The sequence below is a fragment of the Miscanthus floridulus genome, chromosome 5 (assembly GCF_019320115.1).
Source record: "Miscanthus floridulus cultivar M001 chromosome 5, ASM1932011v1, whole genome shotgun sequence".
NCBI classification, from domain to species: Eukaryota; Viridiplantae; Streptophyta; class Magnoliopsida; order Poales; family Poaceae; genus Miscanthus; species Miscanthus floridulus.
In genome coordinates, this window is record NC_089584.1 from 124,956,487 (window position 1) to 125,027,106 (window position 70,620).

Consider the following 70,620-nt stretch of genomic DNA (forward strand, 5'->3'; position numbering starts at 1 on the left):
GTTTGTTTCTATTTTTTTCTTTCTCAGGTCTCTGGCAATTTGAATCAGGGAGCATTATTTGAGGCTTGTCTCTAGATCTTGCGTTTAGGTCAATATAGGGTGTAGTTTCTTGCTATGAGTGCATGCCACTTTGTAAAGAAGTAGCTAGTTTGGTGAGAGCATTTGATGCTAAAATGGTTGTAAATTTTAATATACATTGAAGAGGCTAAAGTAAACAAGATGATAATATTCTGTTGGATTGCTGATGTTAACTCTTTTGTACCCATTATTATAGTTTTATGGTTTTGTCTATAAGTGTTTTTTGTTGTGTACTACTAACCTTTTATAGGGAAGACAAGGAGAAGTTTGAGGGTTGTGCATGTTCCTCTTGTCTTCTTGTTTATACATAGTTCAATTGGGTCTTGTGTTATATTATTATGAATTTGATTTTGTTCTTATAGACCAAGATGTTGAAGTATGACTTTTGTGCATGGATACTAGAAGCACCATGAGGGTACGCGGTCAGTTAAAGTCCAACTAGCATCTTATTGAGATCCTTTGTCCTCAGTACCATGGCAACATGTGAGTTTTGCATTTTTTAAATTTAGTCTGTGTAGCACTTGCTTTTTAACTCATTGATAGTTGTTGAATTGATCATATGATGACAATATGAGTCGCCTTGTTATATGTTTCTTGTGATTTCTTTGTTATTTGTGATTGTGCTTACCCTCACCTAGTTTGTATCCTTGTCCTTCCATAGAAAGAAATTGTCCTTTGTGATTTGTGCTAACACACCTTGTCTTATGTTTGTTGTGTTTTGTGTCAGTCCACACCAAGTTTTTATCCTTGTCCTTCCATAGAAAGAAATTGTCCTTTGTGCTCTGTCCTATATGATCTGTGTTTGTGTTAGATGAAGGTTTGTGGAGGTAGGCCAAGATGTGGTGGCTGTTCCATCTTTGTTTTTGTTGAATGATTTCACAGGAGGTTCGATGGCCTCATCAACAATTGTTTTGTGTTTTTCTTGATCTAGAATGAATTCATCATTTAGTTGTCTGTCCTGTTCTGTATATTCTGTGCAACCATTTCTTGCATATTGATTATGTATTGTGATTTGACTACATTGTCTTATTTGTTGGGTTTGTCTGTACAGGAAGATGGGAAGGCCACCTAGCTCCAATTCTGCCGATATCAGGAGTGAGAGGCCACCTGAGCAAGTTAGATCAGAACATGCCATTGCTCAAGCAGAGGGTCGCCTTTCTTGATATTGCTAGGATTTGTGAACTCTTTGTGTGAGTGATTGAAATATTTATGTGTTGATAATTTTAGTTGTGAAGCGTGATGGTAATTTTCATAACAAGGATGACTCAAAAGTTGTTATTTTTTTGTAGCTTGCAACAAAAAAGAAAAATGATAATCCAATTGAAACCATGGATGAAGCATATGGCAGGTATGTATGTCTGCACCAAGTTCTCTTAGCAGTAGCAGTAGCTGTAGGACACTGCATATGTAAACCAAACAACTTAAATATTCAGTTATGTAATTGCAGTTTGATGTAATATAAATTGCCAGTGTAGGGCACTGCAATTTTAGTTATGAGCACGTGCAATCCATGTTTTATCAAGTTGCGGCCTAGTAGTCTCTTCCAGTAGCCTCAGATAGATACATTTCATTGTAGGTCTAAAGATATAATAGTACTGAATTTACAATTGCTCTATTACTAATAAATTACATAAATTATTTGGCCACTGTAGTTGCAGCTATTAGCATTCCATCTCTTGTTTTTGGTTTTCTCAATTCTTGACTTTCCCCTTCTTTGCTTTGCTTGCTGCACTTGCACTGCTACTATTTATTGGTGTTGTCAACATCTCCTGCATGATAATATCAACAACATTAGATGAATATACATATGAAGAAGTGACATCTGTTGTTGTAGTGCTAACATTTACTTTTTGCCTATGTTTCTCTGTGTTACCTGATTTCCTTTTCTTTGTTTTTTTAGGCATAGGAGGAAGATGCTTTTTTTGGCATGTCTTGATGTTATGCCCTCCTTCACGACAGTGTGTACAGGTAAAGTTGCTTTTTGCTTTGCTTCTGATGTCCTCAACTATTCCTATTTGCCTGGTCACTTTCTTGGGCCTTCCTCTTTTCTGAGCATTATTAGGGTCTTGCAAAAGCATTGTATCACTTTCTTGAGCTGATTCTGTTTGAGGTAGTCTGACTGCATCATTAGCATCTTGCAAAACATTAGTACCACTTTGTTGAACAGATTGTGATTGTTGCAGTCTGACTTCATCTGCTGGTTCATTGAGTTTTCTTTGCATTCGCTCGGCTTCTTCTAGAACATAGTTGAATGTTTCCATTGTTCTTGATCCATCTGAAGCAATATTGCTCAACTTGTTTGACAATATGTTGTGCCTCAATGGCCTGCTCTTCTCAATCTCTATTTCTGGTACAGTATTCTGCCTTGTCAACTGTTTCCTCTCTTTAGCCCTCCATCTTTCAATGAAATAACTGTCATCTAGCTGAGATATATTTAGGTTTGTGAGCACCTTGATGATATGGCAGCATATTATACCATCTTTTTCAAATTTGCAACATAGACATCTGTAGTTTTTCTGTGTCAAGTCTACTGTCACAATGTATCTCCTTGTTCTGAACTCAAACTGCCTATGGTACTCTGATTTTAACACTGCATAAACTTGATCTTTCTGGAGTTCTTGAGCCTCATATTTTGTTGCCAATATGAGCTCCTTTTGAAACTTGAAGAATATCTTTCTGTTGTACAGCCTTGCAGCCTGCCTTTCGAACTCATATGTCATACTCAACCAAGGCATTGATCTGGTTTCAAAGTCCTGTTCTGCTTGATTCTTTTCTGTTGTATCTGAAATTCTTTGGAACTCATTCATAAATCTCATAATACTATACCTTGGTGTGACATCCAGTTTGAATAATGCATTTGTGCCTTCACTTCTCGCTGTAGAGTTGATGAAAGGGAAGAAATGCTTCTTGAAGTAACATGGAACAAAATTTTCCCTATTAAACCACATGTCATCAAGGTATCTGAAGCCACCGACATCATATGTTTGTGGTAACTTCTTGTACAAGTACTCAAACTCTGTTTCGGTCAATGAGTTCCTAAGAATGTCAAAGAGATCGTCATGCAGGTTCTTGTTCCTTTCTAATGAAAATATCCTGCCACCTTTCTCCTGAGCTTTCTTCATAATGTGGAAGAAGCAGTTTCGATGAATAGTGTCCGGTAGAACGTTTCTGATAGCAGCCTTCATTGCTAGGTCCTGGTCAGTGATTATAGTTTTAGGGTGCTTTCCTCCCATACAAGTCAGCATTGTCTAAAACAACCACTCAAAAGTTTCTGTAGTTTCATCCATTATGAAAGCGCAGCCAAACAGGCAATTGTCCCCATGACCTGTAATACCAACAATTGGTGCAAACTTGAGAGAGTACTTGTTCATGTTGTAGGTTGTATCAAAACTGATGCAATCTCCAAATTCCTCATAGTACCTTCTGCTTGTACCATTGGACCAGAAAATGTTTTTCACTTTGTTGTTTTCATCTATGGAAAACTTGTAGAAGAACATTAGGTCCTCAGCCTGTTTCTTAGAGAACTAGTCATACACTTGCTGCATGTCATTATCCGATGTTGCCTTATTTATCTTTGTCTTCTCGTTGCTGATATGTTTCTTGTTGTATGGAGTGACATCGCCTCTTATATAAGATAGGACTGCCATAATCTTCCTATCTGGTAGGTTCACTTTGTTGAATGTTGCAATAAGTTCCTTCTCCATTTCAGTCATCCTAATATGTGAAAATAGTTTATTTTTCTGATCCTTGCTTGCAAACGCATGATTATGCTCAAGATTCAACCTGGTTATTGTCCATTCTCCATTCTGTAGTGTGACAACAAGTTCAGCGGGGCACTCGGTTGGTACAAGCGTACTTGTTTTCCTTTTGTTTGGCACAGGATTAGGTGTTGGCGGTGTAGCAGAAATCTTCTTTTTATTATTTCTTGCGCTTTGGACTCCAGAAACAGAAATCTTCCTTTTGTTGTTTCTTGTGCTTCGTACTCCTAAAACATCAGTGCTATCATCCTCCTTTCTCTTACCAGACAAGTTACACTTGTATGTGACCCTTGTTACCTGGCCATAGTTGTGATCTTTCTTGTCTTGGCATTTGTATGTGTGCCATTTGACCAATGAAAACCCGACTATAAATGCGTAGTCATTGTAGAAACTGTACGCATCTTCTGTTGTTTTGAATTTCATGCCTAGCTGTGGAACATGCCTGCTAGCATGTTCGTGAGACAAACACTCAGCTGCCATAATACTTTGGCTTTCAATCTGAATTGCCCTGAGCTCTTCTTCATCTTGTTCTTCACTTGCTACTAGATGTTGTTTTGTCATGTTGCCCTCTGTATCTTGCTCCCCTTCACTGCCTTGTCCATCTTGTCTTTCCTCATGTACCATGTTTTCTTCATTTGCAAACTCTGGTACTGCTTCTGATTCTTCATTTCGCAGGCTGTCTCCATCATCTTGTGGTGGCTCATAGATTCTGTTGGTAGTGATGAACATCCGGTTCTGTTTTCACCGGTAAGGAAAAAGGTGTACTGTTAGATATTTCATCTTGTATTGTAGCAAACAAAGTAATTTAGCTGTATATGTAGAGAACAAGTAAATACCTCTAGTGGAAATGGCTCATTGAGTATGTCCATGAAACTTCCTGTCATTTCAGATGACAAAAATTCTTCATAATTCTGATTTGAAGATTTAGCCTGAGCTATGACTTGGTTCATAAGGCTTGTATAGCTTGATCCGCCCTGTGATAGTACATAACTTGTTCCTCCTAGTGACATGATCTCCTGCAAATTTTGGGGTTCACCATTACAATAAAATCTTAGTTCTTTTGTTAGTACCCATTTTTTTCAAAAAAATTGTGAAATGCGAGTTTTAGGAATCTCACTTCTTGTCTCTGCATTTCTTGTTCTTGTCCATAGCTGCTGTAGTTCACTGGTGGTATTGAGCTCTGCTGTTACAGCATGAGGTCAGTCAAATGCCAAGGAGATAGAGAGGAAGATAAAGTAGTGGAATAACACATTGAAGCAAGACAAAGTAAGTCAAACTTGTAGTGCCTGCTGCATTATTATTATTATATTTTTTGCACAGGGTTTGATGAACTTATATATGTCACACTGACAATATGTGTTATAAGTTGAATTCCTTTTTACCTCATGAGTATTGTTGGCATTTTCAATGTTTGTATGAAACATGTAGCTCTCAGGATTGAATTCCACTTCTCTTTCGGACGCACCCTGCATATGAAGAAGACTATCCTGTCCATAACTGTTGTATTTCAGTAGTGCTGATGAACTATCCTGTTCATTACAAACAAACAAAAAGAAACTCAAATATCAGTAGTTGCAATTAGGAATAGTCTAAATTACAAGTTTGTAGCATTGAAAATGTAGCTTAATATGTAATAACTGCAATTTTTATTTACCTGATTAGTATAATTGGGGTTTACAATGTTTGAATCAAAATTGTAGTAACTTTGAATATTGGCTTCTAAATCTCTTGCTAAAGCACTCTGCATATATTAAGATAAACCGATTAGTGAAAGCAACACTGCCAAAGCACTCTGCATATAATAAGATAAATAAAATTTTCAAACCTGTTCACAATGTATGTTAGCTGTTATCTCTGATAATTGTGTAAGTTCCAGTCCAGTGTCATCACATCCAATACCCATTTCCCTTAAGAAGTCTTCATCTCCTATTTGATGCAGTCGTTCGTTGTGAACCTGCATAAACATGCAACAAACTGTTATTTTTAGGTGTAAGAAGATCTTTTGCATTGCAGTCAGCCAGCGGGCAGTGACATTTGTGGTGGTCATCTAAACTTACAACCAAAACAAACAAGCAAAAAAGAAGGGTGTCTGCCTCTATTGCAATTCTGTCATGTGCAAGGAATTCCACAAGCTGATCAATTTGTGATCAAGTTGCCTCTGAGTTCTTTACAAGTTTCCCCAAAATCCTATACAAGTTACATGTAAATCCTATACTAGTTGTCTCTGAATTCTATACAAGTTGCCCCTAAATTCTATACAAGTTGCCTAGGTTCATAACACATTGTTCTTTTAGTCATCAACCACCATGTAGGCATGGATCCCACTAGATTTGTAAAATCTAAATCGGGTTGACAAGTGTACTTTACTTTGGATAACTATAGACCTATAGCAACAGCAACAAAGAAGACAGAAGCAAGATGGTTACGGTTCAGGTGTTTCAGTGAACTGATGCAATGAGAAAAAGGAGATGAAGGCAAGAAATAGAATAATCTTACTGGTTAGTACCTTTTTCCTAGGCAGATCATATCCTTTGCCCTTGTTCATCTTCTTGTGTTTTACCTGTGCATTTATTCTCTAATTTTCGCTCCTCTCCACTGTAATTCCTCTTCTAGATCCAGATTGATCGGGGTTTTTCTTTCTTGCTGGAGGGTGTAGTGGCAGAGCTGTAATTTGTGAACTGTTCAATTGGGCCGAATAGCTGTTTTGTGGGCCGAATGAGTAGTTATTTGATATAGCGGGTATCGGATGTTGCACCCGTTAAGGTCTGGCGGGCCCGGTAGCTGCTTTGGTGGTTCATTTGCGGACCCGTTTTGTTGCCTGCTACAGAGAAACAACAGAGAACAGATCTGACCCTTGGATGAAGATCCAAGGGCCCTGGACGTCGCCTGAGATGGTTGATATATTTCAGGCGACTGAAATATAGCAACTCCCAATATTCTGTAGCCATAATTCAAATCTTGTGAGTGCGCCTGGTTTAACCCGGAGTAGAACCAATTTCAGTTCTTTGAAGAAATTCTTCTTGCGGTTTTGCACATCTGCCTGGAGTCCTTTAAAAATGAAGTCATTCCTAGCTGTCCAATTCGACCAGCATATCAAGATTATTGCCACCATAAAAATTTCTGATTGCAGCCTGAAGGATTACCCCCCTGATATCCAGGTGAATTGACGTTGCGGATCCATAAATGGCGGCATGCACTTTGGCAGATAATCAACGTGGAGACGTGCAAGGCATGCATCAGTACTAGAGATGACACTCATATCAGGATACACGCCCATCGTGTAGTGCATTCCAAACCTGAACCCACTAGAAAAAATTGTACCCACTAAAATACCTGCGGGACCTGTACATTAGTAAAAGAGTTTACCCATATCGGTTCCGGCGAGTAAAAATACCCAAATAGGCAATCCTTACCTGAATGCATACCTGCTACAGAGAGAAAGACATGAATGTTTGAAATGATTAAAATCATACAATGTCAAATATTTGTAAATAGCAATCGACATCGGTACCATAGCAACAAAATTTCACAATTAATTAATAGTCTAATTGCCGTAGATCGTGGGTTGCCGTGGGTTAGTCGACTGAGCTATTTTGTGTTATGGTTATGTGGGTTTTTTTTCTGTGTATTAATTGCCATAGATCTAGTGGATATATGTGTATTTCATAGTTAGATTGAGCCATGAGTGTGTACTGTCTATCTTTGGGCTAAATTGATGAGAGTGAAATAGCAAATGTATGACTGTGATTGATATAAATTTTCCATAGATACGTGGGTGTGGGTACTAACTGATGGGTAGAGATTTTCGATTATTGGCCCCGTTCGCTTGGCTGAATTGTTCCGGCTGAATTATTGTGAGAGAAAAACACTATTTCGGCTGAAAAAAAAGAAGCCGAATAAGTCGGATTTTAAGACAAGCGAACGGGGCCAATAGCATATCCACGGATGATGAAACATTTTCATACACGCTATTTTTGGGCAAAACCTGTTGGCTACTCGGGTTTTATGTATCCATTGCCATCTCTAGCTAGACATTGTTGTGACACACAGATCATGAACAAGTACCCGCACCGACTCTAACTGATGGGTTGAGGTTTATGCCCATTAACACGCTCATGGATGAAGAAATTTTACCATACTCTTCTATTTATCAGGTAAAAGTAAAACCCATAGACAAGTATCAAAAATTCATGGTAGATACACAGGTTGCTCCATATGACCATAAAAACTGTCACCGGTGAAATTTTTTTCCCGTGCGCTTGTTGTGGTTTCGCCTGCACGTCCGTATGGCCCGATCGATGGCCGTGTACGGTGGACAACGCGGGCAGGCAGCACGCAACCGCAGACCCGCAGCATTCCTTGTTCTTCGCTGCGTGTGTGCGCCCATTGTAAAGGGGGACCTGTGTAGACTGTAATCTGTAAAGCCTGCTGATCAAAGGACACTGTGACTGAGCACGGTAAGGGCGCGTTTAGTTACGAAAATTTTTATCTTTTAGCTACTGTAGCACTTTCGTTTGTATTTGGCAAAAATTGTCCAATTATGGACTATTTAGGTTTAAAAGATTCGTCTCGTCAATTACAGGTAAACTGTGCAATTAATTATTCTTTTTACCTATATTTAATGCTCCATACATGTGTCGCAAGATTTGATGTATCTTGAAAATTTTTAGTTTTTGATAGGATCTAAACAGGGCCTAAGAAAAACAGTAGGATTCATACAGCACAGTTTTAGGCGACAAGCCATCTTGGGATGCCTGAACATAGCCGCAGAGTCCACTAACCGATGCGTGCCCAATCCACGCGTTGCTTGCTTCACACAAGCTCACCACCTCACGTACTGCTGCACTGGGTGATTGCAAGTTTTGGTTGCCATTGCGAAGAACATGCCCAAAGAAAACAGTAGCCATGTTCCCTTTCATTTTCAACCAAGGCCTTGTTTAGATTGAGATTAGAAATCAGTATTTGACACTGTAGCACTTCTGTTTGTATTTGACAATTATTGTCCAATCATGACCTAACTAGGCTCAAAAGATTCGTCTCGTAATTTACAATCAAACTGTGTAATTAGTTATTTTTTTATCTACATTTAATACTCTATATATGTATCCAAAGATTTGATGTGATGGAGAGAGAGTGAAAAACAAGGCCCAAGAGCAGCTACGCTCATACAGGATAATCGGAAGCACGGCAAACATATATACAACATGTTCGCTTGTTGGTTTCAGTCAGGGCTTAGCCAACAGTATTTTTCTCTCACAATAAATCAGCACCAGCCGACTTTATCAGCCCAAAAATCAACCGGCCAACAGCCGATAGGCAACTCGATCGAGCTCTTCTTACACGCTGATGCACGGTCGACGCGTGCACAAGAACAACCTTAAACCCTAAACATAATCATTCGTCAGTACAAATCTAAATCGAATCCACGGCTGCACATGTGCTACTCTCTCAACTTATGTTATGCTTGACCCAAGAACGACAGGTTACCAGACCCCCGTTATGTGCGTCTCCCTATTGGACCACTGGCTGGGCTTGGGCCCCTATGTTTGCGTTAACTTCTGTCAAGTACCGCAGGCTTTACGGGTGCACATGGATGCAGCAGCTCCACCACCGTCCTTCCTTTCCCCACGGGCCACGGGTAGAAGAAAGACGAGTGACTCTGAGTGAGTATCCGGTAGTAGCACTAGAAAGCAGCGCGGCCTTGCCGCGCGGTCCCGTGGTGCTTGCATCACGAAGCTAATAATTATATTATAATTAATATTATTTAGTTTTTGTGGAAAATAAATAGCAGTAGTATAATATAATTATACAGATAAGTGGAGTTGATGTTGATCGTTGCCATTGCGTAGAATTATTACCTTGAGTCATAATTTCAAAGGAAGATAGAAATTGTTTTCGAGATGACAATCCACATATTCACCGCAATCAAAACTACAGCAGTGGCAGTGTTGTCTAAGATTCACACTCTAGCATTGTATTAAGATCTGAAGCTTTTAAAACAAAGTAAAAAATTTAACTACACAGATTAGCCAAATCATTTACAGAAGGAGAGAGATAGTAGCACAGCTAAAATCCAAATTACGAGAAGTCGATGAGTTGAGAAAGTTATGTGGAGAGCTCTAGCAATCAGCACAAAATATAGCGGAACATAGATGGAGGTATAGTAGACTTGCATTTTTTTTTCAAAGATGTTGCAATGGAAGAGAATGTCTGAAATAGTATATAAAGCAAATATTATATGTTGTTTGAGTTTAAATTCAAAGCTTTGAGCAGAGCCAAACATGACTGCATTTAAATTGCTCAAGTAAAACACGTTTTTTTCAATGATATGACTCATTTTTCTCTGTTTTGATTTGTTTTGAATGGACATGCACTGCTTGGGCTCCTAGCCTGTTAGGTACTTTACATGATGATAACCTTTTTAAGACTGATGGAAAGCATCTCTGCAAATTAATAAAGTACATGTAATTCCACAAAAAGTAGGAGTTGAGAAGCATATGATTGTGTGAGGTACTTGGGCTAGCAACAGATATAGCGAGAGTTGACATCTATTATAAACATCTTTGGTGAAATGAGGTTTGTCAGATAACTCTTCAGATTTGAGTGCAGCTGAGGATTGCCCTTGCCTTGATAGTAATATAGATAAGAATAGGAAGGAATTCAACAGCCCCAGATAATGTTCGATCATTTGACATTGATATGCTGAGAAGCAAGTTATTGATTACTTGACAACAGCTCATGATGTATAGAAGCGTCTCGTGTTGTGCTTTGAAGGTATTAATCGTCTGCAACTCTTTCACTGCAAGCTAGAGTGTCATGTGTAGAAAAATAATGGTCATAGTTACAATGAGCTTTGGATGTATCACTGGAATGATTTCTTTCATGGGAATTTTGGATAATTTAAAAAATTGGATATTACATGATTAAAACCAGCAACTCTTGGATATGCAGTATAATGACAACATAATTGATAATAACAGAAAAAATAGAGCTGAGTACTTGATAGTTGACACCTTTTCTTTCAATATTGAAGCTAGCAAATGTATCAAAGTATGGAGCTTTGTTTCAATCAAACATATATTGATGTGGCATACATTGATTACTCCCATCCTTACAACTTATGACAACTGAAATTGCGTTGTAAATGTTTGAAGCTCAGAATGAATTACCAGCCACGATGCCTCCTTTTGCAGGACCTAATCTTCTCCGAGATCTCCATGGCGGTAGGCTCCGCTGGCCAGCCAGGGATCACCGAGAATGGCCGAAAGAAATTTTTACTATGAAGCAAAATATGCACTCTCATCTCTTGCTCCGCAATTGTGAAACTATATTGTACTTAAAGCTTGAATAGAGGACAGGGTTAGCTGCATAGATTGCTTTCTCCAATTATTTCATCCTGGTAGTAAAAGGTCCTAGAGCAACTTTGATGTCAGCTTGTAAGTTAGTGCACATGTAAAGAACTGCATATATATATGCTAGATGGTTGAGTTTACAGAGATTAGTACTGTTTTGTAAGACGGCCGGGGTGCTATGTTGAAAACCAATATCATGAAAATTTGTAAAGTGGCTGGGTTTTACATATTCTGTAATGACTAATGCATTTAAAATAAGACTACAGAAGTACATCTGACATAGAAGATCATCACAGAACCAGAGATAATAAAAAGATAAACTTGGAGGTCAATTGCAGCATAGCTACCTTTGTATGTTAGCAACATTCTTAAGAAAAATAACCATGTTAATGACTTGTTAATTAACTGTACAAAAAGATCCATGTAATTCATTTCATGGCCAATCAGCCAACAGACATCCATGGAGTAGTCAAAGCCAATGTAATTCATACATTCCCTTGCATTTCGCCTTATATCTTAATCCCATTCATATAGCAACAGGGCTTGGAACATTGTGAATGTAGTAGGTTACAGTATATACAGGCAAGGCAACAGAAGGGGAATAGATTTTTGAGCTAGAAACATTGTGAACATGGCTAGCAATAGGGCTACAAACATTGTGAATATAGTTGTGGTGGTGGTTTTAGTATAGATAGCGAGCCTGTCATTAGTATGAAAAATATCATCTGATTCTTCTAGAGTTCTTGAGCTATCAGTGAAGGTACATGCATGATGCATCAACCCATAACTGTGTCAGAGTTGCTAGGCCTGTGTGTTTAACTTAGCAGTTTATGTGTGAGAGAAATATTTACTTTCACAACACAACATGTAGTAAGATGATTGGAAATAAGAACAATGTTAGGGGCAGTCATTGAAACTGAGCAAAATAATTGATATTATTTTAAGTATAAACAATAGCACACAACATTGTATTGTAAGTGTAGCTTGAGCAGGGATGGGGCAGTGTCACTATCGATTTCAGAGCTCCTTCAGCAACGGATTTTGCAGATGAACCAAACAAGTTGCTGAGAAAACAGAGATGGGCAGATATGTAAAGGAAAAATCTGAGGAATTCATACTGGTATAAGCGCAATATCCTCCTGCTCTACTCCGCCATGGCTATTGGGCATTTGGGCTCAACATTGAGCTCGCCTCTGTCTCCATGGTCACGGCTGCGACGAAGCGGAGCGGCGGGCTCCGATCCACCTCCACTCGATGGCTGCGAGCGGCGGGCGCAGGATGCCACAATACGGGCAGGGAAGAGCTGCCGCACGGGGACAGCAGGGGAAGAGGAGGGTAAGGCAGGCGGACTGAAGTACCGGCGGCGGTGCAGGCCGTGCAGGAGGGTGGTGGCCCTACATCCAGTGCGGCGGCGTGAGGACGGGAGCGCCGGGCGGGAAGGTCGCGTTCGGCTCGCCTACGCCATCTCGCCGGTGAGCTCGGCCGCCTCGCCGGTGGACCATGCCCGCGCCGTTGGCCCGCGCTGCAGCTCTGCTCATCGACGCCACGGGAGCCTACGGGCCGACGCGCCGAGAAGATTCCCGATGCGGGAGCACGATGGAACAGGCGGAGACCCGATCCGATCCAAAATCTGACGGTCCACATGGCGAGCCCGCCCGATCGAACGGTTGAAGGGTGGTCGGGCGACGTGGCTTTTGGAAGCCGGATTCCTATATAGAGATTTGGTGACGCCGATTGACATCCATCTCTATCCGTAGCCGGCACCGGGCAATCAGGCAGTCACTCGGACACACACAGCAACGACTACTCCTAGAAGTCTACCCTGAAGTGACGGGTGAGGCGAGAGGCGGAGGATGCGAAGCTACGTGCACTACTAGAGTCAGTGTCCTACGCAGCTATGCCCCTGCCTGCATGCTCTCTTCTCTTCTGTATAGTCTGTATGGTCGTACACAGTGTCTCTCTCTCTCGCTGATGTATCGAGGCCTTTCTTTCGCTTGAGTTTATTCCTGTCCAATTAAATGTTTGATATAAGCATAGAGTATTAAATATAAATTAAAAAATAACTAATTACATAGTTTATGACTAATTTATGAGACGAATCTTTTAAACCTAATTAACCTATGATTTGACAATGTTGTGCTACAGTAACACGTATGCTAATGATAGATTATTTAAGCTTAATAAATTCATCCCGTAGATTATTGACAGATTCTGTAATTTTTTTATTAGTATCCGAATACCTTACATGACATCCTCTTATGATACCCGATATACACACCTCAAAACTTTACCTTTATTTAACCAAGCCCTGAACTTAGACGATCAGGTAGTCTTGTCTGAGGTAGCCGCGCTGAGATCTGACTGGGCTACAGTGGCGTTCCAGCGGGAGAGGGACGCAGCGCAGGGGGGTCTATATTACAATGCAGCAGCAGTCAGTGAGGGTGCGCAGCGCGAGCGCACGCCCCCTCCCCGTGCCTCTCTTCTGCTTCCTAAATTTGGCTGTCTGCCGAGCTCCGGCTCTACAGTTTGCTGCGGCTTCAGGGCAGGGGCTTGAAAAAAGGGGAGGCCATGGAGTGCTCCCGGGGGAGGCGGAGATGGACATGGAGGTGGTGTGGCAGATCCATGCTAAAGCTGGCGGGGCTGTGCTTCGCCGTGTCCATCATCTGCCTGTGCGGCGTCCGGTCCTGGGCTTGCAGTGGCAGCGGCTGCAGGGGGAGTACTGTGTTGCTCCGTTCAGGTAACGAATCAAGAAAGGCGTTCTCACTCTTATGCAGATGTTTGCCGCATTTCGGAAATTTTTTTCCCCGGTTCTCTCTGGTGACCCTGCTCTGCAGAGTTATTGGTGTCACACGTTTCTCATCCGTGGTTCATGTTTGCCAAGGTTCATTCACTAGTTGCTTCGTCCTCATGATGTGTTCTTTATGTTCTTTATGCACGTAGCTGCCTGCACTAGTCTAGCACCGGATTGATCTTGGTTTCACTGCAGTTATGTGTTTTAGCTTAGGATTGAGGATCACTACTCCCAAAGTAACTTCATTGTCCTCTTCTTTTCCTTTTTGCTCTTCAGAATCCTGGAGACGAGGACGAGCGGCAGCATCTTGCGGTGATCAGGTTCGTATCCATCTCCCTCTCGTCTCTACGACCTACTGTCCTCTATCCACTGCACACGTACCGATGAGACCGCGCAGAGATCAAACCGACTTGATTAGCTGTTGCCTTGTTCATATTCATGACGATGCGCCATGGACCAGCCGCTAGCACATCAAATCTCTAAACCCACAGACAGCGACAGAGGACACGCCAACCGCACCCCGGCACCCGGCTCCGCCATGGCCGGTGCACACTGCAGCTCCCAGTAGTCCGTAGCGATCGCAGGCACAGCCGCACAGGCACGGCCATGCCAGCTCGCACAGCCCCGTCCGACAGCCCTTCAACGCCGCCGGGTCCCATGGCCTTTTGACCATACGTCACTGCCGAATGCCGATCGATCGATGCAAGTATGCAACGGCAATGGCAACACCACCCACCGACCCACGATAGCGACCTTACCGACTGATCCGTACGTACGTTCCACGCGTGCGCGACGACCGACGTACCATCACTGATGATTCATTATTCTTCTTGCTGCTCGCGCAGGGGTGCGACATCAACACGGGTGGGCAAGGGCAATGGCGGCGGCTGCTGGCGGATGGTCCGGGGTCAGACCCGCCGCGGTGCACGTCCAAGTGCGGCGACTGCAGCCCGTGCTACCCGGTGCACGTGGCCGTGCCGCCGGGCGTGCCGGTCACCACCGAGTACTACCCGGAGGCGTGGAGGTGCAAGTGCGGCAACCGCCTCTACATGCCATGACCGCACTCCGCCGTCCGAGCAAGGAGGCGGCCAGCCAGCCGGCCGAGGCGCCGGGCCTACGCTGCATTATTGCACCGGGGGCGGGGTGGCTCTCGCCTGCGCTGCGCTGCGCGCGGTGTCGTGGTCCTCGCCGCGCGCGCATGGGCGGGATCTGCACTCTGCAGCGCGCGTGGCGGCCGTCGCGACCTACCACACTGACCGGCTGCCCGCTATGGGTCCGCTGGGGGATACTGAGACTGTGCATGGTTTTTTCCGTGCCGCGCGCTGGAATTCGCACGGCCCTACCACGAGCGCGTGGAGCGGAGCGGAGGCATGGCGGGCGTACGGCGCGTCAGCGCGTGCTGGATCGAGGAGGAGGGCGGCGAGGCGAGCTGAGAGAGTGCCTGAGACGGGACCTGCCGCGGCCCACTCCTGCACATGTCCGTATAATCTGTTTCGAAAGTGTTGATACTCGGTCTCTTCAATTTATTCTTATGTTGTTTTTCGCAATCTGAATCTTGTTACACAATTTTCTGGTGAACTTTGTAGCGAAATGTAGTGTTGGATTCGAGTACTATATATCGTGCTAGTATGGAACAGTTCAAAAACCTGCTTGGTCTCTCCCGCGCTCTCCAGGTTCGTAAGTGTCCAGCACAAATTACACAACGTGTAGTGGAACTGGACAAATCCAGACCATGCTAGGCCGATCGATCACTCCAACTCCAACAAGGTGTGTGCCGTCGGGCTATTTCCCAAACGGTAACGCTCTATCCAGAACGTCCATCCGGATGGACGGTTCCGTTGGAAGGCACAGGGGCGGAGCTACAGGGCGGTCCCTGTGGTCCGTGGACCACCCTGCGCTCAACCCAACCAAAGCTCATCGGTAGAGTTGGGACTGGAGAGATCAGCCTGTGTCCCCCTCGGCCTTCTGCGTACTGCCTTCAGACATCGCCCATCGTGAGAGTTCGTGCATTCGCGTAGACTTCGCCCCGCCGCCCCTTTCTATTCTTCTCCATGCGGCCATGCTGTGAAGCCGTTGGGGGTGGGCGACGCTGTGAGATGGCGAGCGCAGCCATCGCTCATCTGGGACTCCACGACGGCAAACGCTGAGCAGCTGCCCAGCTGATACGTGCATCTAAATCCTGAGATGAAGACAAAACTGACAGCTGCTAAGCCAAAGCCAATTAGCCTGCTGCGGTGCTGCCATTGAAATGTTATATAATTCTCTTGCATATTTGTTGAAACATGAAGAGGAGTGATGATATTGTTTCCCTTTTTCAAAATTATGCATCAAAGAAGTAGTGGCATACTATACTTCAACTATTAGGGGTACGTAATATAGCTAAATTCTACGTTACAAAAGCTATAGTCCTCTATTTTACGAGGTTTATATGTCCTTTTTATCTTAGTTGTGTTTCATAATTTATATACTTGTACGCCGTCTTTACGGGTCAAACAAAATTTTAGTAATGGACCACCATAGCTACGAATCCTAGCTACGCCTCTGGGAAGGCAGCGATGCTTACGAGGCTTTCTTATGCACTCCTACGCGGCACCACTCGCGCCGCTCGCTCACATTGCAAAAAAGAAAAGAAATCATCGAAGCACACTCTCCTCCGTACCCGCGGCCACCACAGGCGACAGCGCCGCTCCCACCCCAGCCGGTCGACACCGCTGGCTTCGCACCGTCTGCGCCTCCGCCCCAGCCTCCCCTTCCTCTCTCTCCCTCTCTCCCGACGTGGCCCAAAGCACGACCACCTCCGCGCGCTGCGCATGGCTGGCCTGGCGATGCCCCAGCCATGCGGCGTAGCCCCCCGCACGGGGTGGCTGATCGCGGGCGTTGCACGCCTCTGCCAAATTCTATCTCATTGCTCCTTCCACCAGATCCACTGCGCGGCAAGAGATCCGATGGTGATGGGGACTGTGGTGCCGGCTGTAGGGGGCTAGGGGGGGCACATATCAAGCCCACGTTACCAGCGGCCATGAATGGGTCCCCGGCGGCCTCGTAGTAGGCGAAGTACACCTGGTCGATGGTGGCAACGACGCAGTTGTCTACGGTGAACTTCACACGCCGACGAGCTTCGATTTTCACAAGCAGCAAGATGTTGACGATAGTTATCATACATTATAAACTTCAATATAACTTGAAATAATGCATGAAAATGATCACTAACATAGACTTAGGGATTTAAACTGATAATTTCCACGAGTTTTTATGAATCTGTGTTTTTAGCAGGGTTATTTCAGAAAACCGTAAAGGGAGATCAAAACGTCAAATAAAATCGCGCTTATCCGCAGTGAAACCAACTCTAGAAGGTTCTAGAGGACTCCAAAAGCCACATCGCCAAAGCAGAGGACGAGAGGGTGATAGGTGGGCCCCCGGCCCTTGTGGGCCCCACATGTCAGCCCCGTTGCTACGCCGGTTCTCCACCGCCTCTGAGGTTGCATCTCCACTGTTCTTTAAGTCGGTTTGATCCAAGGGCTCACGTTGAACGCTCTAGCCTATATAATCAGCCCCTGTCCCCCTCTAGAGCACACTGCCATAAGTCAAGTTTAGACCAGAAATTAGGGTTTCTAGAGAGAAGATAGTAGAGCTCTAATTCTTCAAGTTTCTAGTATAGGCTAGCTAGAAGGTTCGAGTAGAGTGTGGGCTATTGCTCAGAATTCCAGGTCTACTGTCTGGAGACTGGTATAGCCATTGTATCTCTATATTTATGACTTTGTGCTACTCCAATATTATGTTGCTATTTATTATGTTCCTAGTTTGCTCTAGTTGTATGCTTGATATGGTTATGATTGATGATGAATTTATGCATATGTTCGCAAAACTCTTAGCTCAGTACTCGAGTGAGTTAAGTGATCGACATTATGTAAGCATGGTGCTTAGATATTGTTTGCCTGCGGATGTATTCTGCACTCTGGGTTATGTGGTAGATCGCAGATGTGACACTCCCGTTGAGTCCTTTATAGTCCACTCTCCATTTGTAGAGCAAGTAGAACATGGTTGCGAAGGGAGACAAGCTCTGTTCTTGATCTTCCTTCGTAATGTTTCTTACGCATAGATCCAAAGTTAGTTATACTATAGATGAGAGTGTATATACTTGGGTGTACAAAAGACTTAGTAAATAAGGAATGACTTATGAATCTTTTGCTCTTAACGAATCTCCTGCTTAGCCGTACTAGATTTTATGAGTCTCTATTTCTATCTCTGGAATACCATTATTACCTTACACTTATTATATATTTATCCCTTGACTTACCCCTGCCATAGCATGAGACTGATTTTATCATAAGTATATATATTTGTCAATATCTCTATGCCAATACAACTCCATAGATCCTCCCTGTGGATAAAATATAAATAACGATACCTGGTATACTCCCGGGTGAAATGCTACAATGGTACATTATTTGTGCGCTTGTGGATTACTTAGTATATGTAAATTTATAAGTGTTCTCAATAACTACCAACAACGCATTTTTGGCATCATGTTAGGGATGACAACTTAGTAAAGAGTGAGGCTAAGAAATGTCAACACAAGGAGATATAGCGATGTGTGCTGAAAACGCATGGGACAAGCGTATATTTCAAGTGTTTCGGATGTTTCAAAGATATGTTGCAATTGTTTCAGATGAATGTTGCAAAAGTAGATCAAAATGTTGCATATGTTGCAATGGTTGTACATATATGTTGCGAAGGTTTGTTCCCAATGTTTTATCTATGTTTTTGGATGTTTTATTGTAAGTGTGTTTATCTGGATATTGCATACGTTTCACACATGTGCTGCAAGTGTTTTATCTCGATATTGCGTATGTTTGCAATGGTTTTCAAGTTGTTTTCATGTGTTTTAAAAGCATGTTTCAAGTGTCTCATTTGTGTTTAGACGTATGTTGCAAGTGTTTGTATCTGGATGTTTCAAAAGTAGATCGGGTGTTGCACATGTTGCAATGCGCGTGAGAAGCGGAGGGGATGCGATCGGTCCCCACGCGTGGTCTGGCGGCGTCCGGGTGGCGTGGGCCCCTCATGGGCACGTGAAACCTAAGCGCAGGTGGGGGCGTGTTGTTTTTTTGCGAGCGTGGGCATGGATTGCTAGTGCGAACACAGGAAACGCGGGTGTCCATACACGGGCCTTGGGTCGGACGTCCGGGCGTTAGCCGTCCCGTTCCTCAAATCCCCAAATGTGCCACCACTGCCGCTCGCTTAGATGCAAATCATCCGTTCTATCCTACAGGCATGTTCGCTTGAACTTATCAGCCAGCTTATCAGCTAGAATATACAGTATTTTTCTCTCGTAATAAAACAGCTTCAGTCGGCTTTAATATCAGCCGAATAGGCCCGTACATCTCCTTCGACATCATAGGCCTCCTTTGGAAGTCCAGATCCCTGTGGATATCCCGGTCTTTTCTTTAGGTAGGATGCCCCGCGCGGAATTACGCCACGGGCTAGAATCCCCTTCATTTGGAAGCCCACATGGAGGGGGAGCTCGACCCGAACCCTGGCTTTTTCCCGAGGTGGCTCCTCCTACACGCTCGGGTTCGGGGAGCATTTCCCCGAGCGAGGCAATGCGCGAGACGAAGAAAGCACCCTACCGCTGCCACCACCGCCTCATCGACGCCGTCCTCGCCCCACCACCGTCTCATCAACGCCGTCCTCGCCCACCACCGCCTCCGTCGACACTGTCCTCGGCCCATCCTCGCCGCCCTCGCCTCACCGCCGCTGCCACGGCCTTCCTTGTCTCATCTCCGCCACTTCCTCGCCATTGATACGTGACTGCCGGCCTCGCTGTCAACCAGCATCATTTCCATCTCAGTTTCAAGATCTACTCCAGTTGAGATCCAAGATCCAGTGCAAGTTCCTCTCCTAGATCCACTGATTCTTACCTTTTGGTCAGCCTCCCATCACAGAGACTGACCCGGACTGCAACTTCTACAAGCGAATACTACTACTCAAGAAGTGGCGGAGCCACAGGGTATGCCAGGTATGCACTGGCATACCCTGTAGTACCGACAAGCATAGTATTATATATATAGGTATATCGTATAATGTATAAGTATCTATATTGTAAAAAAAGAAAAGAAAATGACTTACCTGGTGGAATCCTGGATCACGCCACCAAGAAAGGCCCACGTGAGGCGGCCCACACGGTAAGTCCACCAAAGGACCATGAAACGCCCTGATGGCCTGGTCACCTGGTGCCGCCGTGCATACGCAGTTACGCAATCCCACTGCCCACGTGAGTACGGGAGACTTTCCTCCCAATTTCCCTAACCTATCCCTAATGACCTAATCTAATCTCGATCGGAGGCGACGAAGCGAGAGGATGGAACATCGAAGTGATCGAACACGCCGCCTCATGCCGTGCCGCCTGAACGGTCGCACTAATTAGATTATCAGATAGTCACAGTCTTACGGAGGTTCGTCGTCTACTCGTCTTGATTCTTGATTCGTTATTTTGTTTAGATGAAATCCAAAATTTGTTATTCGGTCTCTTGTGCTATTCGTATTTTTTAAAAAAAAATTATTGTGTACTTCAATAGCAATTTTCAAACATCACAAATAATAAATTGCTTAATTATTTAGTATTGTGTTTAATATTTGTGCTCTTATGAAGAGAAACTCGGATGTTGCGGCCATGTTCGCTTAACTTATCAGCCTGGCTTATCAGCCATGGTACAGTGTTTTTCTCTCACAGCAAATCAGCGAATAGTACATTTTCAGCCTGGCTTACTTCTAAACGTTCCCTTGATCCGGTCGAACCTATGCTGGAAGAGCAGCCTCTTGGCAGAGTAATATAGAGTTGTTGTCTTCTATGTCGGCCTTCAATCCTTCTAACTCAAGACATATTTTCTTTGAAGTTGATGAAGATGATATACTCAAGACATTCATGTCTCTTCGAAAGCGTCAAATAAAACATTCAGAAAAATAGCATTGTAAGTCTCTGGTACTCTTTTATGCCTATATTTGAACTATTTATAATGTATTTAGTGGATAATTTCAACTTGATCCTTGAATTTACCGAATCATGTTACAAAATTTATAATTATTACCGAATTGCTAAAATGTATTTACCAAATTATATATGAAAATTTTTGGACGGGATACCCTAAATTAAAATTCTAGTTTCGCCACTGTACTCGAGTAGAAGAAAGGAAGGAATGGCTGACGTTGCTGTTGAAGAGAAGGTGGTGGAAGAGGTAGCAAGGCTGAGTTGGAATGCAAGCAATTTCGATGATCAACTTCCCTGACGTTGTTGTTGTCATCCCTGCTAGCAGGATCAGATGCAGTCACTTGTTTGTCTGTACTTCCCTGCATCTCTTTAAGCACGTCGGTATATATATTTCTGCTGCATGGTGCTGATTTGCTGATTATCTCTACTATAAGGGACCAATCAAAACTATACTAGGTCTAAAAAAAAACGTCCCCCATTAAGAGACTCTAACCATTGTGCACCAACAAAATTGTACCTAGGATTTCAACATCATTAAAATCTATGGCTTCTAATCCTGGCTCACAGGCTTCAACTCAATCCGATGGCCAACGTTTCTAATCCTTGCTCACAGGCTTCAACTCGATCCGATGGCCAACGTTATTTGATCTCCCACCCTCAAGTTTCAACGCATGCCTCTCGCTTCAACGCACGCCGCTTGCACGATGACACACCGGATGAGACCCACGATCAAATCCCAAACTCACAAAAAAAAACAAAGAAGTTTCCTTCCAAAAATCCTTCCACACGGAGAAACACCGCAGTGGCCCGTCCCGCGCCATCTTCCTCCCGACCCGTCCCGCCGCGGCGCCGCCCCGCCTCGCCTTGCAGAAGAAGAGTGCAGCAGCCGGCTCGACTTTGTCCCCACGGTTCGACCCAGTACAAGGCGTAGCGGCACGGGAAGGAGGAGAGAAGCGAGAGTCTTAACCGCCCGCCCGCCATGGCTTCGTCGTTGAAATCTTCCGACTCCACTTGGTAACGATCCATGGTGAGTGCGTACTTTTGATCCAGAAACCCTGGGTTTGCCAGCCAGATCTCTGGAATCTAATTGTTTGTTTTATCAGTTCCACTTCATGTTTCGCTGTTTTGTGTGCCTTGCACTGACCGAATCAGCGGATGGGTAGGGACGCCAATGCGGCACTGCTGCCTCCGTCGTTGTAATCCAGGGAAGCTGACGCAGCTGATACACCAAATAAAATCGGGGCCATGCAAGTCCACCTGAGTTTATTTGCTTCATTAATTCCGTGAGTAGTTCTGTGTATGGAACATTGTTCATATAACTTCTCAGAATGAGCAGTGCATCATTTTTTTAATCTTTTTTATATTTATGTTATTTTACTCTTGTTTAAACAACACAGCGCAGCACAGAAACCAACGGAGGATGAGAAAATTTTACTCTGATCCAGTTGGAAACGAGGCTATGATCTGCAGTAATAGTGATGATGAAATTCCTGCGCCTGGCACCACACAAAAGTTTATTAAGGAACCATGGAGGCCTTGGAGGAGCTATTGGAGCCTGCCGAGATCTGGGATAAGGTAACCCAGAGATTCTTCTTGTGTAGATGGTGTTGTAATTTTTAGGATGGTAACTAACCAGCTTTGAATTTGTTTGCATTTCTCACCAGTCTATAGTGAATCTTCTTAGTCCTGTTTTTCTTAATAGCAAAGCAAGGGTATTACTGCAATTGAGAGATCAGATTGTAGGAGGCCAGCCTCATGCCCACAGGCCATCGGAAAAGGTAGTCCTTTTTCTTCAGTTGCTCAACAGACCACAGCGAATTTGTACTTCTTTAGTTGCTTAACAGACCACGGCGAATTTGTACTTTAGTTGCTTAAAATCGACCTGAATTTAACCTATCTGCTTTGGACTTTCTAACTTGATGAATTTCGGATAAAATTCTATAGGTTACTTTGGGAAAAATCTAGTCCGCGAGTAATCCCTGTCATCAAATGGCAAAGGAACGATTATCAGGGTTGGTCATCCGGTTTATGTTCGGCAATCACTCTCTTCTCAAGCTCCAGCCAGATTAATGGCTATACATTTACGCAAGAACTGCTTGCCTGAGTGGCTGAGTTACAAAAAAAACTATCTAAAGTTTAGACATGTTAATTGTTTACATAAATTAAAAACTGTCTTGTGATCTAAAAATATTTCATGACATCTTCTCTTCCAATATATGTTGGTTTCGTTTTTCTATGCTTATTGCCCGTGCTAACTGTAACACCAAGCTACAAAGTGTTTTCTTCCTCGGAGTCCCACTCATCATCGTTGCACAGGGCACATAACTTGGCTTGGCTTGGTACTTACCATGTATCTTTTTTGCATGGAGGCAGGGTTGGAAAAAAATATTGATTGTTTTTGTTTCGCCTAGAGACAGAAAAAAGGTGCAGCCGGACATGAAGCCATGAGGCGTTCCTGATCGAGGTGACGGTGAGTGACCGGCTGATAGTCTTTAAGGCCTTTAGATAGTTGGATTACTCTCCTCTTTCATATGAGCATTGACCCTGAGTGGTCGAGGTGGATCCGAGTGCATGTTGCGGTTCAGCTCGGGACATGCAAAATGGAGCCACCAGGAGCTGCTGGCTAGAGGGGTATATGGTGGCTGCCATCATTTTACTCTTTCAAGAAACTACAGATCAATTTAGTCAAAAATAATTTTAGAAGTTATAATATATCTTCAATTATGTATTTGGTTCTGTGGTAATTAGTAGAGTTGTGTGGCAGAACCGCATAATCTAATGCCTCCCAGGAGTGCTTGTCTTCCATTAGACACTAAGCAATCAGAGGAGAACACTAAATTACTCGGTTCCGTCGGGCACACCGCAGGGGAGAACCCAAAAATCCATATTTTTTCATCAGGATCACAAATGAGAGAATAAAGCTTATAACATTTTTAACCATTTCTTACATCACTTTTAATACAATATCAGAGTATAACATTTATTATTTAACAGCGGAATATAAACATGTGATCAGAATTATAGCGAAAATGAGTATCTAATCATGACATGATGAAGTATTGATATATAAACTACGACAACAAATTATGAAACTTTCATTTATAAAAGCATTTGGTGAGAGTTATAAATAACAACTACGATCGCAGCGTAAAGGAGTTCTCTGAGCCCACCTGGAGGAATCCACACAAAAGAGTCAACTCTAGCTTCCACCTGTCACCTGCAACAGGGGGAATAAAACCCTGAGTACTCAATTGTACTCAGCAAGACTTACCCAACAGGAGAAAAGAAAAGACCCCAAGGATATGCAAGGCTATCTGGCTTGTGGGTTTATTGCATTTGCAGGAAACATTACTAAGCATGCGTCCTTATATTCGATTTTTATTAATAGTCGCATTGGTTCATTAACTACTCATTCTAAGTAAGCACATGTGCTACTTTCAAGCAGTGGTAAGCAATCAGATTTCCTTTTTTCATCTGTTATTCTTCAGTTCTTACTACGATGCTAAACCGTAGACAAGCCGTACCGGAACGCCGGCGATTCGCGATTCAATGCCCGCAGCTGGGTACCCTGAAAACACACACCCCGCTTGTACCCAAGGCACAAGCAGGACCAACCCATCACCATCCTGTCCCGAGTGTCTAGGTCCCCGTTCAAACTGGGACTCCAAGCCCCCGCCCCTGAGTCCCGGACTCAGTGCGGTGCAAGGACCTCCTCCACCAAAATAAAACCCTGACAGTCGGTCCAGAAAGAGTCGGATCCACGACAAGAGAGCAACAAGTCTTCCAAGCGCCCATACCCAAGTATGTGCTCGGGATAATAAGTCTGTGACTTGCCTAGAGTCTTATGCAACGACCGGTCCTTAACCAACATAGGCAGGGAAAATAGTGTAACCAAGCCATGCCCCGCGTCCACGGCGACACAACCTCTTACACCCACCAATACCCAAACCATATCCCTGCCCGGTCACCATTTTTCTTTCCACCATTTATATTTTTCCAAGTGATAATAATACAGTAATATATTTCCTATCTCTCGCGAATGACAGGCAATCACTCGACTTCTACCGGAGTCCTGTAGCATAGCATTCTACACGATCCTGTCATACTAGTAAGACTCATAGGATAAAGATATATATGCAAGTGGGTTTCATTCAACTCCTTAAAACTTAATGCACAAATATAAGTTAAACTGCAGAAAAGTAGGGGTTATGCACCGGGGCTTGTCGGGGTAAGATGTATATTAAAAAGTTAGTATATGTATTTTCAGATCATCCACAATCATCTGGATAGAAAGCCCATTGCATCATCTTCTGGAGAGAATACCATTACACCATCTTCGGATTCCCAATCATCCTTTGATCGATCCGTTGATCCATCATCGTACCTATATAATATGCATTGATGCAAATGTATAGATGTAAATAATCAACGACGACCGAAATGCTTAGAAACCCGATCATGCCTCACAAACTAACGAGCTCGCTCTAACGACAACCGTACTTATGCTACATATACACGTTGTCGGATAAGGGCTATTTCCCAACAATTATTTTAGTTATATAAACCTAAGTTGTTTCTTTATCCTATTCCATCAATTTAATCTTTATTCGTAATAGGACATCATTATCTAATTAGCAATTAGTTATTCCGAAGCTACAACAATTACAGTGAGTACCTAATATTGATAGGAGCCTACTGTACAAATTTCAGATTCAACAATATTACCAATTTATCATGGAAATTCCTACATGTTTATATTTTACAGTGTTAAGTACCATAAATTAATTATATAGCTTCCACGAATATTATCAAACTATGTGAACAAACTATACTAACATGTAGATCATGATTTTAGGAGACTAACAAAACTGATTTTATCATTTTGGACAACTACGTAATCTTATATTGATTTTACAAGTTTATTCCTGAAACTAATTTAGCAATCGCTTTAGAAACTAAAGGGCCAGTAGTTAACAAATCGGCCCAATCGGTCAGGGTAGCCCAGGCAGGCGCGGCCCAAGCGCGGACGGTGGCCACCGGCCGGCCCAGCAGCGCGGTAAGGCGCGGCGGCCCAGGCGGGGCACAGCGCGCGCGGCCAGAGGCCCAGGCGAGGCGCGCGGCCAGCGGCCCAGCTAGGCAGACAGGCGGCCCACCGGCACGCTCGCCGCAGCGGCCTAAGGCCGGCCCAAGCGCGCGGACGCGGACGGCCCAGCAAGCCGGCCCACGCCGCCAGGGCAGGGCAGCGGCGGTAATTTTGCGTTAAGACCCCCGAGTTTTCCTCAAATCACCTCGCAGTTCAATCAGCACTATTTCTATGGATCACGTATTTGTAGTAAGAACCTTATATAAATTATTCGTAGTGAAGACGCGGCGTGAGACTCGTCGTGGTTGCGCTCGGTAGTGGCGGAGTCGTGCGGTCGCGGCTAGCGAGGCGGCTCGGGCGCGCGGGCACGGTGGAGCCCCGGAGAACCGCCATCGGCGGCGTCCAGCCGGCGCGGTTCGTGGAGGCGGACAGGTGCTAAACAAGGCGGCTACCGGTGGGGCCGCGCGGGCTCGGTGGATGTGGTTGGCTCCGAGACGGCGTGGGACACCGGCGGCTCGGACGCGCTGCGGCTGCAGAACCCGCATGGGCCGAGGAGCTTACACCCGCATGCGAGGGGCAGGGCACGGTGGCCGCGGCCATGGCGACCACAGCGTGCCACGGAGGTGCTGAGGAGGCTCGCGGCGAGGCGGAGTTGCGCGTGGACTCGGCGCGCTGTGCGTGTGGTTAGCAGCGGAGTCGTGGTCCGGCCGGGCGCGGCAGTCGTGCGACCACACAGGACGCGGCGTGGGGAGTGCGCACGCGCGGTGGCCTGGCAGCAGCGCTGCAGGGCTGGGGCACCTCCTTCGGCACAGCAGGAAAGGAGAGGGAGGGGAAAACAGCGCTCGGCTCGGCTCGGTCCTAGGCGGTGGCGAGGGGAGCAGGATGAAGACGCACGCAGGCAACCGGAGGGAGGCGAGGGAAGCAAGGAGTGACCGACGGACATGGCAGCAAAAATACAAAAAGAAAGGGGACAGCATCACGAGGGTGGTTGTACGGCCGATGATCAAGCTGAGCGCTAGCTTATTAAATTCGTGTTGCATGCTCGAGCGAGTGGCTTGTCGGTTGGCACGGATAGCACCAAAAAGATGTGCATGCGCGCGGTCAAGTGCAACAGCGCCGCGGCAGGCAACAGCGCGGGGCCAGGCACAGCGAACGGATGGCGCGACGCACTTGACTTGACCCGGAAAAAAACACGCAGAGACAGAGGCAACAAGGAGACGCGTGCGGCTCTGTCCTCTACTTCCTAAACACAGCGTGGCAGAACGTCCGATCCAATCCATTGCACTGCCACAGCTCAATAATGGTGCTCCTTCCTGACTCTGTTGTGCGCAGGCCTGCGCTGGTACTTTTGCAGCTAGCTAAGTAGCTATTAGCGCTAGCCGCTAGCATTACCCGCCACTAGTATCTTTATCTAGCTAATCTTTCGAGACTATTATTATTTTATTCATACAAAAGGTCACACTAACAATCAGTTCAACTTAAAATTGATTCCGTCCTGTGTGATATCAATGATCAAGAAGAATTGATAGATATATATATATATATACACACACACACACACAAAGTAGGTGCGTGCAGACATGAGACAACTCAACTTAGCGGGATGCGAAGGCAGACAACGGCGCTGCGACAAAGACAATAACGTGACGAGACAACGGAGGCAGACTGCGGTATAGCTCCGTTGGCGATATCTAGCAAGCCCGCATACACGGCGACGTGGTCCGACAACGCGACCCGGATGTGAACAGCGAATTGTTTATAAAAATTGTTTTTCACGCTTAATCAAATAAACAAGCCATTCGCCATTTTATTTGCTATCAGACATATATAAGTCAAATTTTAAAATCCGAGAAAAATCGTTTTAGAAATTTTCGTAGGCCTAAATCACGGTGCTAAATAAGCTCGTAACACCAGGGGTGTTACAAGTTGCAATGTAATAATTGTTCAAAAAGTAAAACATGCATCTGTAATTTGAGAGAGTACCGGTTTGTGAAATATTTTTTTTTCTATAACGAGGCATAACATTATTCTTTTTTGCTTTCCAAGATATTTAAGTCAAAGTTATTAAAAAGGATTTCCCAAATCATACGATTGGTTTGCATTGTGATGTCTTGAGCTGTAATGGCTAAGTCTTACGCAAGGGAACCATCTTTGGGTTGTTTTAGAGAATCTCCAAGAGCCTTTCTAAATCTCGTTCTCTAAGTTATCATTTGGAGTCTTTTGCATATATTTCAATTCTAATTTGCATAGACCCGAAAGTTGCCGTAGCATTAGCACGGGTAATATACTAGTGATATAATAATATTCTGAATTGCTGATTATGATATAATATTCTTTTATTTACAACAGAGAGCTAATGTCGACACACTTGTTAGTATCTTGATGAGAGAACTGAAACATCATCTGCTGTTGGAGAACGAACTGATCGGTTCAGCCTATCCTATATATGCGTTCGTTTCTCTCATTTTGCCAGGTGTGCTGATCGATTCGGCTAGGACTTGTCTAAATGCACCTGGACTGAACACCCTTGAAAACAAGGTCAAACTGCTAGTGCTGAAGGAACTGAAGAAAATGTGGGACAAGGAGCCTGAACTTCCCTGGCAGCAGGGGGAGTTCTCGCACTCAAACACCCTCCTCGTGGACGATTCCCCTTACAAAGCTCTGCGCAATCCGGTACTGCCTTTTTCCTGTTCGTTACTACTTCATACGCAACATCTACCACAGCTGCTAATGCTCACTGCTGGACTGGGTTGTATATACTTCACACACTTGACACATGCATTGTCTCCCTTTGATGCATGTCTGCTGTGCAGCCGCACACCGCCATTTTCCCTTGCCCCTACAGCTACAAGAACGACAAGGACGATGCACTGGGTAATATACCATAATAAGCTTCGATCGACTTCATCAGACACTCAGACTAGTAATAAAATAAGGCGTAGTTACATTCTGCTTAGAACGCAGTAGTACAGTGTATAGAATTGAAGAGTGGTTACCCTGTTCGCTTGAACTTATCAGCATGACTTATCATGGTACAATGTTTTTCTTTCACAATAAATCACAATTTGGAAGGCCAAGACGGAACCGAAATGCAGATTCTTCGCATGGACACTAATGCACAAAAAAATTCTGACCGCAAACAACTTGATGAAGCGAGGATGGACGGATGACCCCATATGTAAACTATGTACAAATGATCAAGAGACACCAACGCACCTGTGTAAAGATTGCCCTTTCACTAAGGAAGTGTGGGAGTTGATCAAGATATGGTTCAGTTTAACTGACCTAAGCTCCATAAGCACAACTGGGTCGCTTCATAATTACTGGCGAAGATGTAGGAGAAAAGTTGACAAAAATCAAAGACGGCGCTTCGACGGGATCATAATCTATTTTTGGTGGAATATCTGGAAAGAGAGGAATATGCGAACTTTCCAACAAAAAAGTTTGAGCCCAAGACAAGTTGCAAGTTTGTGCAAAGATGATATAAGTCAATTTTCTTTGGCGACGTCTCCAATTCATAATACGGCGAACTAGCAGTGGACCTCTTCTTCAGTTGGGCCAGGGTTCTTATTTTCGGAGTGTCCCTAGTCTCAGTCTTTTTACCTTTTTTCTTCTGTATAGTTGTTTTTTCTGCCGTTTTACTAGTTTTCCGTTTTGTTTAGCAGGGGACGCTGGGTGTAAATAGAGAGTTGTATTTGCCCTTTTTTTTCATTATATCGTCTAATAAAATCCACGGCAAAGCTTTTGCCGTTCTTTCGAAGAAAAAAAATCAGCGAACATTACTTTTTAGTCTGCCTTTTTAGCGAAACAAACTGGATTATGGGTTAACAATGCTCCATGATCAGGACCTGGTGGAGAACTTCGCTTGTACCTCGAGAGCCTTGCCACTGCAGAGGATGTTCAGCGTTAGGAAGCGTTACGTTACGTCAGGGAGCACCCTTTTGGTCAGCCCCCATCACGGAGAGTGACCCGGACTGGAACTTCTACAATTGAATACTACTACTGGAGTAGACAGAAGAAAGGAAGGAATCGCTGAGGCTGCTGTTGACGAGAAGGTGGTGGAAGAGGTAGCAAGGCTGAGTTGCAATCCAACCAGAAACGGATGCGAGGGGCAGGGGTATTGGAAAAGTGGCCGGCTGGTGGGAGGTCTTAAGCATAAAATAATCCCACATCTAACCTTGTCCATTGAATTAGCATCTTATGCTCCTGATTCGTAGTTTCTAAAGTTGCACGGAGTGGTTGGTTTGCACCAGATACGAGGGAGGTCTGCCAAGCACAAGTCGATTCATATTTCCTAAACTAAACCGCTCTCCTGCATTGGAACTTGGAAGGAGACGCAGGTTTTCTTTTTTCACCTTTTTTTTCCTTTTTCTATGTTTTTCATTTTTTTAGAGGAAGCATTCATCTACCTAGAATGTTATGCATCAGTAAAACTTGGTGGAGAGGAGGCTGCTGAGGAGATAAAATTGTTGTCACCTCCTTACCACAGCTACTAGCCCCCTTGGCTTGGCAGGGAGACCACCTAACCTAACTATCAGCCCATCAGTTCTTCTTAGCTAAGTATTTAGGTGTTGAGCGCCTTGCCTTCCTAGTAAGAAGGGGGTCGGAGTTCCCTTAGGCGTCGAACAACATGCTTCATTGTGGGCCTAGAAGCAAGAGACTCCTGCGTGCACCGGACCGCCAGGTTCAGGAACTCAACCAGATCATCATGCGGGGCCTTCTCCCACAAGCCTTCGATGAAGAACTCGCGAACCCTGCTGATATTAAAGACGGCTGATAAGCCGGCTGAAACTGTTTTGTTGTGAGAGAAAAATACTGTATATTCTAGCTGATATGAAGCGAACACGCCCAAGAAGATTCACAGCCCAGCTGACAATGTTGAAACCATTTTCATATGGAGAAAATGATGGGTCCAGTGCTTTGTTGTCTGAAATCAGCTCCAGCAGCACAACTCCGTAACTGTAGACATCTGCTTTGTCAGACACGCGGCATGTCATTGCATACTCAGGAGCCACATAACCAAAAGTACCAGCAACATCCGTTGTCGCATGTGTTTCTGAGTTCTGGAGAAGCCTCGCCAATCCAAAATCAGAAAGGTATGCGTTGCATTCATTGTCGAGCAATATGTTGTTTGGCTTGACATCTCGGTGCAGAATGCGGGGGACGCATTCGTCATGCATGTACGCAAGCGCACGAGCAACGTCCAGAGCAATCTTGTGAAGCCTTCTCCAGCTGATTGGCCTCTTACCCCTCTCTTGTATGAACCTTTCCAGGTTGCCACCTGGCAGATAGTTGTATATCAGAAACATATCCGACTCGCTGATGTGGTACCCCAAGAGAGTGACAAGACGAGGATGACAGCATTGCCCAAGGATCCTCACTTGTGCTTGGAACTCCTTGTCGCCATGCTGCTTCCCAATAGCAAGCCTCTTTTGCCACAAGAACTCCAGGTGCCACCTCGGCTCCGTATGTCGCGCCAAAGCCGCCGGTGCCGATGCACCGCCCTGCTTGTTTGGGCTTATTTGACTGATAAGCCATGTTTGAAAGTACTGTTGGCTGATTTGGTGTGAGAGAAAAATATTGTTCATTGGTTGATAAGCCATGGCTTATAAGCCAAACACGACCAAGTGAATAGGCTGACAGTTGCTAGCATTGAAATTCCCAGTGGCGCGGACCACAGTCTCATATGTCAGGGGGGCTCCAATTTCAACATCGGCGAAAATCTTGACTTCCCTTCCCCTAAAAGAGCGCTTTGATGCTCTCTGAGGCCATTTCCTTGTGCAGATGCACAGGGTGAGTGCAACTAACAGAACCACAACAATGGCTGATGCTGAAGCTATGGCAACAATCTCTTTGAGCTATGCCTGTTGCGGTTGGTTATAAAAGAAAACTGTGCTAAGATCAGGTCATACGTAGATACATACACTACGTTTTACAAGTTTCAACACTCATCACTGCCGTCGAACACGAGCTTCCAGGGACGCTCAACCATCTCTATTACAAGGGACCAATCAAAATTACGCTTATTCTACCCAGAAAATTATCCTCTACAGAGATAACGTTCTTTCGTCCACACCAAATTGTGCACCCAGAAAAACCCTCATACAACAGACCAATGATGTAGATCTAATCTCCGAAGGCTTCACCATCATCCTGTACTAGATATGATCAACTGCCCATCCTACCTCCTGACAGCCCATTTTTTTGTCTCAATAGAGTCTTTCAATGGCATGTTTCAGTCCTCTCTTCCCCATTACTTAGAAAAAGTGAGCCACCGGTTTAGGTACAAGATACTATCATTACCGCCTGGACAATTAGACAGCCAACCCGTAATCGCAACGACCCAATTGCAAGAGCGGAGCTCTACCAACTGAGTTATATCCCCCCCCCCCCCCGAGCCAAGTGGAGTATGCATGAAAGAGTCAGATGCTTCTTCTATTCTTTTTCCTGGCGTAGCTAGGCCATCCTAGACTTGAACCAGAGACCTCGCCCGTGAAGTAAATCATCGCCCCTACAATCCAACCAATTGGGTCGACATGGGGAATTCCAGGCTTCAACGCAGCTCCTTCCAGGCTTCAAACGTGACTTCGTCCCTGCGAGCCACGAACGTCAACTCCCATGGGCGGCCAGGGTTCGATTCCCAATCCCCACGCCCCATTTTCTTCTCTTGCGAAAAAAAGTCGGGCCGCATCCGTCGATGCGCCATCGGCGCCGGCACCCACAGCCTTGCCAGCCGCTGTCATGGGTAAAAGTCGGGCTCCCGCGTCCGCCAGCCCCGCCGTGGCCCTAGCCGCGCTTCGACCGCCCCCCACTGGCCGCGCAGTGCTAACGCCGGCGCAATCTCCGCCCGTGGGGGACGACGCAGCGATGTCACGACGGCGGCGTGGCTATGGAGGATGAGGAGCAATGGGGATCCAATCGATGGTGAGGACGTAGACGTGGACGCCATCGGCGATGAAGCAGCAAGGTCCTGCTCTGCACCTCTTTTACCCAGCCCCCACAGCCATTCCCTCATTGCCCAAACCCTAGCATCATTGCTGATCTGTTCTCGTGCACAGCTGCAGGAGTTCGACAAAATGAAGTAATGGCTCTAGGAGATTGAGGAATCTGCCACTGCGCTCTGGGAGATGCAGACCAAGGTTGCCAAGGTTTGTAATCCTTCCCATACGCGCTACTTTTCCATTCCAATAGGTAAGATCCACATATGAAGTACGGTTCGTCGGGCAAAAAAATAGCTTTGTAAAAGAAATGCTTATATGTGGTGATTTGTTTCGTTGATGTGTGGACATGGCAGTAATGCATATTTATGGTACCATTGTTGGCAGATTGAATCCTCAAGAGTTTTATCAGCTAAACAATTCTGTGGTTCTCATAAATAAAAAAATATTTGTTGTTGCTAGATCTCTAAAATAATTTTTTTTATCCATAATTTTCAGTTGCATGGATATGATAAAAAAATAGAAACAGGAGGAGACTCGAGGGTGCTGCAGCTCTCTACCTGCTACCACACTGCTGTTGCTGCTCTCTGCTTGCTGACACAACCAAGGTGGGTTTTGGAAATGCGGAATGGTGTTTTCAAGTTTTCATTTCATCATCTTTAAAGTATATTTTCTCATGTAAAATTGTCACTTTTAGTTGCTGCTTTTAATTTTCATCAGAATTTATGTACAAATGAAATGTTATTTCGATGGTCAGCATGAAACTTGAAGTTGGCTGTGCCAAGGGCCAACGAAATCTATTGGCTAGAGGGGTACCCGGTGGCTGACATCTTTTTAATCTTTCAAAAAATTGTAGATCAATTTTCTCAAAAAGAATTTTAGATGTTAAAAATATTTGATTGTATTATATTAGTTGAGTTTTAGATGTTAAAAACATTGCTTGTATTATTATCGAGTTCATAAACCCAGTGTCCCCAATGGACCCGCTTCCCTGCAAAAAACTCGGACCAACAAATAGCGTTGCGACAACGCGCGCCTCCCAGGCCGGCCCAGATACATAATGACAGACCAGGGCAACGATCCGGTCCCCGACCAGAAGGCCTGGCCAAGGTGGGGACACAGTCCGACTTCGACCTCCTTTTCCGACTGGGGATACGCTGGACCTCTGCTCATGATTCTTCCCCAACCTACATGGTCGGGGCCAACTAGGAACGATCGACCGGGGACGCCCGCTCGGTGAGGACCTAGGGATCAGGCAAAGCAGATAAGGTAAGACGCTCAAGTCAACCGCAATACCAAGGACCGTACCCTGACATGTCCTGCGCACCTACAGGACGGTGCCGCTAGGCCACACCAGATGGGCACTATGCAACCTTCCAGGCGTGTCAGAATACAAATAGTATTGTAGGCGCCGACGTTTGCCGTACTAGGCGAACACGGTAGAGCCTGCCATATGCGTCTGACATAAACAGTATTGTGGGCGCCGACGACCGTCTCGTACCCGACAACGTGGGCAACAAGGCTAGGTAGCACATGTATCCATTCTCTCTTTCTCTGACTTGTAAGGCCATCTGAAGGGTTGAGACGGCGACTAGAGGGGGGGTGAATAGTCTTTTCTAAACTTAATCACGTCGTCTAACCGATATAAATGCGGAATTAAAACAATTGGTCTAGCCAAGACTACACCCCTCTATATATGTTCACTAGCACCTAGCAAAGATACTAATTATGCAACTAAGGTGCTGGGCTAGCTAGAGTTCTCCTAAACAATTCTAGGAGCAAGGTTACTCAAACCTATGCCACTAGTTCTTTAAGCAACAAGGGAGCTCCTATACATGCTGGTAAGTAAAAGCACAAAGCCAACTAAGCTCACTAGCAATGCTCAATAACAAGGCAACCAATGCCGAATTAGAGAGCGCAAATACTTAGCTACACAAACTAAGCAATGTGACTAACAAGGTTACACAAACCAAATTAGCCACGCAAGGGAGCTACTTCTATGCTACACAAGCAAGAAGATGATTAGCAAGCTACACAAGCTAACTAATTACTAAAGCAACAACACAAGCTCAATGTATATGAAAGTAATTGCAAGCTTGTGTAACGGGGATGCAAACCAATGGGAAGAACAAGGTTGACACGATGATTTTTCTCCCGAGGTTCACGTGTTTGCCAACACGCTAGTCCCCGTTGTGTCGACCGTTCACTTGGTGGTTCGGCGGCTAATTGGCATCACCCGCCAAGCCCGCACGTTGGGCGCCGCAAGAACCTACCCCGGAAGTGAGGGTAGCTCAATGACACGCTTTACTAAAGTTGCTCTTCGCGGCTCCCGCGGGGCGAGCACAATACCCCTCACAAAGCACTTCTCCGGAGCGCCGCACAAGCTTCTTGCGGGCTTCGACGGAGACCACCACCAAGCCATCTAGGAGGTGGCAACCTCCAAGAGTAACAAGCACCATCGGCTTGCAACTCGATCACCTAGTGCCACTCGATGCAACCTCACGATGCAATCGCACTAGAATCGCTCACTCACACAATCGAATGATCACTATCAAGTATATGTGTGATGGAGGGCTCCCAAGCACTCACAAGCATGGACACTAAGTCCCCTTGGGTGCTCAGCCCCAGCCATGGCCGAAGGCCACTTCTATTTATAGCCCCAAGGGCTAAACTAGCCGTTACCCCTTCACTAGGCAACGGTCGAGCCGACCGGATGCTCCGGTCGTGTTGACCGGACGCTGGACCCCAGCGTCCGGTCGCTCGTAGACGACCACGTGTCCCGGTTTCAACGGTCACTTGACCTGACCGGACGCTCCAGCTTCAACTGACCGGACGCTGAACCCCCAGCGTCCGATCGTTTCCAGTAAGCTCCCGAGCATGACCAGACGCGTCCGGTCGAACGCGATCGGACGCAGCCAGCGTCCGGTCACACTCCAGCTACTGCGTCACCATACGTCAGCCTAACCAGACGTAGCCTTCCAGCGTCCAGTGCATTCAGATCCAGCGTCCGGTCAGTTGACCGACACCAGCATCTTCGCGACCAACTCGTTTTCACTTCTAACTTCTTCACCCTTGCACCAATGTGCTAACCACCAGAATTTGCATCCGGCGCAATAGAAAATAGACATTCCATTTTCCCGAAAGCGCCGAATCCCCCAAACCCATCTCAACCCTGCAAACACCACCGCCTTTGTAAATGTGCCAACACCACCAAGTGTACACCACCATGTGTATGTGCGTTAGCATTTTCACAATCATTTCCCAAAGGATGTTAGCCACTCAACTTGCCACGCCACTCGATCCTAGCGATAATGCAAAGTTAGATCACTCGAGTGGCACTAGATGACCGATATGCAAACAAGTTTGCCCCTCTTGATAGTACGGCCATCTATCCTAAACCCGGTCATAAACTTCTCTACACACCTATGACCGATGAAATGAAATGCCCTAGGTTATACCTTTGCCTTGCACATTCCATTCCATCTCCTTCAATGTCGATGCAACACATGCACCAACACGATCAACAATGATATGATCCACTTCATATCATCACATGATCATATTGGTTCATCGATCTTGACTCTACTTGCTCTTCACCGTTGCCATCGTCCATCGACGCCAAGTCTTGCTCAAGCTTCACCGCCACGCGGTCCATCACTCCAAAGCCTTCGACTTGCCCTTCACGCTTGCAACCGGTCCATCAAGCCAAGTCTTGTCTTGATCTTCTCCACCTTGATCACATGACTCAATGTCATGTCTCATGTGCATTTAAGCTCCTTCATCATCACATGTGTGAGCTTTGCAACATCTCCAAGCCATTTTCACCTTCATGGCATATGTTGCTCACACACATGTACATGTGGACTAATCACCTGTGTATCTCACATAAACACAATTAGTCCACCTAAGTTGTCACTCAATTACTAAAACCAAACAAGGACCTTTCACCATCCCCTTCAACTATAAAAGGGGATGCGCTCTCTCCTCTTGGAGGACGTTCTCTCGACTCTCGAAAGAAAAGAGGCTGGACGTTCTCTCTAGCTCCAAGCAACCTGAGCACTCGAATAGCTCAACGGTTCTATAACCCCGCAGCTACACAGAGCATACGCTCTAATACTTAGCGCATGTTAGAGCACCCGTCACTCTCGCCCGTTCGGTTCAGAGTCCGACCGAGCCTCTAACATCCCCCTTCTCATTCCTACTCGTTTGTAACCCCACAGCAAACTTTGAGCACCTGGGCTTAGGAATAAAGTCACCAACCGACTGAAACTGGACGTAGAGCACATTGCCTGAACCAGTATAAATCCTGTGTCATTGAGTGTTAGGCCACATCTGATCACAACGCACGGCAAAACTACAAATATTTACTTGTTGGGTCACTTTTTGCACCGATAGTTGGCACCGTCCGTGGGGAGGACGCCGTGCGTTCATGTTTTTGGTCATCGGATGGCCCACCTTTCCACCACCTTCGGCATGGTGGGCTCAAGCGATACGATTCGCTTTGGCTCACTAGAGTTTCCTACGCTCTCACTTGTTGGGATGTGGGTTCCTCCCGTCTTCCAGCCGCTCTAGACTTTCCTCTTTGGGAATCTGGATTTCGTCACCGACCGGTTCGGCGTACTGCGCCTCCACGAAGAGGCGCTCGTCCCGGCGTCCACTGGAGGAGGAGCGCCCTCCGCCGGCCGTGGGCCACTCGATGACCTCAACATCGAAACACCAGCGCTTCGCTTCGAGCCCATACAGGGCTCAAACTCCATGGTGAGTAACATACATGTTGCTCTTTACTCACTGTTTAATACCTTTCACCAATTCTCCGGAGGAACACCGTTGTCCCCACTGCGACCGTTGTACGACCGATTCCCCTACGGCTTCACGTCTCCCGTGGACGCATACGCGCGGGGGCTCCAAAGGATGCTGACGCTGTCCCCTCTCACATCCAAATTCATGTGGATGGCGGGCTACGCTCCCGCCTCCTTTCACGACCTCATGGATGATGAGGTCAAAAGCGACGGCTCTAGCATCAGCGATGTCGTGGCACCTAGCCACCCTCTGTCCTAGGAGTGCGCTATGGTGGATGCTCCAGGACAGCCACTGGTGGTAGCGGAGTCTCTATAGACTCACACCCCTCTGGACCCTCGTGTGGAGGCCCTCACATGTGTGTAGAAGCACAGCGAGGAGTTACGACAAATGCGGCAGAGCCAGCCGCCACCTACGCTGGCGTGCTCGGCGCAGCATGCTGTGCCATGCGCGCGTAACCCGGCGAGTGGCGTCCGAGGTCGCACCCGTTAGGTCCAGCACAACATCCTGGACGGAGGGAACAACCCCCCTCAGTTCGCTCAAGCTGGCCAGAACATCGTTGCTGCGGTGATGCTTCTGCGCGGCCTCCCCCAGCCGGCCAACCCCCAAGAACAAGCTATCCACCGGAACCTCCAGGTGCTAGTGGAGACCACAACTGTTCAACAGGCAGAGAGCTCCGCGTCGCGATGCTGGCTCACAGCCTCTTGCCCAACCGGAGGACTAGGGCCGCACCAGTTGAATCGCTCTATTCACACACCACTGTTGTTGCCGAGGGTGGGGCAGGAGGCCGTGGCTGCACCACAGCTCGACCCGGCGCCCGCTCCATAATGACCACCTATGCGCGAACGCCTTGGGCCAAACTATGACGCTTGTAGCGTCATCAACAATTGATGCCATACCTGGCACGATGATGACGCCTATCGAGTGGCGATGAGAGCAGGTGATATAGGCCCTGGCCTGACCATCGAGGAGTGCGGGGACACGCACCCTCGGCATGGTGGCCGACCAAATGGCCAGAGTCCTAGCTCGAATGGCCCAATACCATGGGCCTTTGGTCATCGCATCTAGAAAGTGCTATTCCCATAGTGCTTCCAACCACCCACCAACATCGCCAGATACACCGAGGAAACGAACCCCGGTATATGGCTCGAAGGCTTCTAGCTCGCCTACCGAGCCGGAGGAGTGAATGATGACCATTTCATCATCTAGTATCTCCTCAGCTACGTGGCGGAGCATGTTCGAGCATGGCTCAAGTTCCTTCCGCCCGACAACATCCGCAACTAGGCAGGTCTCAAGAGGGTCTTTGTCAAGAATTTCTAGGGGACATATGTCCATCCTAGGAATTCCTAGGACCTCAAGGGTTGCCAGCAGGAGCCCGGTGTGTCCCTTCAGGATTACATCCGTAGGTTCTCAAAGCGGTGCAACTCCCTTCCTCATGTCGTTGACGCAGATGTCATCAACGTGTTCCTCTCTAAGACAACCTATGAGTGCTTGATCCACTAGCTCGGCTGTGTGAAGCCCCGTACCACCCGCGACCTGCTCGACATCGCCACAAACCATGCCTTCGGCGAGGAGGCCATCGGAGTAGTCTTTAGCGGCGGTCGAGATAGGGGCAAGGCCAAGCGCGAGGACCAAGGTGAAGACCCCTCCACACAAACGGCAACAAGAACAAGAAGGATCAACGATGACCGGCCAACCCAGTCGTGGTCACCATGACCGATCGTGCGGGCAAGCAGCCCCAGTAGGGACAGCCCGACCACTTCAACAAGCTCATGGAGAGTCCATGCACCAACCATGCCTACCCCATCAAGCACCTCTACAAGGACTGTGAGCTCCTCAAGTGCTTTCTACGGCATGCTGGCAAGCCAAAGGAAGGGAAAGGCAAGGAGGAGGCGGCCAAGAAAGGAGGCACGGTGGGCAAGGATGATGATGGCTTCCCCAACCCCGAGGAATGCCTCATGATCTTTGGGGGATCTAATGCCATCCACTCTAAGCGCCAGCACAAGGTACGCTATAGAGAGACATGCGCCGCCGAGTCGGCCATCCCCTCTTTTCTTAGCTGGTCAGACTCCCCGATCACTTTTGATCGGAGAGACCATCCTTCCCACATCACCCAACCAGGTCGCTACCCGCTTGTAGTCGACCCCATTGTCCGTAAGAAGTGCCTCACCAAGGTGCTGATGGACAGAGGTAGTGGCCTCAACATTCTCTATGTCGACACCCTCGACGCCATGCGCATCCCCTGGTTGGAGCTTTGCCCAGTGAGCTCTCCCTTCCATGGTGTGATCCCGGGGACGCAGGTGTACCCGCTCGGGTAGATCGACCTGCCTGTCACATTAGGCGACTGAGCCAACTTCTGCTCGGAGGTCCTTACCTTTGAGGTGCTGGACTTTCTAGGGTCCTACCACGCCATCTTGGGGTGGCCATACTATGCCAAGTTCATGGTGATCCCCAACTACACCTACCTCAAGTTGAAGATGCCAGGACCAAACGACGTCATCACCATGGGTAGCACCTTTTCGCACGCCTACATGTGCGATCGCGAGCATTACGAGCTCGCCACTGCCATCATCAACTCCACCAAGCTCCCAGAGCTTAGGAATTCATCGACTCCAACAGTCCCAGACTGCAACGAGCCAACCTCATCGAGTGCCTTCCATCCGATCGAGGAAACCAAGGCAGTGGGGATCGACCCCACCGACCCAACCAAGACAATGCGGATCAGGACCAAGCTCCTGGCTAAATAGGAGAGCGAGTTCGCCGACTTCCTACATGCCAATCGTGATGTCTTTGCGTGGAAACCTTCTGACATGCCGGGCATACCAAGAGAGGTCGCCGAGCACACATTACGCCTTGTCCTGGGCTCAAAGCTCGCCAAGCAACACCTACGTCGCTTGGATGATGAGAGGCATAGGGCCATAGGCGTGGAGATTGGAAAACTCCTGGCAGTCGGATTCATCAAAGAGGTATACCACTCTGACTGGCTAGCTAATCCTATTCTTGTAAAAAAGAAGACTGGGAAATGGAGAATGTGTGTTGATTATACTGGCCTCAACAAGGCATGTCCAAAGGACCATTTTCCTTTGCCACACATAGACCAGATAGTCGACTCCACCTTAGGCTGTGACATCTCTTTTCTAGATGCCTACTTAGGCTATCACCAGATCGCGATAAAGAGTTTGACCAGCTCGTGACTTCGTTCATCACCCCATATGGTTCGTACTGCTATGTAACCATGCCTTTCGGTCTGAAGAACGCTGGCGCCACCTATCAACGGTGCATGCAGCGGTGCTTTGCCGACCAAGTTGACCCGCCCGACCAACCTGACCATGTTGAGTGGCTGAAACCAACAATCGCCGTCTATGTAGATGACATAGTGGTGAAAACGGCTCAAGCTAGTGATCTGATCGCAAACTTGGCCGTAACTTTCACAAACCTCCAAAGGTTCAGTGTCAAATTGAATCCTGAAAATGCATTTTCAGGGTTTTGAAGGGGAAGCTGCTCGGATACATCGTATCCGAACACACCATCGAAGCCAACCCTGAAAAAATCATAGCCATCTCCAACATGGGCCCTATACACAACATCAAGGGCGTATAGAGGGATTAGAGGCTCACCGACTGTTTGACTGCCTTGGGCCGGTTCATCTCCCGACTAGGGGAGCGGGGGATGCCTCTCTATAAACTTCTCAAGAAGATAGATGCACTCGTCTGGACAGAAGAGGCACAGTAGGCCTTGGAAAGCCTCAAAGCAACACTGACGTCGGCCCCAGTCCTCGTCGCTCCCGAATGGGAAGAACCCCTCCTCCTCTACATCACGACAAACAACCACATTGTGAGTGTCGCCCTGGTCATCGAAAGGGAGGAGCCAAGACACCCCTAAAGGTCCAATGACCAATGTACTTCGTCGGTGAGGTAGTCACCGACACCAAGGTTTGATACCTCTAGGTTTAGAAGCTTCTATACGCCATGTTGATGGCAACCCGGAAGCTCCTGCACTACTTCACCGACCACGAAGTCATGGTCATCACTTCATACCCACTGGGAGACATCATCTGCAACCACGATGCCGTGGGATGGATCTCCAAGTGGGCTCTCGAGCTCATGGGTCATGGCATCAGGTATATCCCCCGCACTGCTATTAAGTCTTAGGCTCTCGCTGACTTCATCACCGAATGGATGAAAGTCCAGCTCTCGACCCCGGACGTCACCCTCGAGTATTGGACGATGTACTTTGATGGGTCGGTCATGGCTCTCGGGTCGGGGGCTGGAGTGGTTCTGATCTCCCCAGATGGAAGCTGGCTCCGTTACGCGATCCGTCTCCATTTTTCAGCCACAAACAATGCCACGGAATACGAGGCCCTCATCAACGAACTGCGCATCGCCGTCGAGCTCGGCGCCATGCGGCTGTATGTCCGCGGTGACTTGGAGTTGGTCGTCGACCAAGTCATGAAGGAGTCCTCCTGTAAGAACCCTCTCATGGCAGCATATTGCCAGGAGGTGCGCAAGCTCGAGGACAAATTCTGAGGGATCGAACTGCATCATGTCCTCCAAAAGGACAACGATACCGTCGATTTCCTCGCAAAATTGGCTGCCAGACGGGTGCCGTCTCTAGATGGGGTCTTCATCAACTACTAGACGGGTGCCGCCGATTTCTTGTTCAGAGATTGTCGTAACTACTAGAGTAGTTCATACAAATCACTTGCAGTTATGTGTTCATCATAGCACAGAGTGCGATCTGGTGCACAATTGGATTGGTCAGTTAGAATAATATGTGAATTATATATTTATACTAGTATCCGAATAATATAAATCTGGGATCCAAACATAACTGGTTATCACTGTTCAGAATCCCAATTTTTAAAAAAGTAAAGTGCACCAGCAGTCCCTAAACTTGTACCGCTGTGTTATCCCAATCCCTAAACTCGCAAATCGACCGTTTAGGTCCTCAAACTTATTCATCTACGTCATCTCGGTCCCTAAACTTGTTCGGCTGTGTCATCCTGGTCCCTAAACTTGCAAATCGATCGTTTAGGTCCTCAAACTTGTTCAGTTGTGTCATCCCGGTCCATAAACTTGGTTTTGAGTCTCATCTGAGTCAAAACAGGGTGATCTAAAAACTTTATATCAAAAAATAATTCATAACTTTTTCATATAAACTCGAATGAAGACAAACCTTATATCAAAACTGAAGCCCTCGACGTGATCTACGACTTTATAGTTGAAAAGTTTTCGAATTAAAATTGTTTAGGGTCCCAAAATATTATTATATGTTTATAGATTTTGAAATTTAAAATTAAATTTTGGGACACTAAATGACTTCAAACAAAAACTTTTCAACTACAATGTTGTAGATTATATTGAGAACTATAACTTTCATATAGACCATATCAATATCCAAAATTGTTTGATAATTTTAAATTTTAAATTTTAATATCTAAGATTTTGAAATTTGAAATTTAAAATTATCAAACAATCTTGGATATTGATATGGTCTATATAAAAGTTATAGTTCTCAATATGATCTACAACTTTGTAGTTGAAAAGTTTTTTGTTTGAAGTAATTTAGTGTCCCAAAATTTAATTTTAAATTTCAAATTTTAAAATTTATAAACATACAATAATATTTTGGGACCCTAAACAGTTTTAATTCAAAAACTTTTCAACTATAAAGTCGTAGATCGCGTCAAGGGCTTCAATTTTGATATAAAGTTCGTCTTCATTCGAGTTCATATGAAAAAGTTATGAATTATTTTTTGATACAAAGTTTTTAGATCACCCTATTTTAACTCAGATGAGACTCAAAACCAAGTTTAGGGATCGGGATAACACAACTGAACAAGTTTGAGGATCTAAACGGTTGATTTGCAAGTTTAAGGACCAGAATGACACAGCCGAACAAGTTTAGGGACCGAGATGACATAGATGAATAAGTTTAAGGACCTAAACGGTTGATTTGCGAGTTTAGGAACCAGGATGACACAGCAGTACAAGTTTAGGGACCGCCGGTGCACTTTACTCTTTTTAAAATCACTCTCTGTAATCTGGATTCTTATAATCCTCTGCGGATCGAAACGCAGCCTAAACAAAGCTGTTGATTTTCAGTCCGGTACCCGCACGCTGTTGATTTTCAGTCCGGTACCCGTACTCCGGTGTGCAAGCCTAGCAAACATGAATATAAAATGGTTTGAACCCATCTAAACCGCTTAACCCAAACTGCCTAAACCGCTCAAAACCTTGAGTCAACAAGTCTAATTGCTAGTACTAAACAAAGGATGTGTTCAACAAACAGTTTGCCAAGCACGCCACGGAAAGGTACCAACGGCCCGCCCAAAACAACCGAAGGCGTCGTAATCGTTGCTGCGGTAGCAGCTACTGTAGCTTCCAACGGGGCTGAACCTGAACTGACCATCAAAAGAGGACGGTCCATCTTACCGCACACGGACGTGGCGCCGTGGCGCCCAGCCGTGAGGCTGCGAATTAGGCGCCGTCCGACACACCTGTCGGCACCCAGCTGGTGCCAGCGCAGCGGGCCGCCGCAATGATACGCGCCTCGCGGATCAAGGCCGCGGGACACGGGAAAAGAGCGCGACGCGGCGCAGTGTCTCGTCCGTCGGTCCAGTGAGGTGAGATGAGGTGGCGTGGGTGGCACTACCACGACACCACAGCTCATGCCTCGATCGCCATTGCCCTTTTGTTTTCTCTGCTCCTCATGCTTCCATCGCTTTGCACCCTCGCTTTTCCGGCCCCGTCAACAGCCACTGTATCTCGCGCTGACCGACCGGCCCGCCGGCCGGCCGACTAAACCTCTTGGGGAGTTACAGGGTCTGTTTGGTTGTCTTCCTAAAGCTAGTTTGGCTTACATTTTAAGCCACGGCAGCCTAAGACAGGCTCTGGCAATGGAACCTTAGGTTGTTTGGTTGGTCTTGGCTATGATGATAGAATCACCTTGCATAAGAATGGAGGTGGACTTTCCACCATCCACCAGTAGCACCACCATGTCCGGCGAGCAACGAATCCACACAATCCCCACTGCGGCCATGCCAGTCGCCTCCGATGGCCGTCCAGCGCGGGCCTCACATCATCAAGCTTCACAATTCCAACCCACCCCTCCTCGGTAGGGCGTCGGAGGCCGCGCCGGCCACCGGCCCTACGCCCTCGCGCAACGAGGGCATCCTCGCGAAGCACCCGCGTGCCGCCCCCTCGAGCACCTCCGCCTCGCACACCGCCTTCGCCCTCATCGTTGGTCCGGGCTATTTCCACCACCACCTCCAGGACGTGCACCGAGCGAGAGGCGAGGTGCGCGTCCTCGCCGACCAAGCGGCGCACATCGACTGGCTCCAGGTGCGCGTCCTCGTCAATCGGCTCTAGGACCTACGGGAGGAGCTCGCACACAAGTGCGGTGGAGGCAGGGTCCGTGGGAACCGGCGGAAGCAGGGCCAGCGAGAACCGGCGGAGGCGGGGCTGGCGGGATGTGGCGAAGGCGTGGGCCCAGCAGAATTCGACAGAGGCATGGGGAGACGTGAGTAGGGACAGCGGCGTAGCATGAGAGCGAGGAGGGAGGAGAGCGGAGGAAGGGAGTCACCGGCGTAGGGGCAGGGGCAGGGACAACGGCACAACACGAGGCTGAGGAGGGAGGTGACCAGAGGACGGGATGCGCTTGCCAAGGTGGCTAGTGGGAAATGGCTTGACGATCCGTTTTTAGGAAGTCTGGCTATGGGGTCCTTCTTGACTTAGCTAAACCTAGCTATGTGCCCAAACCAGGCAACCAAACATCTCGTAGCTGGTCTACTGGAACTTGACTAGAGGTTAGCTGGCTAACCAAACAGCCCCAATGTCGGGTATTAGGATTAGGGATACCCGAAAGAAGGAAGCTGACGGTCGCGAACGCTAACTCCCTTGGATGTTCAAGAGCGTATCTTGGTCTCACCCGGCCCCGAGGGTACGGGCTTCGTCTCGTCCGACCTCGAGGACATGGGATCTGGGCCACCCAACCTCGAGGGCGTGGGCTCCGTCTCGTCCAACCCCTCAGGCGAGAGCCCCGTCACGTCCGACCCCGAGGGCACGGGAACCGCCTTGCCCGATCCCGAGAGCACAGGCTCCGCCTCGCTCGACCCCTCGGGCACGGGCTCCGCCTCGCCCAACCCCGAAGGTACGGGCTTTGACTCGCCCGCACCCTTAGGGTGCGGGCCCAACGTCGCCCGACCTCGAGGGTGTGGGCTCCGTCTCGCCTGATCTCTCGGACATTGACTTTGCCTCGCTAGACCCTTCGAGGGGGAGTAGGTGCATCTTGAGGGTACGAGCCCAGGGTCTACTGGTATGAGCCCAGGGTCAAACTTCTGATGCCAGAAAGAGAGTAGGCGTGTCTTGACATGACCCGCGGCCATGACGGGCCATACCTGAGGACTCACGTAGCCAACAGTGTCGGGCGTGCCGATGTTGTGCTACCTAATCCCCATACGACTTCCAACGGGGATGTCTGCTAGCCATGCCGCCTACCGGGATGGAATGGATTGTCCCAGGAGGACCTACGCTGCCTCACCTTCTCGTTTGCCAACGTCATAACGTAGCTTGCCGGAGGGGAACCGCTCTCCCTAGAATACCTCACTCGGGACACCCCAACAATATTCCCGTTCGGTCTGCACAACGCCGCGAGAACCATTGGTCACCTCGCGGTGCAGCGCATGCACCCGTCCCCCATGAACGACGAATTCATGGGGTATGACGGACTATGTCGTGGAATCTTTCATGACCTTTCGTGGAAGATTCAGAGATGATCTCCGACTCTGACTCCAGTAGGGGAAGCCATCACCCCTCGCAAGAATGCTTCATGGCTGACACCCCCGAGGGGCGCGTCGAAAGCATCCATGAGGGAGGGCTGCTCCTACGAACGACCCTGATGACAATGTCGAGGGAGATGCAGGGGGCCCGCCCCACCTGCGAGTAGAATAGCTGAGGGCACGACATAAGGAGATCGAGGATGCGCGACTCCAACTGGAGCAGGAGTGTGTGGAGCTCGAGCATGACGTAAACTGGAGGATCGTCGAGGATTATGGAGGCCTCCCGCACTTCGCTCGAGCAAGCCAAAACATAGTTGCCATGGTGGCCCTGCTCTGAGGGCTCCCGAAGCCCACGACACCCAAAGATCGCTGGGCCCATCGTGAGATCCGCACGCTGCTCGAGCGTGCGGCTATGCAGCAAGAGAAAAGGTCGTTGTCTCAGCTATGTGAGCTCAATGCCACTCAGCACGTGTCTTCAGGAAGTCATGGCTGGGACGTATCCATCCACTAGGCGCCAGACGACGGCGGGGGGCTTGCCATGGTCCCAGTGCATGAGCGTCTCGGGCCCAACCATGACGCACGTAACACCCTGGACGCCCGTAGGTGCGGACAGGGGGACAAGAGAGAGGAGGCCGGTCATGGCTACCATCCTCATCATAGCGGATGCTATGATAGCGGCGAAGACTAGAGCCCGAGCCCCGACCTGTCAGGGCCCCAAGCTTTTGGTCGACACATCTCAACGTGGCTTTCCCACCGTGGTATCGACCGTCAACCAACATCCCGAAGTACTCTGGGGAAATGAACCCTGGCCTGTGGCTCGAGGACTACCGTCTTGCTTGTCAAGTCGGCGCCATGGATAGTGATTACTTCATTATCCGCAACCTCCCCTTGTTCCTGGTCGATTCGGCACGAACATGGCTAGAGCACCTTTCACCCAACTGGATTCAAAGTTGAGTAGACTTGAAGGAGATCTTTGTGGGAAACTTCTAGGACACCTACACGCACCCTGGGAAATCCTAGGATCTAAAAAATGCCGACAGAAGTCTGGAGAGACTCTCGGCGAGTATATCTGACGCTTCTCCATGCAATGCAATAAGTTGCCCGATGTCGTCGACGCCGACGTCATCGGAGCCTTCCTATCCGAGTCCACCTATGAGTCCCTGGTCCACAAGCTGGGATGCAAGGGCCCTTGGACCACCAAGGAGCTCCTCAACATCATGACCAGCCACGCCTCAGGCAAGGAGGCGGTCGGAGCGAGTTTCGACCGCTCTAAGGGCAAAGCAAGGTGGGATGAGGATGCCGGTGAAGGCACCTCCGACCGCCCCAGCAAAAAGAAGAACAAGCAGCAGCACAGGGGCTCACTCATGGCCACTGCCGAGTGGAAAGGTGGTCGGGCACCTATCGAGAAAGCTCCCGACCACTTCGAGAAGCTATTCGAGGGGCCATGCCCAAACCACGCCTCCCCCGTTAAGCATCTGTACAAGGACTATGCCCTCATGAAGCGGTTCCTATCTGGTGGCTCTAACAAGGGGAACCAGAGAAATAAGCCTAAGCCAGTGACGGACGACGCCAAGGGGAAGGATGGTGGCTTTCTGACCCTAGATGGCTGCCTCATGATCTTCGGTGGGATGGCGGCCTATGACTCCAAGCGTCGCTAGAAGATCACGCATCACGAGGTCTACATGGCCGAGCCAGCCGCACCATCTTTCATGATGGTCGGAGTTCGCCATCACCTTCGATCGATCTAACCACCCAGAAAGCATCCCACAGCTGGGATGGTATCCGCTCATGGTCAACCCAATCATTGGTATGAAGCAGCTCACTAAGGTACTGATGGATGGAGAAAGCGGCCTCAACATCGTGTACATAGAGACACTTGATCTAATAGGCATCGATCGGTCACGTATCCGACCGACCAGGGCACCTTTCCACGGCATCGTGCCAGGGAAACAGGCCATACCACTCGGACAGATTGACCTGCCCATCACCTTCAAGGATCCGACCAACTATAGGATGGAGACCCTCACCTTTGAGGTGGTCGGGTTCCATGGAACCTACCACACCGTCCTAGGACGACCACGCTACACGAAGTTCATGGCCATCCCCAATTACGCCTACCTGAAGCTCAAGATGCCAGGCCCGCATGGAGTCATCATCGTCGGCACCTCTTTCTAGCGCGCTTACGAGTGCGAAGTTGAGTGCTATGAGCACGCCTCAGTGATTATCGCCTTCGAGGAGCTCGCAGTCATCAAGGAGGGGACCACCAAGGAAGCACCTGACTCCAAGCAGTTGGCTAGATCTTTTGAGCCCGTAGAGGGTGTCAAGGAGGTCCTCATAGACCCCAGCAGCTCTGAGGGCAAAGTGGTGCGTATCGGCACCATGCTTTCGTCTAAATAGGAAAGCACGCTCGTCGACTTACTCTGCTCTAATAGAGATATCTTAGTGTGGAAACCCTCGGACATGCCGGGTATTTCGAGAGAAATCACCGAGCATGCCTTGAAGATCAAGCCAGGCTCCAAGCTGATAAAACAACAGCTACATCACTTTGATGAGGAGGGGCATAGGGCCATCGGTGAGGAGATCACAAAGCTCTTGGTGGTTGGATTCGTTAAGGAAGTGTATCATCCCGAGTGGTTAGCCAATCCCATTCTTGTACGAAAAAAGAATGGAAAATAGAGAATGTGTGTTGACTACATGAGTCTCAACAAGACATGTCCAAAGGATCCATTTCCTTTGCCACGTATAGATCAAGTAGTTGACTTGACCTCGGGGTGTGAAACCCTCTGCTTCCACGATGCGTACTCCGGGTACCATCATATCGCAATGAAAGAATCTGACCAGCTCATGACTTCTTTCATCACCCCATTTGGATCATTCTGCTATGTCACGATGCCGTTTGGTCTGAAGAACATGTGGGCTACATACCAGCATTGTATGCTCAAGTGTTTCGGGGACCTCATCGGGCGAACCATTGAGGCTTACATAGATGACATCATAGTCAAGTCTAAACAGGCTAACCAGGTCGTAGCAGACCTAGAGCAAACCTTCGTGAAACTCCGGGCAAATGGCATCAAACTCAACCCTGAGAAATGCGTTTTTAGGGGTCCAAGGGGTATACTGCTTGAGTTTATCATCTCCGAGCGTGGCATCGAAGCCAACCTAGAGAAGATCTCTGCCATCATGAGGATGGGGCCGATCCAGAATCTAAAGGGAGTGCAGTGAGTTACGAGGTGCCTCACCGCACTTAGCCATTTTATCTCGCGCCTCGGCGAACGAGGTGTCCCCCTATATCGGCTTCTGAAGAAAACCAACCGATTTGCGTGGACACCTGGGCTCAGGAGGCACTTGACAAGGTTAAGGAAACCCTAATGAGAGCCCTGATTCTAGTCCTACCAACCAATGGGAAACCACTCCTACTCTACATTGCAGCCACCACATAGGTGGTCAGCGCGGCCCTGGTGATAGAGTAGGAGGAAGAGGGACACGCCCACAAGGTGCAGCGTCCCATATACTTTGTTAGCGAAGTCTTGTCCAACTCCAAGACTCACTATCCTACGCCATCCTGATCGCCAAAAGGAAGTTGCGTGACTACTTTGAGTTACACCCAATGACGGTCGTGACGTCCTTCCCCCTCGGCAAGGTCGTCCAAAACTGGGATGCCACAGGGAGAATCACAAAGTGGGCACTCGAGCTGATGGGTTAGGGCATTTCGTATGCCCCTCAGACGACCATCAAGTCCCAAGCATTGGCCGATTTCATTGCATAATGGACCGAGGTCTAGATGTCGCCAGCAGCCATCGACCAAGAGTACTGGACGATGTACTTCGATGGGTCACTGATGAAGAGAGGCGCCGGCGTGGTGAAGGGTTGAGATGGCGGACTAGAGGGGGGGTGAATAGTCTTTTCTAAAATTAATTGTGTCGGCTAACCGAAACAAGTGCGGAATTATAACTATTGCTCTAGCCAAGACTACACCCCTCTATCTATGTTCTCTAGCACCTTCCAAAGATACTAATCAAGCAACAAAGGTGTCAGGCTAGCTAGAGCTCACCTAACCAATTCTAGGAGCAAGGTTACATAAACCTATGCCACTAGTACTTTAAGCAACAAGGGAGCTTCTACACATGCTAGTAAGCAAAAGCACAAAGCTAACTAAGCTCACTAGCAATGCTTAATAACAAGGCAACTAATGCCTAATTAGAGAGCGCAAAAACTTAGCTACACAAACTAAGCAATGTGACTAACAAGGTTACTAAAACCAAATTAGTCACGTAAGGGAGCTACTTCTATGCTACACAAGCAAGAAGGTAATTAGCAAGCTACACAAGCTATCTAATTACAAGAGCAACTACACAAGCTTAATATGTATAAAAGTAATTGCAAGCTTATGTAATGGGGATGCAAACCAACGGGAAGAATAAGGTTGACACGATGATTTTTCTCCCGAGGTTCACGTGTTTGCCAACACGCTAGTCCCCGTTGTGTCGACCGCTCACTTGGTGGTTCGGTGGCTAATTAGCATCACCCGCTAAGCCCGCACGTCGAGCGCCACAAGAACCTACCCTGAAAGTGAGGGTAGCTCAATGACACGCTTTACTAGAGTTGCTCTTCGTGGCTCCCGCGAGGCGAGCACAATGTCCCTCACAAGCACTTCTCCGGAGCGCCGCACAAGCTTCTTGTGCGCTTCGACGGAGACCACCACCAAGCCATCTAGGAGGTGGCAACCTCTAAGAGTAACAAGCACCACCGGCTTGCAACTCGATCACCTAGTGCCACTCGATGCAACCTCACGATGCAATCGCACTAGAATCGCTCACTCATACAATCGAATGATCACTATCAAGTATGTGTGAGATGGAGGGCTCCTAAGCACTCTCAAGCATGGACACAAAGTCCCCCAAGGTGCTCCTCTATGCCATGGCCGAAGGCCACTTCTATTTATAGCCCCAAGGGCTAAACTAGCCGTTACCCCTTCACTGGGCAAAAATCGGGCCGACCGGACGCTCCGGTCGTGTTGACCGGACGCTGGACCCTAGCGTTCGGTCGCTCGCAGACGACCACGTGTCCCAATTCCAACGGTCACTTAACCTGACCGGACGCAGTAGCTTCAACTGACCGGACGCTGAACCCCCAGCGTCCGATCGTTTCTAGTAAGGTACCGACCTCGATCGGACGCGTCCGGTCACACTTGATCGGACGTAGCCTAGCGTCCGGTCACACTCTAGCTTCTGCGTCACCGTACGTCAGCCTGATCGGACGCACCCTACCAGCGTCTGGTGCTTTCAGACCCAGCATCCGGTCAGTTGACCAACGCCAGCGTCTTCGCGATCAACTCGTTTTCACTTCTAACTTCTTCACCCTTGCTCCAATGTGCTAACCACCAAGAATTTGCATCCGGCGCAATAGAAAATAGGCATTCCATTTTTCCGAAAGCGCCGAATCTATCTCAACCCTGCAAACACCACCTCCTTTGTAAATGTGTCAACACCACCAAGTGTACACCACCATGTGTATGTGTGTTAGCTTTTTACAATCATTTCCCAAAGGATGTTAGCCACTCAACTTGCCACGCCACTCGATCCTAGCGACGATGCAAAGTTAGATCACTCGAGTGGCACTAGATGACCGATATGCAAACAAGTTTGCCCCTCTTGATAGTATGGCCATCTATCCTAAACCCGGTTATAAACTTCTCTACACATCTATGACCAGTGAAATGAAATGCCCTAGGTTATACCTTTGCCTTGCGCATTCCATTCCATCTCCTCCAATGTCGATGCAACACATGCACCAACACGATCAATAATGATATGATCCACTTCATATCATCACGTGATCATATTGGTTCATCGATCTTGACATTACTTGCTCTTCACCGTTGCCATCGTCCATCGGCACCAAGTCTTGCTCAAGCTTCACCGCCACGCGGTCCATCACTCCAAAGCCTTCAACTTGCCCTTCACGCTTGCAACCGGTCCATCAAGCCAAGTCTTGTCTTGATCTTCTCCACCTTGATCACATGACTCAATGTCATGTCTCATGTGCATTTAAGCTCCTTCATCATCACATGTGTGAGCTTTGCAACATCTCCAAGCCATTTTCATCTTCATGGCATATGTTGCTCACACACATGTACCTATGGACTAATCACCTATGTATCTCACATAAACACAATTAGTCCACCTAGGTTGTCACTCAATTACCAAAACCAAACAAGGACCTTTCATGTGGGACTGGTCGTCGTTTCACCCCTCGTGATACGCATCAAGTACGTGGTCTGCCTCCATTTCCCTACCTCCAACAATGTGGCCGAATATGAGACACTCATCAATGGCCTACGCATCGCCATTGAGTTGGGCATCCGATGCTTGACGTCTGAGGCGACTCAGAGCTAGTCATCGGTCAAATCATAAAGAAGTCAAGGTACCACGAAACCAAGATGGCTACTTACTGCCGAGAAGTCCGCTAGGTGGAGGACAAGTTCGTTGGCCTTGAGCACAAGCCTTTGGTCTGCTACATGGAACGGGGACAGATCGAGGATGAGCTGCTTGCCCTAGGCTCTAGGGTTGACCAACCGCACGCTCCTTTCGATCCTAAAGTCATGGAGTTCAGCGAGGATCTAGCGGCGGAGCCTGACCTTCTAGCCGACTGGAGGACCCCATACCTTGATTGGCTCCTTCACGAAGCGCTCCCGATGGACAAAACAGAGGCTCGGTGGATCCCACACTGAGCCAAGTCTTTCATCATTATCGAGGGGGAGCTCTACAAGCAAAGCCACTCTAGGAACCTGCAACATTTCATTCTCATCGAACAAGGGAGGCAACTACTGAAGGACATCCACGGTGGGGTCTGTGGACATCATGCCACACCTAGAACCCTGGTCGGAAACGTGTTCCGATAGGGCTTCTACTAGCCGACCGCAGTGGCTAACACCGAGGAGATTGTGTGCACCTACGAAGAGTGCCATTACTATGCTCGTCAAAACCATAAGCCAGCCTAAGTTCTCTAGACGATCCCCATCACATGGTCATTTGTGGTCTAAGGGCTTGATCTAGCTGGGCCTCTCAAAAGAATGCCTGAGGGCTACACACACTTGCTTGTTGCCATGGACAAGTTCACAAAGTGGATAGAGGCTCGATCAATCTCCGTGATTAAGTCTGAGCAAGCCATGCGGTTCTTCCTCGACATCGTCCACCGCTTCGGAGTCCCAAATTCAATCATCACGGATAACAGCACATAATTCACCAGGAAGAAATTCCTCCGGTTCTATGATGACTACCACATCTGCGTCGACTTGGCCGCCATGGCCCACCCCCGCACGAACGGGCAGGTTGAGCACGCAAACGACATGGTCCTACAAGGCCTCAAGCCTATGATCTTCAACTGGCTAACCAAGTTCGGTGGATGATGGGTCACGGAGTTTCCTGCGGTGCTCTAGACCTTAAGGACGAGCCCTAGCCAGGCAACCGGCTACACGCCTTTCTTCATGGTCTATAGTTCTGAGGCAGTCCTCCCAACTGACCTCGACTACGAAGCGCAGAGGATCAGGGCATATGACAAACAAGGGGCTGAGGCGTCCCTCGAAAATGCCATGGACTAGCTCGATGAAGCGCATGATGTTGCCCTCCTTCGCTTGGCTAAGTACCAGTAAGCATTACGCTGATACCACGGCCGTCAGGTGTGGAGTTGGGCCATCAATGTCGGGGACTTGGTACTCCGCCTCGTCCAGAGCAATAACAACCGCCACATGCTCTCTCCGCCATGGGAGGGACCGTACGTCGTCGCGGAGGTGTTCCAACCAGGCACCTAAAAGCTCAAGACCATCGATGGCAAAGTCTTCATCAATGCCTGGAACATCGAACAGCTATGTCGCTTTTACCCCTAGCCTACGCATGTACTTAAGAATGATGTTTCTAAAATGCAAAAACATTTTCTCTTATCGGTTACGCTATCGTTTCCTCAATCTTTAGTGACACCCAACCCCGGCAACGACAAGGGGTCGGGTATCACTTGGGGGCAGATAAGAGTATATCTACTCAGAAACATTCTCTACGCCCAACCCTCCCTTACGTTAAGATCTCCAAGTAAGGGCTGCAGAAACAAACGATGAGTAAAACTGGTCGGACTGTAAGAAACCTACGCCCCAGCGGCGACGGTGTTTTTGCTCACCTGCGTGATCAGAGTTGTTTCACCCGCATCCCGAGCTTTATAGCCTTAACCAAGGAAAGGGTCGAAACACATTAACCTTTTTATAAAAAAGGGCAAAAAATCAAAAGTCTGTTCGACCACAACAAAATTTAAAAACTTGTCTATTTATTACAAGTTCACCACCCGGCTCATCCAACTAACTAACCCCTTGGGGGGATGACTTCATCCTCGATCTTTATAGCTAGATCCTGTGCCAGGGGGCACTGTTTCCTCGATCTCCTCTAGCTCGGTCTTGGAGTAACCGGGCGTGAAGTCCTACTCATAGTCGCCAGATCGATGTTCTCGTAGTGAGAATGAGTGATCGCAAACGACTGATGAACGCCAAAGCGAAGCGCGTTCCTCACGGTCTCGTGTGCCCAATCTGTGATCTGAATGACGTGGACCACGAGTGAGCTCGTCTCCTGCGCTGGGGCTATCTCGAGGTCATCACAGACCAGCTAGACAGTGACGCGCAGGGTGTCATGCTCGTCGCTCTCCTTCAGGAATCGTGCACATGCCACCCCCACCGCTCCTCGAAGGGCACGCCAAACAGTGGTTCATCCCCTCGATGGGCCAAAAACCGCCGTAGGTAAGTAGGGATATGGTGCTGAAAACGCTCACATGGCCCATTAAGGCCTAGGAGTTCGAAGGTTGGCCCACCGATGGGTTCACAACCGCTCTAGGGCACCTTTAGAGTGAGAGGTGGTAAGGGATGGGCCCGCTAGCGCCTAGTACCTAGACGCACGAGCGCCACAGGCATCCTGACCCACGTTCGAGTCTTGGCCGGTGCACGGTCTATGGTTTTTCCTCGAAGAAAGGTGACAAGCCCTTGGGATAGGTCGAACGGACCCGAGAACTATATGGACTGGCCGCTAGGAATCTAGAGTCAGTCACCAGCTGACCCATGCCGAACCCCCATGAATGGGAAGTCAGGGCCCCACTCGGACTAGCCCGTTAACAACTCTCCGAGCACCATGATTCATTCATCGAGAAAAACATGTCACGGCTTAGCTCCTCCATTTTATCAAAAAACATGTGAGGGAGGACGATTACAAGACGAGCTGACCCCCTCGATCGGACCCTTGCAATGAGCGGGGGCTCAAGGGAAGTTGGACTCACAAGGAGACCGAGTACGCGGTCGCATACCAATAATAGATCGATCGGATCCTAAGGAGGGATCAGAATCAAGAGAAATCTTTTCTGACCCATGAACCCCGCAGCTGCATGCTCCTGAGGAGTCTGATCATAACAGAGAGAAATCGCAACCCTACCAAGACATCCCACGGGCCATGAAGGGAGATCGAAACCCTCAGAATCCTTCCGTCTGAAAAAGCCTTCGAAGGAGTATCCTACTCCTCCGCAGGCTCGGGGGCTACTGTCGAGTATCAGGATTAGGGATACCCGGAAGAAGGAAGATGACGACCGTGAACGCTAACTCCCTCGGATGGTCAAGAGCGTATCTTGGTCTCGCCCGGCCCCGAGGGTACGGGCTCTATCTCGTCCGACCTTGAGGGCGCGGGATCCGGGCAACCCAACCTCGAGGGCGCGGGCTCCGTCTTGTCCGACCCCTCGGGCGAGAGCCCCGTCACGTCTGACCTCGAGGGTGCGGGATCCGCCTCGCCTGATCTTGAGAGCACAGGCTCTGCATAGCTCGACCCTCGGGCACGGGCTCCGCCTCGCTCGACCCTCAGACGCGGGCTCCGCCTCGCCCGACCTCGAAGTTACGGGCTCCGACTCACCCGACCCTGAGGGTGCGGGCCCAACGTCGCCCAACCTCGAGGGTGTGGGCTCCATCTCGTCCGATCCCTCAGACACGTACTTTGCCTCGCCATGCCCTTCGAGGGGGGGGGGGGTTCTGCCTCGCCCGACGGGGTCCGTACCGCCCCCAACCACTACGGGTCTTAGGGTACGAGCCTAGGGTCAAACTTCTGACATCAGCAAGGGAGTAGGCGCGTCTTGACGTGACCCACGGCCACGACAGGCCATACCTGAGGACTCACGTAGCCAACAGTGCCGGGCGTGCCGGCGCTATGCTACCTAATTCCCATACGACTTCCGACGGGGATGTCTGCTAGCCATACCACCTGCCGTGACGGAATAGAGCGCCATGATCGGCTGACGATGCCCACGTATAGCACCAGTGATGAACAGGGTCACGACGTGGAGCCGTTCCCGTCATCATCTACAGGACCGGCAGGACCCGCGTAAAGGAGATGAAAGGGGCCGCGACCCCAGAGGCCTTCTTCCTCCTCGCTTTTTTCTCTCTTTCTCTCATGTAACCTGCGCCTTCCCCTTCAACTATAAAAGGGGAAGCATGACGTCCTGCGAAGGGCAACGAAAAAACACGCCAAGACACTTAGACGCCTACACGCCTGCACGCAACCAGGCAACAATGCCCAGGAGAACTGAGCTCAAGCAGACTTAACTCCATTCGATTATTCCATCAGAGACTTGGGACCTCCTCCCTCTCTCGTCCGTTTATAACCCCTACTACAAACAAGTGCTGGTAACACGAGCAGCCTCAAACTGAACGTAGGGACATTTCGCCCAAACCAATATAAACTTTTATGTCCTCCAAACATAACCGTCCGAGTGAAATGCGCAAATCACAAAATTTACTAGGCGGGATCCGAGGATCCGAAACACCGACACCCATAGTTGCCACGAGCAGGCTTGTGCATGCTGTCCCCACGAGCACAGCAATCGATACTCGCCTGTCTATGACACACCGACCCGTAGACGGTAGGTCCCTCGCGTCAGGGCCTCAGGGGCATAAACGTCCACTCCCTCCCTCAACCCGTCAACCGTCACCACGACTTAGGGCATTGACCACGGCCGCCCACTTGCGTCGCCGTCGCGGAAGCGCGGAGCGCGTCGCCAAAACAAACGCGTCATCCTATAGACGGCACAGCCGCACAGGAAACCAACCACTAATAACAAGTTAGCAGCTACTGTTGCTGCCAGGGAGCTCAACTGCCTCGGGACCAAATCGTCTGCCGTTGCTGCCTGGGAGCTCGACTGACTCGGAACGAAATCGGAGGCATCCGTCTCGCCTTCCTCGCGAGATCGAGGTCCGCCCTGCTCCGGAGCAGGCGAGCCAGGCGGCGGTGCTGCTGGTGGGTTTGCATAGGGATGGAGTCGAGATCCATCCGGATTCGACATTTGAGTTCCTCTGCTTTGCTGGTAAGCCAACCCTAACCTGCTTGGATGGAATCGTTCTAGTAATGAGTTTAGCTGTACGCGATCTTATTTTTGATACATGCTGTGAGCAACGACCAACCGAGTCCAAATCATACTTCCTTTCCGTCACCTGATCCTGTTGTTGCCGCCTGGCGGAGTGGAGTAGCAATCTAATCCATTTATCCAAGGGTTTGCCCGATTGGATTGGGTTATCCTTCCTCTTTAGATCGCGCGTCATCGACCTCAGTTGAAGACATAGGCCTTTTCATCAAGGTCCTAGTGCATTTGAAGTTTCAAAAATTCGGGGGCTCGACTAAACCCAGATGCCCTCCCACTATGTCTGAGTCCGACCCTGCTTAGTTTCTGGAAGCTGTTTTTGTGAACTTAAGATTTGTCTTGATGGAGTTTTTGTATTTTCTTGATTTGCTAGAAGTCAGCTTTGTGTTGCTACGGCATAGAATTGGGGAGGATTACTGATATTGTTTCATAAAAAAACTGAAACTAGAGCATTTTATCATGAAGACCACTATGTGACCATGGCTATTGTGGCTGATGGTATGTGTATGAAACATGTAACACTTGTTTAAATGATTAGATCATATGTGGTCTTCAAGACTTTTAGCCCATGTAATGCAATTTTGGTGGTAGAGCCACAATGCAATGAAGTTCATCTGATGTTCCCTAGTCAGTAAAGTACCTGTTTAACATCTGACCAGAAACCATAATTGTTACTACATCTATGTCTATATATATCCTAATCAAATTGTTCCTATTGACAGTTTTAAACCTGTAGACTGTAGAGGAAGAAGACTTGGGAATGCTGAAAAATGTGCCTGCAAAACAATGGGAAAATCTTTTGTGCAAACAAGATTCGGCCTCTGTTCAAGCAGATAATGTTGGCTTCTCATGAGCATGGGCTTCATGCTGATACTATTCTTCTCTTCAATGATTTAAAGCACAGTAGATTGAGGCCTTTATATTCGTTGGCCATCACCTTGGAGACGACGGTTGAAATCTGTTACATTCTTTCATAAGTGGTGTGGTGCTTGTTCATTATACTGTCATTGCATAGTTTGATACGATGGATGGTAGGAGGACAATTTTAATGGGACGTTATGAAATCGGTAAACAGCTGGGACAAGGAACCTTTGCAAAGGTCTTTTATGCTCGTAATCTTACTACTAGCCAAGCTGTTGCCATAAAGATGATTAACAAGGACAAGGTTATGAAGGTTGGGCTCATGGAGCAGATAAAGAGGGAGATTTCAATAATGAGGTTAGTGAAGCATCCAAATGTTCTTCAGCTTTTTGAGGTTATGGCTAGCAAGAGCAAGATTTATTTTGTTTTGGAGTATGCTAAAGGTGGTGAGCTTTTCAACAAAATTGCTAAGGGGGGAAAGCTCAGTGAGGATGCTGCGAGGAAATATTTCCACCAATTGATCAGTGCTGTTGATTATTGCCACAGTCGAGGTGTCTATCACCGTGACTTGAAGCCCGAAAACCTTCTACTTGATGAGAACGAAAACCTTAAAGTCTCAGATTTTGGTCTGAGTGCTCTAGCTGAGTCCAAGAGGCAAGATGGTCTCCTGCATACCACATGTGGAACTCCAGCTTATGTTGCTCCTGAAGTGCTGAGCAGAAAAGGTTATGATGGTGCAAAGGCAGATATATGGTCTTGTGGAGTAATTCTTTTTGTGCTTGTGGCTGGTTACCTTCCTTTCCATGACACAAATTTGATAGAGATGTACAGGAAAATTTCCAGAGCCGAGTTTAGATGCCCTCGTATTTTCTCAACTGAGCTGAAGGATCTGCTATATAAAATCCTTGATCCAGATCCAAGCACTAGAATTTCTATCGCGAGGATAAAGAGGAGTGCTTGGTACAGAAAACCGGTTGAAGTACATGCAAAGAAAAATGAGGCCCAAACAAGTGAGAATACTTGTACAGGTGAAGGTCCAACTTCTGGCTCAACAGAGTGCAGTACATCCGAAGGAAATCAAGGGCCATTAAGCCTCCCAAACTTGAATGCATTTGACATCATCTCTCTTTCAACAGGTTTTAATCTCTCTGGGTTTTTTGAGGATAAGTATGGTCGCAGGGAAGAGAGATTTACTACCAGGCAACCTGCAACAACAGTATTTACAAAGCTGAAGGAGCTCTCCAAACGCTTAAAGCTAAAGGTCAAGAAGAAAGAAAATGGGATCTTGAAGTTGGCAGCTCCAAAGGAAGGAAAGAAGGGTGTGCTTGAGCTTGATGCAGAGATTTTTGAGGTTGCCCCTTCTTTGCTCTTAGTTGAGTTGAAGAAGACCAACGGGGACACGATGGAGTATCAAAAGCTAGTGAAAGAGGAGATAAGGCCAGCACTGAAGGATATTGTTTGGGTTTGGCAAGATGATCAACACCAGCACTCGCAACCACCACAGTCTCTATTGTCACCACCGCAGCCACAGGATGAGTTGCGACCATCGGTGCCTCAGCAAGAGGGGCAAGACTTGTTAGAAGCCCCATTGCCATCACTACCGCTTGACCAGTTGAAATCACCAACTGCCCCAGAGCAAGCAGAGCAGCTGCCACAACAAGAACAGTTGGAACAGTTGCAAACGCCAATTGCTCCAGAGGAACAAAATAACTAGCTCTAACAGCCAGCTGGTAATTCATATGCCCCTCTCAGCCATAGTTCATAGTTCTATTCTGGTTTTTACTCTTTGTTCTGGCTTTTCTATTTCTTCTGGAATTGTAAAGCTGTATGCTTGTATGTACTGCAGAAATGCCATGTATTTCAGTTTGAAATGATCGAATACATCACATATCTGATGTTAAACCAAAATTTTGGTAAGAATAATATTCTTTGACCAGCACTATTGAGTTGTATGAATTTTGACAACTGAAAAGTCTTCATGATTGGTTTCCTCTACTATCACTGGTATGAGCAGATTTATTGCTGTGGGCTTAGGCATTTTCTGTTATGATCTTATTCTAAGTTTGTCGCTGGAGATTTGTTTCCCTCTCATAGTGCTCTGTATTTCATAGGATTGAGGCCTTGCTAATTGCCATGTGGTTGATTAGTAGGTAGATAATGTGGCGAAAATTCTTCGCACAATCACACCTCGGTTTGCTTACTGCAGATGCCAAAAAAAGAAGAAGAAAAAAAGGTCCTGACAAAAAGAAAGGATTTGCAAGTACAATATCAGTAGTTTAGTGTTGAGTTAGGCTCAACTCGTGCCATTTACCATATTTCTCCTTTCACCTTGCAATCCGAAAGTTTACCCTTCCTGTACCAAATGCATCTATCTGTTCTGTTTTATTTTGCTTTCTCTGGATTGCTGATATCTGCAAATTAAGCAAATGTGATGCATATAGGCATAAATTTTCGTTGTAAATTGCCATTTTTTTGTTTTTATAGAGAAATACGTGTGGATCACGAATAAATTATGATAACAAAAAATGGTTGAGACTTTTTTTGAGGGAGATGGAAATTCTTGAGATATTCGTCCTCTGAAATGATTTAGTAACCTCTTCCAAACAGATCGTAGTACACTTGCTGTCCTGCAGAGGAACGTCTCTCCTCCTGGAGACATACAAAGCCATCCAGACATGTCCTCATCAAAGAAGCAGTTAATAACCAACACTGATTCGCTGTGCTGGCCAAATGAAAAATCTGACTGACCCTTGTTTTGGTGTGTTATGTGGGATGACCGGGCAATGATTTCAGCTCTGCTTAGATGTGGTCATAGAAGACTCTGCAAGTCTACTCCCCCCAGGTACTATATTCAATGGCGCCATATTCTCTGTTTATAGCATTCTAATTCCCTACACATTGTTCTATCTCGTTCAGGAGCGCCTTCCATCTTCCTCTTCTAGCTGGTGTGGAGGCTGAGCTGCATCCGGTCTCTGTTGGCCATATGAGCATGGCTGCAGAAATGGAACAGCCACTTCGGGTAAACTACCATGTGATCTGTGCAGGTGCTTTCTAGGTTTTTGTTGTGGATTTCTAGATCTGTTTTAGCTGTTGAATTTTTCACCATCATTGTGCAAGTATTATCTCCTAGTACGTTTCATGTGCTGCTTGTATATTCTCAAACATATAGCAAACCTTAGTAAGTTTTGTTTCTTTCATTTCTGCACTTTGAACCCAGAGTTCAACGTGGGGCATGATTGTTTGGCTGTGCCAGGTAATGGAAATCTACTTCATTACAGATTTGTACCCCCCCCCCCCCCCCCCCCCCCCACACACACACCCACCCACCCACCCCCAATCGGCCTTAGGGAACTTTGCCTTGTGTCCAAGTAGTAATCTCCTTTTGCGGTCGTGCTGTGCAGGAATCCATGGACATGGACATCGAAGAGGGACCCCGCATTGGAAATGGATCGATCGTTCACAACCCCGCATCTGACCTGGTGAAATCAGAATCTGACCGAATAAAAACTTTTTACCAGACGGTCCTGTCGGCCATCATGGTGTTCATCACGGAAGCGCTATCAAGCTACAAGGACATGAAGACCCTTTACTCGACCACAAGCCGCAACAGAGCTTGCCTCAGCAGCCTCCTCGTCGACGAGGGCTTATTCATATTCATGACCTTCTTGTGTGCAGTGGTCCTAATGATGTCTGAGTTCTTCGTGTACCAGTATGGCCGGCGGGGTCGTGTCTGGTGCTGGGTTCTCACCATCCTCGTCGCAGTCACCGGTGTGATGCTAATTGTGGCTGACACAATCCTCCTCATCGTGGCGAACCGAAGCAACATGTTGCTGTCAGTTCTTCTTGGGCCGGTGGTGTTGCTTGTCGGTGTGGTCGCGGGCGCTGGAGCATGGATGCGGGAGGAACCCAGCTCAGAGCTTGGCAGCAGGTATGACACGGCCATGAAGGTCACCTTTGATATGGCCACAGTTGGCACCATTGTCTCTTTCACTCTTCAGGGGGGCGTCGTCTTTGGCTACCTGAAAACCCCAGGCAGTAAGCAGGTCAAGCGTGACCCGCCCCTGGACCTCGCTGCGTGCTATTATGCCACCTCGACGCTCTCCCTGATTGCAATGATGGTGTGTGCCATGCCGCTGGTGCATCTCCCGGACGACATGCTGAAGGTTCTCGTCAGAGTCGTCGAGAGGCTCCGGAGTGCTGTGCTGGCCACTCTTGCGATGATGGCGCTGGTCGTCTGGAGTTCCTGGACGGCTTTGTCGTGCTCTCCTTCTTCCCGGACGCCGTCGCAATTGTCCTGTACTACGTGGTGAAGCTGTTCTCGGCATGCCAACCGCAAGAGGGGAGCTCACTGCTGGACTTCACCTTCCGGAGCCGCCGCGGGGTTCACTCTAATGACTGGACTCTATGCGGCTTTCATGGGGACAGATCACTATGGCTTCTACCTCAAGACCGCTATGTTCATCCTGTTATTTGCGGTTCTGTCAAGCTTGAGCCTTCTGGCAATCCCACTTCACATGCCTGACCTGGAGTGGGAGGAGCCATCGAGTTCGGCATTGCTGGTGTCGCCCTCGCTTTTCCCCTGCTGGCGCTTCTGGCTGCCATTCCATTGGTGCTCAAAGTCTTCGTCGACCACTACGTCAACCGTTAGTCTTTGGCTGTTTGCCTGTTTGGTGGGAACCGGCACGATTCTTGCATGTGGTAGAGTACACGCTGTAGAGTGCCAGCGCCCAGCAGTAAAATTTTCATTACTGCATTTTGGCCGTCAGTCCAGGTGGCTTGTTTGTAAGCTTCCCAATATTGCTTTTTCCTAGAGCTGTATTTGGCAGAAAAAATTTCATGCTGATCCGTGGTTATATTTCAGTTCTTCTTAAGGCCCAAAAATTTCATGCTGATCCGTCAGTTCAGAGGAAGTCCATAGGAATTTCAAAGGATCCGATTCCTCTGGAAAGGTATCACACAAGGCCGTTTGGAACAAAGGAAAGGCAAATTTAGGAAAGGTTTGGAGACTGTTCTGTTTCACAGGAATTAAAAATCCAGTCGGACCTAAAATTTTGCGGAAGCTCGAGAGAACTAGCGGAAGCGTTCGTGAGAGTGAACTCTACTTGCTACCTCTGCCCATGGATTCTCCAGGGACCCCCACCACACCATGGATGGCGACCGAGAGTCAGAACTATATGTATGCAGGTCAGGTTCAGTGCTATGCTAAACTGCTAATGGATTACTGCGTTGATGAATCAATCTTGATGATTCATCTTGATTCTTGCCGAATTCATCAATGCAGACAAACAGCACAATTAGCAAGACCGCCCTGGCAGATAATCTTTCTGTCCCCTGCTGGGTGTAGGCTGTGGCACAGATTTAGTCAGGAATTCTGATCCAGAATTGAGCAAGCAAAGACTTTTGGCTGACTTGCTGAAAAACCTTTGGCTGAGATTCTTTCCCTTGCTTACGAGTTCGTTGTACGGAAGCAACAGCCGACACGATTTCTTTCGGTTGAGGAAGATTCTTGTGGTAGCCAGGGGCCAACGTCCATGATAGCTACTTGATCCACGAAGGACATTTTTTTGTGAAGTTTTTTTTGGGTAATCGTTGCTGCGAAGTTACTGACGCTAATAGGCTCTTGGAAGTTGGAAGCTCGTATTTGGCAACTGAAGTAGCATGGAAATATCGTCACCATACCAATCGTCCCCACAGACCGAAAGGCACATCGACAAGCACGTAGAGTATTGATATTTTCTAAAAGTTAGGACTTGGGTGGCCTCGTTTTTGTCTCTATCGTGTGGCCCCATATGGTATGGATATGCTTTGAGCTCCAATCACTGTTCAACACACAAATCAAGCGACGAACCGAGGAATAATGTGTCCGCACAGAGTGAGTATCCAACTGGAAACTGCTTTATGGTATCAATGCTGCGATAATGATGGCTGGCAATGAGTAAACCGAAACGTTTAAACATGAGTAGCTACATACTAAGGCATATTACTGAGGTCTCACTTGGAGCCATTCACTAATAATCCATTGCTAACAGCTAATCTCACGTGTATTCGCTCCTAAAGTTTGCTAAAAGTTTATTGCATCAATCTAGGATGAGATACACAGATGAGAAAAGAACAAAGAGCACAGTTTGACAAACAGCGATAGATAATTTATACTACTCTTGGACAAACCAATAATTTATTGTGTTGTGTGACAAGAAATTTCCCAGCAAGCCATGCGTTGACGCACTAGGAACAGAAGTCTTTCCTTGCCTGTAGCCTAGCGTCCCCTGATCCCCTCCCCTCGTTCCTACTGTCAAGAGACTTTTTTTTTGAAACAAATACTGTCAAGAGACTCAAGACCACTACTGCTGGGAGGCAACTCGGGGACGGACGCCCCTCCATGGCAGCAAACTCCTATCCTTCACAGGTACACAGGCAAATCCTTGTTGCTTGCTTCAGTTTTTTTGAACCTTTTCCATGCCTATCTTCCTTTAAAGCGCGTTTAATCAGGTTCCTGTTCTGCCCTTTTTGGACCCTCTCCAAGTGAGATTTGTGGCGAAATCCGTGTTAAAAGATGATTTATTTCACAGCCAGATCTGTAGCCAAATCCATGTTATTCACGACAAAGATTTCCATGTTACCCAAGATAGTTGCTTTCTGACGCAAACTGAACTTGCTGTCCTGTCTAGTCCTACGTTTAGCAATTCCTATGTCAGTTTATCTGTTAGCTTTTTAAACCTCAATCCAGGAAAAGATATGTACGACGATCATATTTACAGAGCTTATGAAGTACGTATGTTTTTATGGAGACAAATTTGACAACCAATGAACTATCTGATGTAATATTTGCCTTAGATGTTCCTGTACTGAACAATAAGAGGATCTCCAGTTCATAGCTAAGATCGTCAATTAGAGTTGTCTTGTGCTATGACCTATTTCTACTTGATTACATCTCTGATATGTGTTTTGGTGAGTTGAAAGCATGGACTGAAGTTTATCAGCTAACTTACAGCTGCCTAACTCAAGAGCTATATGCTTTTCTTCGCATCCAATGGTTGGGCCTTTTACTTTATTTTTTGTATTGGACTGTAGTTGGGTGCCTATAATGAATTTAAACTTCGGGTGTGTATGCTTGTAATACTTCTAGTCTTATGCTTCTTCTCTGAAGAAGTCTGAAGCCTGATTTTTTTTTATCATATAAGAAATTGTAGTCATAAAAAGAATTTTCATGTTTCACAATAGCTGATTCTTGATGGAATATGAGCTTACTGCCAACTGCCAAGCCTAGTCCTTTGTAGTTAGCATTTGTAAGCTTTTTGCTACTTTCATTTTGCGCTTCAACCTTGGTTAGAAATATGTTGAAGGGTAGTATGCAGCAAGAGAGAAAATGTATTATCCCAATAAGAACACTGTTGTTGTCAAATATCAATACGTTTTGGGTTAGGTGTTTCGGTTGTGGCCTGCATAGTTCAAATTCCTATACATATTATCTTGTGGTACTAAGTACAAACTGATCCCTAGATGTTTACCCCTCTGACATTTGTAATCCATTGTGTTGAAAGCATGGCCTAAAGTTTAGCACTCAGCTTTCCTTCAAAGTTTGGGGCGTCTGACAGACGTTGATTTTGAAATCAGCGCTGGCATCTGAGAGATAATTTGTTACACGCCCAATAAAGTTTCCTTGTGTGCTGACCTGATTTGTTCTCCCTCTAGTTTGCAGTTATTTGACATTTTGGACAATAACACAGTCTCCAAATCATACCTTTGATCACTATTTAGAATATAAATATATCTAATAAATTTATGTTTGTTATGAAATTACTTTTCAAGAAAAATCCATTAATATGATCTTCAAGTTTCTTTTCTATAATAAATACTTAAAAAAAAATTTGTAATCAAAGTTTTAAAGGTTTGACTCAAATCTTGTTCAAACATGAAGTATTTGCAAACAGGAGGAATTAGTTGGTTATGTCTATGGTGACTTGAAAGCATGGCCTGAAGTTTTGAAGCCAACTTACTGCTAGATTTCCATGTTTCACTGTAGTTGTTTCTTAAGAAAACTGATCTTATCGCAAGCCTAGTCTTTTGAATCGGCATATTATTAAATGAACATGTGAATCTATTTGCCAGGATATTTAATACTGGCGTGTTTACAGCTCAATCATAAGTTTTCTGAATGCCGGTTATATGTATAGATCTGTTGAGAAGTAATTCTCCATTTTTTTTTTTCAGAAAAGGGCGAATGCAACAATCTTGATCAACCTTTGTTAGTTAGGTATACCGCTGCTTATGTACACGATTTTGCAGAAGGGAAACAAAATTAACGTGTGCTGTTTGTGTTAGGGTAGCGACCTGGATAATTCATATATTATATATTTTTAGAGTACATTTTCTATAGTTAGTTAAGCTCATTTATTAGCAGTTTACTTTGTGGTTTGAATTGATTACTAGTTGTTTACCTTCTGACATGTTGAGATCATGGCCTCAATTAAGCACTCGACTTTCTTGCAAAGTATTGGCGCCTCTAATAGTCATCCATTATGAAATTAGCTTAATTTTTTAGAGTTTAAGGGCCTAGCCCCAGCCTTAGCATTAACCAAGACAAAACGTTTACAACATTCATCCAGTTTAACAGAATCCACAGCTCAACATCGAGCGCAATAGCATACACACACACACCAACCCAACTATTACATGAGCCAAGCCGATTTGAATTCCATCAGGCTGATCCACTTGTTTTCATTCTCCTTCCCTACCATTTATTCACAGCCAGCTAAATGAGCCTTCACATCTTCAGGGAGCGCTTGACTTTGCCAATCGTGTGCATGTTTGTAGAGATAGCTCTCCCAAGCTTTTCCTACCCGGGGCATCCAGAAAGCAGATGAGGTCTTGTAGCTATATTCCTCAGCTTCTCCAATTTCTGGTTGAATTCCAAGAGCTTTTCTTTGGGGCACAACAACCTCTAGTTTTGAAGCATATTGACTACATGCTGAATCAAAATTTTCACACCCTTCCAAAGGCAACCCTGATAACATAGACTGTTTCTTAGCTTCCAAAGCCCCCACAGGGCAGCAGCACAGAACATGTTATTAACTAAGGACTAAGGATCTCTTATTACTCAACCACATAGAACCGATTGATTCAAAGGAACTACCTATATTTCTATCTATCACTTCAGAAATCCAGACCCAAACTTGTCTAGCAACTGCACACTCAAAAAAGAGGTGTAGCACAGATTCACTTTCTATACAAAACAAACATGACTTATCATCTACTTTCCTTAAGCTTAGATTATCTCTAGTCAGTAACTTGTTTTTGGACAATAACCAGAGAAAGAAATGTACCCTAGGAGGAATTTTTAATTGCCAGACAGCAGGCACATGAACTGGTAAAATACCTCTAAAATTGACTATCTTATACAAAGACAGAGGAATAAATACCATCGGATGTGAATTTCCAGATAAGGGCATCCTCATCATTACTGAAAACAATAGTAGAAGCTAGTTGGACAATCTCCAACCAAAGGTTCATTAACCTATTGTCAACACATCTACGGAAGGTGCATTTAAGATCCACACCATCCCACAGGTTAGCTACTGCCTTAGATTTTTCATTAACTAGAATGTAAACCTCCCAGTATTGAATGGCTAGGCTTGAGGGACCCAGCCAGAGTTATCCTCCCAGAACTTCACCTTCCTACCATTTCCTATTTTCCAAGTACAGCCCATTTTGGCTGCCCAGATCATTCCTCTAAAGAACTGAGAAACACCAACAGTAGGACTATCAAAGATATTAGCCTTACTAGTATCATATTTGTGGTCAATAAGCTTCCTCCAAAGTTTTTGATCATCTAAATTATATCTCTTGATCCAAGATGCTAAAAGACAAATATTCAAATCTCTTAGATTTGGGACCCCAGGCCCACCATATTCTTTCATCATACTAACACTCTCCCAGTTTGCCAAATGATATCTATGAGCACTAGGATTGTCACTCCATAGACAATTAGAAATTAGCTTAATTTTAGAGAGAGAGTTTGTTAACCCCTTATGGACTTTTCTTTTTTGAAGGTAAAGAGCGCAATGGATGACCCAGAGTTGAATGCTCCTCCCAAGAATGATCCAGAGGAGGAGCCAAAGCAGGCAACAAATAGGATACTGAAGCGTACATCATCATTCGCTCAAGGCACTATTGCCACTGCGACCGGCTTCCTCACCGCAGCTTTCTCGGTGCGCAAAGATGCTCTGTTGCACCGGCACGTCCTGGTGGCCGGCGGTTGCTTCTTGGTCATCGCCTACCTTTCTGCGCTCCTGCTGGTCTACCTGAAATTGTTCTTGTCAGGACACAGGCAGCTGCATAAGGGGCACATCCGGTTCATCCAGTTTCTCTGCATCATCAGCGGCGCGGCGCTGGTGGCGACGAACTCCCTGCTGCTGCTGCTCATAAGTGAAGGCAGCATCTTGTTGTCGCTCAATCTGCTGCCTATACAGGGCCTCATCGGCATTCTCGCGTACCACGCGACGCCGACGGAGGACAGCATGCGCGACGTGGCGTTCGAGGCGGGGATCAAGAGCGGCCGCAAGGTTGCCCTGTTCGCCACAGCGACGGCCTTCGCCGTGCAGACCACGCTCCTGTTCGGCTACCTCAACAACTCCAGCTTCCGGGCGCTGGGCCCCCGGTTCGATCTCTCCGTGTCCTTCCTGGCGTCGGCCCTCAGCGTGTTCCTGGTCGTGGCCACCTGCATGCCTCTTGGGTACAGGACTAGTGCCGCGAGGGACAAGGTGCTGTCCCTCGTGAAGTACCTGAAGGACGCCGTCATCGCCTTGCTCGCGGTCACCGCGGTGACTATTGCCAAGGAGTTTCTCGGTGGCGACACTGTGCTCGCACTCTTCCCGGAGATCACAGTAGCTGCCATGTATTATGCCGTGAATCTGTTCGCTGACGACACTGCAGAGCAGGGCCAGCGGGAGGCCGCTGAGAACAAGATGGAGATGTTGCCGACCGCCGTCGTGGCCACGTTCGGCTTCGGCATGCTGGGTGCGGCCTACGCCGCGCTGCTGGGAACGCCGGAGTACGACATGTACACGAAGGCGCTGGTGTTCACCTTGCTCGCCGCCGTCGTGTCCAGCCTGGGACGTGTGGCGGGGCCGCTCTGCAGCCCCCGGCGCGACAAGAACGCGGCGGCGTGCGTGGTGTTCCTGAGCAACATCCTCCCCATCGTGGAGATGCTGGTGGCCGTCCCGCTCGCCGCAAAGGTAGCCAGTAATGCCCTCCCCGTGTATTCTGTTTAACCTACGAGGTACCATTGATTTAGCCTACGAGGTACCGTTGATTTATCGTACAGTAAATGTTTGTATGCCAGTCATATTTTTGTATGTCAGTTGAACAATGTTGTTACTACCAGCAAACAGCCACAAACAACTCCCATAACAAAATTCTTGCAGAAAGAATGTCTGCCTGTGTAAAGCAGATAGAAGGTTTCTTTTGTAAGTATTTACTACACTACACATGACTGGCTGCTGCAACTTGTTCCACAACTTTTAAGAATGATTGAGAAAACTGGTTGTTTCATTTACATGCTGGAGCAAGATTAGATAATGAGAATGATTCTCTAGAGTGCACAAAGGTAGATAGTGAGAATAATTCTCTAGAGTACGCATAAGATATAGAAAAATTATTAGAGAGTGAAAAAATATAGAAAACGATTTTGTGAAAACGACTCTCCAAACGATGATTTAAAGAGTTGGACAGACATGAATGAAAGCTGAAACAGACCAACTCATCATTGTTTTTTT

General features: G+C 47.2%; 6 protein-coding genes, 2 long non-coding RNA genes and 1 pseudogene across 13 annotated transcripts in view; 6 read left to right on the forward strand and 3 right to left on the reverse strand.

The window, feature by feature from the left end:
* Positions 1 to 1,733: 1,733 nt before the first annotated feature.
* LOC136453438 (protein FAR1-RELATED SEQUENCE 5-like) lies at positions 1,734 to 3,390 on the reverse strand. The gene is made up of 2 exons (XM_066454009.1): positions 1,952 to 3,390; positions 1,734 to 1,847 (listed from the first exon to the last, which is right to left on the reverse strand). Exons 1-2 carry the CDS (start codon positions 3,321 to 3,323, stop codon positions 1,822 to 1,824), a joined length of 1,398 nt encoding a protein of 465 aa, XP_066310106.1. The 5' UTR covers positions 3,324 to 3,390; the 3' UTR covers positions 1,734 to 1,821.
* A 2,099-nt stretch (positions 3,391 to 5,489) lies between these two features.
* Positions 5,490 to 6,494, reverse strand: LOC136453439 (uncharacterized). Its single transcript, XR_010759022.1, has 3 exons — positions 6,343 to 6,494; positions 5,662 to 5,790; positions 5,490 to 5,577 (listed from the first exon to the last, which is right to left on the reverse strand). It is a non-coding gene; the product is annotated as an uncharacterized lncRNA (long non-coding RNA).
* A 7,151-nt stretch (positions 6,495 to 13,645) lies between these two features.
* On the forward strand, positions 13,646 to 15,455 carry LOC136453440 (uncharacterized). The gene is made up of 3 exons (XM_066454010.1): positions 13,646 to 13,925; positions 14,256 to 14,299; positions 14,825 to 15,455. The coding sequence occupies exons 1-3, from the start codon at positions 13,757 to 13,759 to the stop codon at positions 15,035 to 15,037; spliced, it is 426 nt and encodes a 141-aa protein (XP_066310107.1). The 5' UTR covers positions 13,646 to 13,756; the 3' UTR covers positions 15,038 to 15,455.
* Positions 15,456 to 21,741: 6,286 nt separating this feature from the next.
* On the forward strand, positions 21,742 to 23,600 carry LOC136453441 (uncharacterized). Of its 4 annotated transcripts, none has more exons than XR_010759025.1 (5): positions 21,742 to 21,991; positions 22,117 to 22,247; positions 22,362 to 22,539; positions 22,629 to 22,742; positions 22,909 to 23,600. It is a non-coding gene; the product is annotated as an uncharacterized lncRNA (long non-coding RNA). The 4 variants fall into 4 exon arrangements; XR_010759026.1 differs by having other exon boundaries at positions 22,667 to 22,742; XR_010759023.1 differs by having other exon boundaries at positions 22,629 to 23,600.
* Positions 23,601 to 30,635: 7,035 nt separating this feature from the next.
* Positions 30,636 to 32,196, reverse strand: LOC136455286 (LRR receptor-like serine/threonine-protein kinase RPK2). Its single transcript, XM_066455381.1, is given in 5 exon segments — positions 30,636 to 30,805; positions 30,891 to 31,480; positions 31,482 to 31,551; positions 31,689 to 31,905; positions 32,161 to 32,196. Coding segments are annotated over 5 exon segments (1,083 nt in total).
* A 16,153-nt stretch (positions 32,197 to 48,349) lies between these two features.
* On the forward strand, positions 48,350 to 48,736 carry LOC136455287 (uncharacterized). Its single transcript, XM_066455382.1, has one exon. It carries the CDS (start codon positions 48,350 to 48,352, stop codon positions 48,734 to 48,736), a length of 387 nt encoding a protein of 128 aa, XP_066311479.1.
* A 10,273-nt stretch (positions 48,737 to 59,009) lies between these two features.
* Positions 59,010 to 60,560, forward strand: LOC136455288 (CBL-interacting protein kinase 11-like). Its single transcript, XM_066455383.1, has one exon. It carries the CDS (start codon positions 59,010 to 59,012, stop codon positions 60,558 to 60,560), a length of 1,551 nt encoding a protein of 516 aa, XP_066311480.1.
* On the forward strand, positions 60,456 to 63,717 carry LOC136450664 (uncharacterized; annotated as a pseudogene).
* A 961-nt stretch (positions 63,718 to 64,678) lies between these two features.
* Positions 64,679 to 70,620, forward strand: part of LOC136450665 (uncharacterized) — an 8,330-nt gene continuing 2,388 nt past the window's right edge. The window contains exons 1-3 of one of the 3 annotated variants that reach the window (XR_010758393.1): positions 64,679 to 65,252; positions 68,286 to 68,413; positions 68,896 to 70,620. The exon at positions 68,896 to 70,620 is cut by the window's right edge and continues 901 nt beyond it. Coding sequence is in view for 1 of the 3 variants with exons in the window: in XM_066451218.1 (XP_066307315.1) it covers positions 65,226 to 65,252; positions 68,896 to 70,116 (1,248 nt within the window). In the remaining 2 variants the exon portion in view is untranslated. Of the gene's footprint in view, positions 65,253 to 67,057; positions 67,101 to 68,285; positions 68,414 to 68,895 lie in introns of all 3 variants that reach the window. The other 2 variants (XR_010758392.1, XM_066451218.1) reach the window with 2 other exon arrangements.

Excerpts from the sequence above, each read along its gene's own strand:
- LOC136453438 (XM_066454009.1), bottom strand. The coding sequence starts at position 3,323 with ATGCTGACTTGTATGGGAGGAAAGCACCCTAAAACTATAATCACTGAC. Across the intron at positions 1,848-1,951 it reads AACAAAGAAAAGGAAATCAG|GAGATGTTGACAACACCAAT; the intron begins GTAACACAGAGA and ends ATTATCATGCAG.
- LOC136453440 (XM_066454010.1), top strand. The coding sequence starts at position 13,757 with ATGGAGTGCTCCCGGGGGAGGCGGAGATGGACATGGAGGTGGTGTGGC. Across the intron at positions 13,926-14,255 it reads TACTGTGTTGCTCCGTTCAG|AATCCTGGAGACGAGGACGA; the intron begins GTAACGAATCAA and ends TTTGCTCTTCAG. Across the intron at positions 14,300-14,824 it reads CAGCATCTTGCGGTGATCAG|GGGTGCGACATCAACACGGG; the intron begins GTTCGTATCCAT and ends CTGCTCGCGCAG.
- LOC136455287 (XM_066455382.1), top strand. The coding sequence starts at position 48,350 with ATGGTCAACCCAATCATTGGTATGAAGCAGCTCACTAAGGTACTGATG.
- LOC136455288 (XM_066455383.1), top strand. The coding sequence starts at position 59,010 with ATGGATGGTAGGAGGACAATTTTAATGGGACGTTATGAAATCGGTAAA.